We start from the raw sequence: 70,324 nt of genomic DNA on the forward strand, positions 1-70,324 counted from the left end.
ATATAAGTCTAGAATGCGTGACGACCTTATTCGCCACTGCCCAATCTTCCCTTTTGGTTCGATTGATCCTCAAAGGGAGAGTGCCATTGCCACCATTGCTGGTGAGCTTGGAGTCCGGAAAGTGTACATCTAGCATATGTGTCAGAGTATCCTTACCGGACGTGGAAAAACTACCATCTTTCAACTTAATGGTGTCAAGATGCTTAGTATTATCATGTGCCAGAATTTTCATTAATTTGGCCGTACTGGGAACATCCGCTATGTTCTCACAGAAGTCCCTACACGAAGCCTTCTTGGCATCGCGGATAGACTTGTGGTAGGTGGTGAGGGTGCGTTTATAGGCGTCCCAATCACCCCCCCCCCCTTCTTTGCCCTGTTGAAGAGCCTACGAGTTTCCTTGCGCAGCCTGCCAATCTCGTTGTTCCACCAAGGCACTAACCTTGGCCGGTTGGCAGGCTTTGCTGGACAATTGCGGTGATAGGAGTCGATAATGGACTGTTGAACGCGATCAACAGCCAAATCAAAATCCAACACCGATGACAGCCGTGGCTTATCACCCTTAAGGAAGAAACTTAAGTCTTCCCTGTAACCGGACCAATCTGTGCCCCTAGGGTTACGAATAGCGGTACAAGCCCATACAGGTTTGACCAGAATATCAAAGCAAATGTGTCTGTGATCCGACAAAGACGGTTCATTAGACACATGCCAGTTCATGATTTTATCTGTGACATTCGCTGTACACAGTGTGAGATCAATGACCTCACTTCTGTTAGAGGTAACAAAAGTTGGTACATTGTTCCTATTCAGAATGTGAAGTCTGGTACTAACCAGATATTCCATTAAGTCTTTACCACGCTGGTTACAGTCTGAGCTGCCCCAGATTTCGTGGTGAGCATTAGCATCGCAACCGATGACCAGCTTCCTCCCCGAACTCTCACAGTAGTTGACCAATTTGGCCATCCCCTGCGAGGGGGACGGTAAAGCATCGTCGTACGGTAGGTATGCCGATGCCATAGTAACCTCTCCACCACCATCCGTGATGAGTTTTACCGTGGCAATATCCCTGGAGGTGTACATTGAGAGCGAAAGGGCATGAATGCCCTTGCGTATCAGTGCACAAGCCCTGGGTGTAGCAGAGTTATAATCATAGAAAATATTACCTGCATTTTGGAAACCAAGTATCTTGCCAGAGTACCTTCTGCAGAGTACAGCAGAGGCTGCCTTACAGTGGTGCAAATTGATCTGCAGCACCTTCAAACTCATGTTTGGGTGGGGTTAACTTGGTTGCTGGCCAGTTCTGCCAAGCCGTACCCAGTGGAAGATGTGGAGGCCACATCACTCCTACCGGCTCGACTAGCGTCCCCAGCCTGCCCCCCTGTTGCTCCCTCCATATGAGCATCCTCCTTGATCTCGTCGATATCTGACAAGTCAATAGCCTTAAGGTCCTCTGCGAGAGTTTCCTCTCCAGATTCCCCAATGGCTAGAATCTCGTCTTCCATCTCCGAGACCTCAGATTGTTCCCTATTCGGCGAAGAGCCCTCCAGGTTGGTCGGGTCCTTCGAGCTGCCCGTGCTTGGATCAAAGAGTATCTTGAAGAAACCCCTGTCCAAGCCGGTTTCAGCTCTAAAACCTGCTTCCCTGATGGCCTTAACTGACTCTCCATCCATCTGAAAAATCCAGCGGATGGCAGTCGGAACCTCAGACTTGTTGACTATCTTCCAGCATTGCGTATTCAACGCGCTGTTGAAAGTCTTGAGTCTGCGTAGAAGGACATTAGCGTCCTTCGTATACACTTCCATGGTGCGGAAGGCGACCTTGAATGGTTTCGGCAGGTCTGTTACCTTCATTACTGAAAGTAATGACCCACCAGGAACCAGTTCCTTCTGGTCAAACTCCTTCCCCAACCACTCTGCAGTAGACACATCCTTACACAGGTAGTGTACTGCGCCTCCTTCCAGCTTAAAACTCCAGAATCGAGGTAGAGGGTCCCCCAAGGGTATCCCATCTATCCTCTCTAGAATCCTTCGCTGGATGGTGCCCATCTCTTCTTCAGAGATGGTCTTCATGGGATAGCCATCAATAGTGATGGCCATCTTTATAGATTTTAAGGTCTCACTATAGGTCTGGTCGTGGACCTTAGACCTTTTGGAGACCTGAGACTGGGAGTCCGGAGTTTCGTCCCCCCTTGGTCTCTTGCCTTGCGTAGGAGGGGGTCTTCCTTAATGGAGACCTCCCCTGACCTTTGCTTTTCACGGCGGCGTCGATTTCGCTTTTGGTTTTTATTAAGGGACGCTTCCCCATCGATCCCTTGCTTCGCCAGCTGGGTCTTGCCAGTGGCAGACCCTTGAAGGCTAGGCCGGGTTATATTTGGGGAGAGTCCCTCTAGCTTAAGGGTGGGTTCTTCCGAGCCCTCCCCTTGTTTTGGGTTGGGTCCTTTCGAACCCTCCCCCTGCTTTGGGTTGGGTCCTTTTGAACCCTCCCCCTGCTTTGGGTTGGGTCCTTTCGAACCCTCCCCCTGCTTTGGTTTGGGTCCTTTCGAACCCTCCCCCTGCTTTGGGTTGGGTCCTTTTGAACCCTCCCCCTGCTTTGGTTTGGGTCCTTTCGAACCCTCCCCCTGCTTTGGGTTGGGTCCTTTCGAACCCTCCCCCTGCTTTGGTTTGGGTCCTTTCGAACCCTCCCCCTGCTTAAGGCCGGGTTCTTTCGAACCCTTGCCCGGTTTTTGTTTTTTTTTGTTTATTTTGTTGTGCATCCATTTTTGGTCCCACGAGAAAAGAGGAAAGTAGAAGGTCACCGCCCTTAATCCTCTGTCCGGGCGGAGGGCTAATTACAACGGGGTTTCGCCTGGTTCCCCGAGGGGATCGTTCATGATACCGTATTTACGCTTGCCCGGTACCATTCAGCCCTCAGCACGATACCTTACACCTTAGCTTAAGGAAGAAGCAGAGCCTTAGTTGGCCAGCATGAAGGGTTTCCCCTCCACCTGTTACTCCCTTCCACCACGAAGAGGTACAAGGTTGCAGTTTATGGAAGGGATAGGAATGGATAGGAACTCTGCCAGCCCAACCGTTGATGTTTTCGGGAACACCGGACCTAAGCCAGAGCTAAGCTCTATTTAGAAAGCAAATTTTCCCCAAACGTTAAGGTTGTTTTCTAATACATTATTTTTAAAATTATAGGAATTTCTGGATATAGCTGCTATAAAAAACTAGAAAATTTCCAAAAAATAAGAATTTATAGGAACAATTTTGAGAAAATAGGAAATTATATGGGCATATTGAAATTATAGGAATTTATAGGAACTCTGGGAGCCCTGTATTAGTCGAAATAATTGGTGAGTTATATCTCGGCCAACTTTGATCACGTGCTACAGCGGCCAACACATTCGTCGAAATTCCGCGAGCAAGGATTTTCTCCTTATAAACTGTACTATAATGTGTTGGAGCTAGGGGCGCTGACGTCATACACATCTTTTGCTCATAGGTTAACACAGAAACGTCAACGAATGAGATTGAGATGGCCGCTGTAGCGCGAGGCATCAAAGTTGGCCGTGGTTATATTATAAGTCTATAATACTGTTTCATAAGTTTTGTCACTTTTGGGGAATATTTTACTGAGAGGTAGTAACTGCCGTGACGTCATCACAAGAAGAAAATCTCCTACTATCAAGGCGCTGTCAAAGGCTACGTGTGACGCGTTAGCCAGCATTAGCAGTCTAGCAGACGCAAAACGTTGACGAAGCCCGTAATGCAGACTATCTTAATGTGAAGAATAGGAAGCATCACACTTACATAACAATATTATAGATTTATGGTTACAGTTATGTGTGGAGTGACGTAGAATTGGTGTCATACCCAAAACGATATGCGCCTCTATTGAGAAAATACGTAACTTGCAAATTATCACGCAGCCGCAAAGAACACTAATGACTGGTTTGAAGTCCGCTTAAAGTATGTGACTATTCTGGAAATGGCGGTGAGAAGATAAGGGGAAATTAAAATTTCATGTGAAATATAATTTTTAACTCTGAAGGGCAGAGTTTCTGTCCGAAATGATTTCTATGGCCAGCAACTTATGGTCCAACAAACCTATTCTATAAGCCACCATCGAAAACCGTTTTTTTTTTATTGGAAGAAATAACCTTCCACACTTTACAAAGTTTTTCGTTTTGGCTTTCGATTCATGTTCTTAATTTTATGTGGAATATTTCGTGATAAATCTGAACCCTCTTAGTAACTGCTACTCCGCTTACCAAATATCGAAAAATGGTAAATAATTAGGCCTAATCTTTGGGACGCGCTTCGTACCAGTCCCGACAAAGCTTCTAAGAATAAAAATATTGACCTCTCCTAACTATTTTATAGACGAAATCGATTAGTCAAGAATTAATTAGCTCCGATTGATTTCGGAGTTGTGGAATGGAAACAGCTGCGACTTGATCGTATTGAAAGTTTCCTAGTTTAAATGGTATAAAATCATAAGTTTGTTACGGGAACACCACAATATTCCTCCCCCCCCCCTCTTATAGTTCCAATAGAGACAATTCGTTTATGCGCTCGAAGGAAAGATAAAATTTGTTTTCCGTAAGAATAATGCCCATTTATTAAAACAATAGAGGAATTAACTTAATAATCATCGTTGACTTAATTTTGGTTTTGTTCCTATGAGGAATTATGTTTCTCTAATGGTCGTAATGTTACAGGTGAATAAAACCATATGGGGACCTTGAACCACGGCAATGCTCGCGCAATGCTCTTGTACTCTTCAAAATGACCAATTGACCACACTTAAAAATCGGCATGTGGTGCCACCTCGGCATTTAAATGCATAATATTGTAAGCATTTTAAATAACAATTTTTTTAACTTATTTTATTTACTATCAAAATTCGAAAAATTTTCTTTAATAATTTTTAATGTAAAAAGTTTTTACAAAAAATATTATTAAAAAATCTCAGCTTTCAGATGGCTATATAGCAAGATCATGGAGGAAGGATCCTTCCTCCATGGCAAGATAATAGGGAGTGTCTATTTGGAAAGTGTTCTAGTACCCTAAATACGTTCTTCGAAAAAGGCTAGCTCACTAATCAGCAAGATTGCAGTTTTTACACACAATCCTAGGGATTTGTGTGTATTGCTTTCACGTACAGTGTCGACCGATGCCGCTGTGTCGGGCATGACTCTTTAGCAGTTAGGGTTATAAATTTCAACGATATCTAGTTCGACGCTACATTTACCGGTCTCGGTATCCTAAAATAATTTTTTTTAAATCTGAGCCCAAGATTTGGACGTTTGCCCAATTTACTGGTTTTCCTCTTTTCCCTTTGTAGATATTAACCAAAATTTATTTATTTATTCAAAATTAAGTTCGATAACGTTAAAAAAATATTTATGGTTAGATAAGGACAGAAGTAAATGAACCGAAGTTATTGAAATAGCGCTCAGAATCGGAGGGCGTTTTCCTTATGAAAATGACGAGAAAATCGAGTCAAATAAAAGCTAATTTCCATCCCCGTCTTTTAACGTAATAAATTGCACTTGGTATAGCTATTTCTATGTATAAAAAATGGTTTCATACAAACAAAAACTTGTTTTTACCTAGGAGCGCGCAAACTTTCAAATTCGAGTTAAAAATGTAACTTCACAAGAAAAACGCCTCCAACATGGGGAGTATAGCAGTCCGATAACTTCGGTTCATTTACTTCAGATAAGGACCATTTTTCGTATATTCGTATATGTTTAATTTTTTTTACCATGGTTAATAACTAATTTAATATTAAATTTTTTACAGATACTTCATGGTACACCGCGTTTACCATTTTTACTTATATCTTCGGTTATTTCGGTAAATATTAATTTTAAGTAAAGTTTACGGCATATTTTCGTGATTTTCCATTTTCGTGTAAAACTCTACATAACGTTCCTTAAATTAAGTTCAATTTTCATGAACGTTATGAAATAAGTATGATCATTGGTGAAATAGTGTCTCCTTCTGCCGCCATCCACCCAAGCCGCCATGGCCGAAACATTGTTTCGCGTGTCCTTATCATATGTAATATAACAGGGTATCGTTTAAAATGTCAAACTGAGGGTTATCATAAGTAACGTAATAAAAATTATAGCTATTAGTATGTTCATTGGTGAGACAGGGTAAATTATATTTTTAGTTAGTACTGATAATTTGTGAACTACGTTTTCGGTTGCATTAACCCACGTACGCGCTATTATGATATTTGAATTTCGTAACATTTGATACCGGCGCCATCTAACTCCAAAAAATTCGTTCGAGTGTCGCAACCTTATTTCCAAAACCAGGTAACTCGAAAATTTCGATTTGTATAAAAATTAATTTAAATTAAAGTGTTTGTGTTTGGTTACTTTTTTTTCAATAACTTCCAAAAATTCGTTCGCGTTTCGCTACTTTATTTCCAAAACCAGGTAACTCAAAAAACTCTTTTTCGATAAATTTCCTCTTGGCTTTGTTAAAGTGTTGGTTGCACGAAAAATCGATAGTAATAAATACGAATGAATGCGGGCTTGGTTTGAAGCCCAGGACGTTCTCTTTCCAAAAATGTCATTGTCGAAACAAATTTCCAAGCCTAAGTGTATTAACTTTGAGTCCGAAACTGACCTTTTTCGCTCCCCAAAATCCTGAAATTTTCCGCGAATTTTTCTCGTCCGTAGCACGAGCAATTTGGGGCAAAACGAAGCTGTAGTTTTATTCCTAAAATAGAAGTAACTAAAGTGGAGCGATTCTGTTTACTTGTAGAAGTTTTCAAACCAGAGATTTTTAATCGTAATATTAGGCTTATTATCGAAATAAAAAATAAAAGCCTAGAAATTATCTTCAAATCACGCGGCGCATACATGTATAAAAAGTGTTTCTAATATTTCCATGCACGCTCTCTAACTTTAACTGCACAATTGAATTAATCAAATTGCTCGACTCTACGGCGCACCGTGCGCCGCGCATGGAGCACGAGCACCGTATAAAAATTCTGTTAGTAGAATCCCATGGTTCAATAGGGTTTTTTGTTTTCGTCCACGGAATTAGTAGCATCATAGTGGCACCAAGAATTTGTATGCAAGCCTAAACTCTATGTTGGGTAAAGCGACCAATGAGATAACTCGTTGTCAATGACGTCAATGACCACGGCAAAATTCAAAAAAACATTTCCCGTTCTTTTAATTATATCTAATGATCTACGAAACGTGAAGCAACGAAACTTTATATTCGGGTATTTTAAACGTAATCTCTTCGTTTAAAAGTAATATTAAGGCGGTAACGAATAATTTGCAACTTACTCTTTAAGTAAACGTACAAGATGATTGGAATTTTTTTTTTCAAATTTAAATTTAATATTTAAAATATAGTTAATACATCGGGGGATGGGGTGTACTTAAATGTCCGTGATATCTTGTTATAGTTTAACTACAGACAAAACGTCTCAGTCTACGACTCAATGGATTAACGTTATATTCGTCTATTACTTTTCAATTTCGTTTAGGCAAATGAGATTACACTTTTCATGTTGTATTTGTTTCTTGAAATCTATTTTTGTAAACTTAATAATATACTAAACTAACTTACAAAATTACAAAATTAATTTACAAAATTACAAAATTAATTTACAAAATTTCAAAATTAATTTACAAAATTACAAAATTAATTTACAAAATTACAAAATTAATTTACAAAATTACTAAATTAATTTACAAAATTACTAAGTTAATTTACAAAATTACTAAATTAATTTACAAAATTTCTAAATTAATCGATATAAAATGTCTAATAACCGTAAACATACTACAAAACATTAGGCCTAATAGTGTTACATTGTTAATCAGTTTAAAGTTAGTCTAGAGGTTTAGTTTTACTTTTAGATTCGAAGAAATTAGTCGAAATTGCCACTTTATTTAAATTTGCAAACAATATTAGACTATGAAAACTTTTTTTTATTTGGTTCGGAAAAATACGAAAAATTTTCCGGAAAAAAGACCTCGGTCATTTTCCGCAAAATTTTCCGACTTACAACACTATCTATTTACAAAATTATTAAATTAATCAAGTACGAAATTAGTAAATTACTCAAGTAGGAAATGAGTAATTATATTACTTAAGTACGAAATGAGTAATTATATTAGTTAAGTACGAAATGAGTAATTAAATTACTTCAGTACGAAATTAATAATTAAATTACTAAATTACGAAAGTAATAAATTACTTAATTACGAAATTAATAAATTACTTAATTAGGAAATTAATAAATTACTTAATTAGGAAATTAATAAATTACTTAATTACGAAATTAATCAATTACTTAATTAATAATTAATAAATTACTTAAATACGAAATTAATAAATTACTTAAATACGAAATTAATTAATTACTTAAATACGAAATTAATTAATTACTTAATTATGAGATTACGAAAATAGTAATTTGATTTATTTGAAACAACTAATTTGATTAATTGGTATAAAATTTATTTTTAAACTACTAATTTGATTAATTGGTATAAAATTTATTTTTAAACTACTAATTTGATTAATTGGTATAAAATTTATTTTTAAACTACTAATTTGATTAATTGGTATAAAATTTATTTTTAAACTACTAATTGGATTAATTGCTAGAATATTTATTTTTAAACTAGTAATTTGATTAATTGTTAGAATATTTGTTTTTAAATTAGTAATTTGATTAATTGCTAGAATGTTTATTTTTAAACTAGTAATTTGATTAATTGCTAGAATGTTTATTTTTAAACTAGTAATTTGATTAATTGCTAGAATGTTTATTTTTAAACTAGTAATTTGATTAATTAAAAATTAGTTAAATTTTTTTTGAGAAATTAGTATTTTTATCTATTATTTATTATTATTTATTTATTATTTATAATAGTAATGGACAGCCTTCTGGAAACATATTTATATCTCATTTTAAAACCGGAAAAAGCCGGAAGTAAAAAAATTAATAGGTATAGAAAGTTCAAGGTGATATTTTAGAAATTAAGAAAAGTTTTAATTATTTATCATAATTGGGATATATAAAAATTATAAATTCGACGATCCCCACCTTAGTAAAATTATTCTAATCCTCAAAGTCTCTAATCCATCAGTCTCGTAAGGGTAGAAACTCCCCCCCCCCTAGCCAGTCCGGATTTTGATTTCGATTACCGCCACTAGAGGGCGCACGTCACGCTATAAGAATGTACGATGACCGCGTATTATTCCTCCGCGAGTTCGATAGTCTGTTTAAAATTAAAAAAATTTGGTTTTAACAATGTCGAGCAATGAAATTAATGGTAATAATAAAATACATGATAAACGAAAAGAAAATCAATCACTAAGACAATTCGTTGAACAAAACAACGTTCCATATTAATTATAATTAAATTCCAATAAAAGCAAACTAGGCCAAGGTGACAAAAACTCCGTCCGTTGCTACCGATATTGAAATCCGAATTTCCGCGAAATGACCACGTGTTTTGTAAAGTTTCGTATTACCAAAAATTGGTCTCCTTCCGCGTTAAAAAATAGTGCTATTTTACCCCCCACTGTCATCCCCTTACGAGGCTGATGGAACCCTTTAATAAACATAAATTTTTCACCTAATTTTATTTTTCCGGAATTTGCAGTTCGTATTCGCGTTTATTCCATTTATTTGATTTTAGAATAGCACTATTAGTTACAAGGGCGTATCCAGGATTTTATTTCAGGGGGGGTTTGAGGGAAAATTTCACTGATTTTTAATAGGCACCCCCCCCCCCCCTTAAATACGCCCTTGATTAGTTATAAGTTCATAATTTGGTTAATTACAAGCACATTTGGTATTTTTTAACCTTATTTTATGTAATCAAGAATGTATTTTTTTTGCTCGAAACGATCCCCGGCTCCAGAGGGGGGATACGCACTTAAGAAAAACGCTACCTCAGGGGCGTAGCAACATTTCGGCGCCAGGGGGTTCAATTGGACTTTTTGTAATTGAGGGAATAAATTTCCACCCTTAATCCCTAACAGTGTTAGTTTCTACTTCGAAAATTTCGTTATTATTAAGAAAATAATATTTTCGCATTACATTTCTAAAAAGGTGGATTTGGTTTTCGTTTAAACTAAAAAGGGATATTCCGTTTTTCTTATTTTTTTTTCGGAATGTGGCTCATAAAATTACTTAATTCTGAGCTGAAATAAGCATTTTTCAATGTGGAGGGACAATTGCATAGGTTGTCCCCCAGTTTAAATTTCAGGGGGTACATTGTGCAGCATGTCCCCCCGAATGCTACGCCCCTGATCTACCTATCTTTCTAATGTTATTTGCTTGAAACATCTACGCAGGCTCAGATCGTGAGGGTATTCTATTTTTTATCTTTTTTTATCATCATCCCTTCTAGGTATGGGGGGAAGAGGCTGTTATTTTCGATACTGATGTGGACGGTGGTGGTGGTGAATACTTCTTCCATGTGAATACTAGCGCGCGGCGCCGGCAAGGGCGTATTTATGGAGGGGGGGGGGTTGAACTCCCCCCCGAAATGCTGATGACTGGGGGGGGGTGTTTAATAAAAATCAGTGAAACCTCCATCAGCACCCCCCCCCCCCGCCTTGAAATGTTTCCCTCAAAACCCCCCCTGAAATAAAATCCTGGATACACCCTTGGGCGCCGGCTCCCAAGTAATAATGTGTGCCCGTGTCAACCACACTCGATAAAAATGTAATTGATGCGCCCTTCGATTGGAATTAGATAAATATATCTAACCATAGTAGTTCCGCACCGCTGACATTAATTAGAGATCGATAAAACTTGCAGTGATTTCTGACAATATTTCAGTGATTTCTGACAATATTTCAGTGATTTCTGACAATATTTCAGTTATTTCTGACAATATTTCGGTGATTTCTGACAATATTTCAGTGATTTCTGACAATATTTCAGTTATTTCTGACAATATTTCGGTGATTTCTGACAATATTTCAGTGATTTCTGACAATATTTCAGTTATTTCTGACAATATTTCGGTGATTTCTGACAATATTTCAGTGATTTCTGACAATATTTCAGTGATTTCTGACAATATTTCAGTTATTTCTGACAATATTTCGGTGATTTCTGACAATATTTCAGTGATTTCTTACAATATTTCAGTGATTTCTGACAATATTTCAGTGATTTCTTACAATATTTCAGTGATTTCTGACAATATTTCAGTGATTTCTCACAATATTTCAGTGATTTCTGACAATATTTCAGTTATTTCTGACAATATTTCGGTGATTTCTGACAATATTTCAGTGATTTCTTACAATATTTCAGTGATTTCTGACAATATTTCAGTGATTTCTGACAATATTTCAGTGATTTATCACAATACTTCAGTGATTTCTCACAATATTTCAGTGATTATATATCTATTATTTGTACATCTGATTACTTAGCCCCTTTCTTTCGCGGGTGCCATATTGTTTTATTTCTGTCCCCGTAAGTTATTTCTACCTTTATTTATCGGTTAAAGTTTTAAGGGATCTTTTCGATACAAATAAATAACGAGATGTCAATGTTGTGTTATTAACAGTGTTCCAAAAATACAACTTTTTTCGAATATTGTGCATAACACTGGTAAATGGTGGTAAATCATAATTAATTTGGTAAATAATGATAATTCGTGAAATCAGGAAAATCATTAAATTAATAACTAAACAAGTCTGTTTTAATTCTTAAAGATTTTATCTCCATAGATGTAGGTTTAAGTTTTAAATACTGTAAATATACAATATGTTATATAAAAATATTATTTACTATTAATTAAAAGTAATAGAAACGCCTTACGCTCATATAATAGAAAAAAAAATCAATAAAAAACACGTAATTATTGCGTGTTTTTATTGAATTTTTGGTATATTTGGAAAAATTACTCATTTCACGTCGGTAGCTTTCTGGTTGGCTATTGAAAATTACAAAATTAATTTGTAATATTTTTTGATGAAAAGAAAATATACTGCCTATCTGTATACAATCGAGATTATACCAAAGTCTAGGCAGAAACCAACCAGAAAAACTAATGTTATCTTTTTAAATTTAATCGTAATTTAAAATTAAATGAATTACTACGTATTAATTCTGAAAAAAAGGTGGGCTAGAGACAAAAGAATGTTTCCCAATATATTTTTGTTACAAAAACGAGCTATTGCTCCCCCACCCCCCAATCGATTTCACATTTCAACTCTGAGTGGATTTTTTTTTTGGGTTTAACTGTTTAGGTCTTTTATCAATGGGAAACACTTTGGGGAGAAAAATGTACACAAATAGAAGACACTCTTAGGATTTGACATTGGCCGAAAGTAAGCAACCAAAGAGGGGGGGTCGGAGAGTGGAAAGTTTGAGGGGGAAATAGGGGAGAACGCTGCCAAAGAAGAAAGCGAGGGGGGGGGGTGTAAAAAACCGCGCGCTGAATGTAATCCGTCTTCTATCGGAGAGACTCTCATTTCAGTTGACCGGCGGCAAAACGCGCACATTTTCGTTTCTCTGGCGTATCGTTCGAGCGACTGGTAACGCGGTCTTCCCTGAGACAGCGAAAAAGAAAAGCAAGCCAAGCGGGTCACTTCGGAAAAAGTTCATCGCGCGTTGCTACGTTTCTTTGGCGAACTAACGGGATATGAGAAACGCGTTTCTATCGCGTCTTTTCATTCGCGAAATCGTTGTTTAAAAGAAAGCTTACTAGAGGTTTTAATCGGACTTTGTTTAGTAATTCGAAATGACCATGATCTTTTCGCCGTCCACCAAAGTGGCCTTTATCACCGTGGGGGTTTTGGGATTGGTCTTCTGCATGCTCGGAGGTGTCCTCTTCACCTACTACCCGAAAATCATCCAAAAGAAAGTTGCCGAGGTAATTACACCATTTTCTTATTTATAGTATTTTCATTTTTGTCGTTGATTGCGTATTTAAGAACGTTTAAAATTTTTAATCTACACTCGGTTGCCGGTTAAGAAAGGCAAAATATCTAGTTCATTTGGCGGAAAGATACTAGCATGAAGTTCCAGTAAATCGGCGGCGGGAGTTTCGAATTTGGTCGGTTTTCTGTGGAATTCCTAAAGGTTTCTACGCGTGCCATATTAATCCATTTTAATATCTATTGCGTAAATTTCAAAGTGATCAATAAATATATTTAATGTAGGTTATTATTTTTAAGCTTCGTTATAGCGTATTTTTAGTATTACGTAATAAACAATCATCAAACGTTGTAATATCAGCATTACCTGTTCTATACTTTCCCTGGAATCGCCAGCTATGCTTCACTTGTAGTACTAAAAAAATGACAACTTATCTATGTTAATTAATTATCACTGTGAAATATCACGCGATAGACCGGTATTTTCCAAAATTTTATAACGCGCGCAGGTATACTCAGAAACTCAACCGTAAACAGGTCAAATTCGAAATTCCCGCCGTCGATTTACCGGAATTTCGTGCTAGTATCTTTCCGCCAAATGTACTAGATATTTTGCCTTTCTTAACCCGCAACTGAGTATAATATAAATTTTGGTAAAATAATTTTCGTGGTAAGTAAATTGTGGTGGACTTTGATGACAGTACGGATAGTAAAATTACGGTACACGTTATCAGAAGTATATAATTTCTCACTTAAGAGAGAACTATTTGGCTGACTATACCGATTCGCGGGCTTGCACAATACATTTCAATAGTAGAATGGCGGAATCTAAAAGATTAATTTTTAGGTACTTGGTGATTACTTGAACTTACTTCTTCCGAAAGGGATGTATCATACACTTCTGATATTATTGAAACGTATCGAAGGGTCTTGGATTTCGCAATGCGATCGTAACCTTTTTTCAGAAAAATTCCCCAAGGTTGTTTCTCAATTTTTGGTCAACTGTAGGTCATCGGTGTACCCCTCCTTATCGCGTCAGGGGGGCAGAATATCTTTGAATACGGTGTTTAGTGGCGTTCTACCCCCTTTCCCCCCCACCAAACCGGAGCTGCAGGGGGTCATTTCAAGTTAAAGGGCATAGCGCGATGCTGGTGAAAGTCTTTTCGCTCCCCCCGCCGGCAACCATGACTACACCCCAGGGCACTCTGTTTTCGTCTGTGGCCTTAACTGCCGCCTAGTTCGGGATAAGCTATCTTACCTGTAAATAAACCCGCAACGTTAAAAACCACTCCACATGGAGTCTCAACTGAAACGCAAAAATGATCTAACGAAAATGTGCAGACGCTCATTTTAAATTAGTACTTCGATATCCAGTTAATTTTTCAAGCAATACCCACCGCTGTTTGGAAGCTCGTATTAGAGAAATTCCAACTTAAAAAAAATATATATACAATTCTAATTTCACGCAGTCGTATTCACCCGTCGCCCTGTAAATTATTGTATCTAAGAATTGAAAATTATCGCACGCGTTAAAATAGTGATTTCAGTATCACGTGACACGACGTCTCCTATCCTTTTTCCCATATGAGAAAAAATCCCGCACAAAATGGCAGCCATAGCCAAAGCTACGAACTGAAACTACTCAATAGGTGGAAAATAATTTTTTCCGGAATATTTTGGCTAAACACGATCCGAAGTTATATTTATGATTAAAAAAAACCGTGAAGTTTCAATCAATTGGGGCCTATTGGAAAAACCTTGAGTACTATTAAAAAACTTAATTTGAAAATTATCGCGCATTATAGTACGCTTAAGCCTAATTATCGAAAATAGCGGTAATACGCGGTTCAAATAATCGTAGGCCAAAAAATTAGCTCAAAGCTATCGACGTGCAATATAATTATTGTACGTCCGGCCACACTCGGCGAGAGAGTGAAAAATCTTCCTCTTAGGTTTTTGTAAGTGGGCTTCCCCGCGTTACTTCCGCGTTTTCCAGAGTAGTATTTTCTTCCCGCGTCCGTGCGGCAGGCTTTCACCCTGACGCGAACCTTACTCGAATCTTTAATAGTCCGAGACGGCCTTTGACTTCACCCCCACCCCGACAATTACCGAGCTTGGACGTTAGCTTGGTTATTTTAAAGAGTTGGTCAGTAATATCACGTTTCCCTTCCGGAAAGCCATAAGCGTTTTGTACTAGTGGCGTGCCAGGTCAATCGCTCTTTAACTAGGTCAAAATAGCGGACAGACGCTCCTTGATATATAACAATGGAGCAATGACCGCTGGCTAGTTCATAGTAAAATCTATAATAGGCCTTGTTAAAATACGGTATTGACGGGTCTTCCCCTTTCCGGTTCGCCATATTGTCTCAAGCTGAGGTAGATGAAACGCGCTCAAAAATTGGACCCGTTCTGAGTTCAATTATTTTAAATAGTTTAATTTTCTAACGTACAGGTCGAGATAAAAATTCTTATTGCGCTCAGTATTTTTTTTTAAAACAAAGCCATAAATTTCTGTCATAAACTTCGGTCGTTAAAACGGCTAATATTGTTAGCTCAGCCGCGCGCGCGTTTTCGAAATATTTTCCACTGAAGCAATCCAAACCCGCATATTTCCACGAAGCTTATTTATATAGCTGTCAAATAATCGCCCCCTCTGATGGTTCTGTTATTTTTGCCGTTAAATTATTCCTAAAATGAGAAATATTTAATTTAAAAGGCATTGGTCCTAATGGGTCAGAAATCCGCTATTTATTTTGAAATTATATCTTAAAGAATTTCTTTACGGGCGTTAAATTACGGTAATGGTGTTTTGGTTCGAAATTAACCCATATACAATGTTTCAGTCTTTCTTTCGACCCCTTGGCCGGCTTAAATTTTCTCGGCGTTGTAGCTAGTTTTTTTTTTTCATTTTTCGAGTTTTAAATCTCGGCGAATATCTTATAGAGCGCTGTGCCTTTGCTCTATGCAATGACCGAGTTAACTCGCAAAGTCCATGACCCATATGAACGCCACAAAAAAGGGTGAACTTGTCTCGGGGTGCTTCGTGCGCTGTAACGAATATGTCTCCTTATCACAACATGATTACGCCTAAGCAAAGTCGTAGTTGGCTGTACCCGTACCCTCTTAACTCGAATGTGGATTAAAATTACACCTGTAATATTGTAAACGCGAATATTTTTCAAATATTTGCGAATTTTGAAAAAAACGTTTTAATTTATTTACTGTTTATATTTTCCCCCAATTTTATAAGTAAATTAAACTTAACATTAATTTGAGTATTCCATTAATTCGCGATCTCGCCTTTAATTTTTTTCTCAAATGTTTTAGTTATATTTGTTATTTTCTAATCGAAGGAAAACAACAAAGTATAATTTAAAATGCTTGAAAGACGGATCCTTACTTAGGTGACTCAATATACCCGATAGACCTATTTTTTTTTATATACCTGTATAATTCACAGGCAAATTACTGTATATTAAAATATACGAAGTATTTGCAAACAATAGTTTCGGCTATAGTAGGAAAGATTTTCCAAATTTCCGAATTATAAAATTATTTTGATGTCAAGCTTTTTATAATCTCTATTGTATAGAAGGACTGTAATTAATTTAAATTACTTGGTCGAGTTAAATTAAATTTTCCTGAAAAGTAAGAACTTGAAAGGAAAAATTTCACTTATAATAAATCACTTTCACCTTGAATATTTAGGAAGAATATTATTTAAGTATTTATAATTCGGATTTGAAGATTAAGAGCGACAATAATTAAGTTTATTGTGGTCTACAGCGGTGTTTTCATTGGCACATTCTTAGCGTTGTGGGGCCAGTGGAAACCAGCCTTTCTGAACCTTTTTTGGCGTTTAGAAGTTATTAACAATACTAAAGCTTGTCTAGTCAAAACGAAACTACGCTACAAAGGTTATTTATTCCACGGGGAAGGTAATTTACCAAGGTTGGTAGAAGCGTTTCTCTATTATGTGGGAAAACTATATGCTTTTTTAATGTGCTAAAATCTTGGCATTGCTTGGTAACTATTTTTTAATCCGTAAAAATATTTCTAAATATGAATATAAACATAAGTAATATAATAACCATAAGCAGGGTTGGCTCTTTTTTTTGATATTTTAATTAAAATTAAATCGGTAAATTTTTGGATTTAAATCTCTAATTTTTTATTTTATTGAATTTATTAATTTTTATACAATTAATGGTTTTTTTCCTGTATAATTAACGGATATTTTACTTTTATCACTTAGCTAATCAAATTAAATGAAATCTTAAATTTAATTATTTAATATTTTAGTTAGCGCAGATTTTCTGTGAATTTTAATTTTTAAGAACTTATTTTTGGCCTTTTTATACTCTTCCGTTGAAATACATTTTGTGATTTTAATCAATGATTTTTTCAAAAAACCATTTACTTGATTTAAATCAAATTGGTTAAAATTAGTCAACCCTGACCATAAGTATGATGCTTTTTGTGTTAATGTTAATTTTTTTACGGTACTTGTTTTCGACACTGACACACTCGCCCAGCTCCGACTAAGTAGTATATCATCATCCTTGGTGGTAGTATTTAGAAATTAGGGGCTCTGTGCTGAACTTAACCTTGCTTGCGCAATAACTGTGTAAATCGGTTCAGTGATAATGTTTGCTAAATGTCATACTTATTGGTATTATGTTACTTATAATATAAATATTTAAATATATTTCTGCTTCATTTGGTCTTCATGTACAACCGAAGTGTTTCTTCTAAAGGATCATAGTTTGCAACGTGCTATTAAAATAATTAAACAGATTTCTAATATTCGTAAAACAGTCTGCAAATGATGCGAGTTGTAATAGTACGTAGTAGTTCGCGAATCACCCGATGTATTTATTATACAATTCTGTGTCTTTGGTGGTCTTGCATTTAGAGTAACCTTGTAACTACTCCACGACCACTTTAATTATTCCAACATGCCGTGCCTTGGAGCTATAGCTTGTAACAGGTCTTTCTATAAAGTAATTTGGCCTTCTTGTTTGTTTCCTTTGCGTCACTGTCAGTGGCGTAGCGAGGATATTTGGCACCCAGGCCAATAATGTAAAGGTATTTTCAAATACCACTAGGGCAGCCAATTTAAATAGTTTCAACACGCGCTTTTATTTTATCGCAATTGGCCAAGATGGTACTTGTGCACGAGGAGACTAATTTTTAGTTCGCGCTGCCTTATTCAGTTCTAAGTATTTGAAATCGATTTTATAGAAACTAGGAGCAACAAACACAAGGAGAACGTAGCTAGCCTTTAAACCTAGGAGGATATTATTATTATATTATATTCCTAGTTTAAACACACTTTGTGTACAAATTTCATTGGACAAGCCTTTACGCTGAACAATTTACGGGCGGGGGGAGAAAGTTTCCGAATTTTCCCCTTCCGACGGCAGCAGGCGCTAAAGCGTCTAACCATATGTAACATAATCACTCACAAGTATGCCATAAAAGCATTTTCGTTAATGAAACCTTGTTCACGGGATATGACGTAAAATACGTCACTTACAATTCCGTGACGAAATACGCGTCATCAACTTTACTGATGGGAAACGGAAGTTAGTGAGATCAGAATTCCTCGCGCGTCTCTGGCTTTGCCCATGTCCAGTTTAGCTCGTGTCTCGCGATCACGAGATTTTGTTTCCTGGGTAACCTTTTCAATAGCGAAAGGATTATAAGCATTTTTGGGTCCGCTTAATGTATGTTCCGCGTGAAACAAGGTCTCATTGAATTTTTTTCAATGGAAATGTTATACAGAGGCATACTTACGAGTAATTATGTTACATATGGTCTAACCAATGAAAAGTTCACGACTTTTGACGGGTTACGTTCTCCTTATGTGGGGTGCTGTGTTTGTTGCTCCTAGATAGAAACATCTATTATAATTGTTAACGGCCTACCCAAAAAAAAACAAACCATTAGTCGATGGTAACTTAAATTTTTAAAATGCATACTAAATAACCAAAAAGCAGTGTCCACGTTTATTAAAGTCAATTAAACTTCCCAGAATCTGGTGCTGTCCGAAGAATCGGATTCCTTTAAGAAATGGCAAGATTCTCCCGTTCCTGTGTACACCAAGTTTTTTATGTTCAACGTAACGAATCCCGTGGAATTCAACGAGAGATACGTCAAACCATCACTTGCCGAGGTCGGCCCTTACGTATTCAGGTATTAACCGTCAAGGCAGACGTCAAAAACATTCCACATAACTATACCTCTTATATAGGTCCCAAATATCGTTATTGTAGATATCATTACCAAAAATTTATTGTGGTACTAAGAATATGGGAAAAGAGAATTTTCAAACACATCATCGCGTACTCTGTAATTCGATAATTTGGTAACTCTCTTTCACAACGGACAAGCGCCATCTATGTTGTAGTCCTACATTATTAGGCTCTTATATGCATTCTTGGCAATACGGAAACTTTTTCAACTATTCAAAATTATTCTAGGAGTAATACAGCCTACTTTAAATTTATGGGTTATGAAAGAAAGGTTGACGTTGATATAGACTTATTATATTGTCAGGAAACTCATCAAAAACCCAGTTTCCCAATACTTGTACTGTAAACCTATAAATTATAGGTATAAAAAATACTATCCCTTAGCTAGCATTGTTACTCAACTTAGTTTTGTCTGGCTCAAAGCGAGGATTTAAACTCTTTCTACGAACAGGGTTATTCGAAAGAAGGAAGTTCTCGGCTGGGACGAAGAAAGAGGACGCCTGACCTACAGGATGGTCAAGGGTTACGTCTTCGAACCCGAGATGTCCGTCGGAGATATGTCCGAAATTATTTACACCATCAACGGTCCTTACGCTGTAAGTCGTTACCAGTTAATATTTTCAGATTACTATAGGCTTCGTGCGTAGTTTACATTTTGGTCATAAGTATCGCCGCCTACCGACCGAGTTTTAAATTATGAAAGCTGTCTGCTCGTTCAAAATTCTCTCTGCGCGACAACTGAAAGTTTAACCGAAAAACCTAGAAATTCAAAAGACTCGTCTCCTATTTCTTCAAATATTTAGTTGACGGCTATTAAGGCAGATGGCGCTATAGAGTGTTGTCGTCTGATACGATTTTGAAAACTTATAACGTCACAGCTGTAGTGTTAATAGTGGCCGCCATGACAGTTACTGTTTTTTTATCAATAGGCAAATTACAATGGTGACGTCGCAGGGTTTCAGACGACAACACTATATTTCCTAAGCTTGAAGCTTATGCGCTCTTTTTCCCGCCTTTGACCCCTCTTGCCTCTGCCCTCAGCGGGGAGTCTAGCATCCACTCTTTGGGTATCCGTAATGGAGGATGGCGCTGAAAGGGGGAAAACCAAACATAGACGCGCCCAGAAAATACCGCGAAAAAGAGTGCCAGGTTCCAAGCGCTGGAGTTTCGATTTGGATTGTACTAGATTAAGAAGGATCGTACGGCTGAAAACCAGTCACTTAAGCCCAAAAGATATTTAACGATTAAACCTATTATGACGTATAATTTAACTCCCATTTATGTACGAAAAAACACGTGAGAAAATATTGTGATTATTTCCGATTCGTGGCGACAATTATCACTCCCCTAGCAAACCGCAAGAGTGGGTGTGGAAGTGGAAGTCGGAGTCTGGAATCTGGGAGATAACCTTTGCTAAAGATGCAATATTTAAAGATATATAAAGGTTTCCTCTCTAAAGAAAACAGTTTTTACACGGATCGTATTTTTACCGTACGATCCAGGCTTCGTATTGTATATCGTACCGCGGGTTCAATTATCGTACAAATACGATCAGGATCGTACATCTGGCAACTCTGATATAGAAAAGTTAAATTTTTAAATACCCTAAGTCTTAGCAGATGGCACCATCTAGCCATTTAAACGGGTTTTTTTGTGTGTAACGTGTGAATCTATTTCCGCCAGTGGCGAGTGGTTGGGTTTTGAGCTTCTCCGTATTCCCGCAGGGTTTGGGCAGTGTGATGAAAAGTCGCATCACCGAAGATTTGGCTCCTTACATTTTTGCCGATTTGAGCGAAAGTTTCCGTAACATGAGCATCAAATTGGTGGAGAAACACACAGTGAATGAAATGCTTTTCGCCGGATACTACGTGGATTTGCTGGATTTCATGGCGAACTACGCGGAGGAAAACTTCGGAATTAAGATGAAGCCGACCCTCCCCAATAATACTTTCGGATTATTTTACGGAGTAAGTACGTCACCCTCTTGGATAGTCCTAGTCGATACTACGCGGCAAACTTTCAAACACCACATTTGTTGGACGTTTTCGGCGTATATCAAACAAAATTTGTATCTGGCAAGACTACTATTTTTTTGCCCGATAATTTTGTTGTATGGCAGCCCTGTTTCAGCATACCGAAAATGGTCGGCGACATTTTGGACGGCTATTCTGAATAGGTGATTCTGAAATATAATATCGCCAAATACATGTACAAAAGAGTAATGGCGCTTTCCATTTGACTGCTCCGTTTTGTTCCATTTGCGGGGTCGGATCTGCTCCGATCAAGTTTCGCGTGTTCCATTTCCCGCTCTCGAGTGCTCGGAAATCGTCCAAAACCGATCTGCCGATTTCGACAGATCAACGGATCGAGATCGGATCAAATTTTTGCGTGTTTCTTTTAGATGTTTTTGAAAAATGGCAGACCAAGACGCGAAAATTCAAATTATTTGCAGACGCAAAACCACAAATGCTAATGGAATGTTCCATTTACGGTTTTACTCCAGTCGATTGTGGGCGAGATCTATGACATCAGAAACAGATTCGGAGCGAATCTCGAGCAATCAAATGGAAAACTATTATTTTTTTAGGCTCGCGCTCTTGATATATTAGAAATTCTTTAATCATACAACAGAAAATAACCAAAATCATGTGACCACCGATATTTTTCTGAATCGCCTATTATAGACTAGGACTATTTATTATTACCATTGTGCTTCGTAATTATTTTGAACTCCATGGTGTAATTCAGAAAAACAACACCGCGGAGGGCGTCTTCGATATCGGAACGGGAGCTTTGGATTCGAACGAAATTGGCCGGATTTTCTCTTATAACAACGTCAGTCGTTTGGAATACTGGGGAACAGGTTTTTGCAACATGATTAATGGATCGGGTACGTCAAGAAGATAAATTTAATCCGTTGTTTATCTTAATTAAGTTAATTAAATAAATTGGTTTGTTAGAGGGGAATTAATTATCATTTTAAATATATAATTGAAAACCGTCTCAATGACATTTTTAATTACGACGTGTTTTGTAGACGGAAGCCAATTTAAACCCGGCTTGGAGAAAAAGGACATAATTCACGTGTTCAGTGCCGATCTATGCCGTTCCTTGACTCTAGAATACGAACGGGAAACACTCGTCGAAGGCATCGACACCCTCCGCTTCCATCTTCCAGAAAGGATATTCGCCGAAGTGGAGGACAACCGCTGTTTCTGCCCCACCAGCGGGTGCATGAAAGCCGGTGTCTTAGGACTGGGCGCTTGCAGAAACGGTAAAAATTATAACACGTTTTCCTCTTTTCGTTGATTTTTTCCAGGACAATGCCCTCTTTAACCGAGTCTCCTTTTGAATACGATATAGGGTCTCCGGTATTCGTGTCTCCCCCTCACTTTTACCAAGGAGCACCCGACTACGCGAAGGCGTTCAAAGGGCTGAAACCTGAAAAAGAGCTCCACGAAACTTTCGTCGATATAGAACCGGTAAATAAAAAAAAACTTATTTCCCCGGTTCTCTCTCTACACGCTAATGAATCTTATTTCTCGTGACATAATATTACCTAACGACCATTATTAATAATAATTGCTTTTCGCGTCCTTAGACTACGGGATTGGTGTTGAACGCTGCCCGCAGAATCCAAATGAACATCTTGGTTTCACCCGTTGGACATTTCTAGTAAGTCATCTTATTGTTTAAATCTGTTTAGAACTAATAAATTTCGTTTTATTTACTTTCAGTCATTTGCAGAACCTTTCCGCACCCATAATCTTCCCTTTCGCTTGGTTGTCGGAGGTAAGGACGATTTCGCGTTTACATTCTAAGACACTTTCGTGGTCTTGATAAAGTATTGGAGAAAATGACCGGAGTTGTGTTATAAAGCAATATTAACGGAGATCGATACGCTGACAAAAAGAAATGGTGAACAACACTCGGAAGTAGCGAGATCCGTGTCTTTGATGTCACAGACCCGCGTATCGACCCTTTTTTTTAGCCCCCATTCGGCCGCTGGCATTTCAGTGACGCGTTGAAATTGTCTAATACGACTCCTTACCTTTTTTCCGCGATAAAGACTAGTTTGTCCGGTTACGTTCGCAATTTATGTATAAATTGACACTTTCCCCAAATCTGATCCCTCGTAATTGTAACGTGAGGGATCAAGTAGACGTAATATTGTTTCGCGTCATTGGTTACCGTGTCAAGACCACGATTGCGTATCCGACTAAAGACAATTTCTTTCAATTACGCGTTTCATTGGAATGTTATCGCTGACATTATATGATTGTTTCGTCCGTTTTCGGTGTAGGAAGCCCGTATTGATCCGGAAAACGCTTCCAAGTTCAAGTCCAAAGTGATCACCCCGATGATCGTCGGGCAGGCTGTCCTGTTGTGCGCCATCGTGCTGGGTGCCGCGGCTCTAGTCGCTTCCTTCTCGACTGCGATTTATTTCATTTCCAAGGTAAAAAGCTCCGGCGCTACGTTCACCAAACACCCGAACACCAACCAAAAATCTTAGGCTTAGGACGACAGAGAAGGCAGACTTATCTTAATTTGCGTGTTTTTTCGATTTTATGTCGGTTTATTCGCTTGTTTATTTCAGCGTCGCGTTATCGTCGGTGCTAGTGCCGAAGTTCTTCATTACAAACATTAACGGAACGTGCGTCTTCATTATTTAGTTAATTTTAATTTCCACTGATTTGAAACCGACGAGTGCCGAGGCTTCTCAGCCTACGCCCAACTATTAATTTTTTAAAGACTCGTTAGTCAACGAAAGCTTACGACCAAAAACATTTTTAATTTTTTTAAAGTAATTTTTATAATTGATTTTTTTCTTCCCCGAAGACCTTCCCGCGATAAGTTCAAATAAATATATACCTAACCATGTATTAAACTACGTCGCGTGTAAATAATTTAATATTGTTGCCGGACAACATTGAAAAGCGTGTCTTGAAATCTTCGTTTGCGGATCAGCTGTGATGGCTCATCTTCCGTAAAATACTAAATAAAGCAACGCGTTTTTTTCACCATTGTACAATACTCGAATAGTGTTGTTAAATCGAATCGCTGTTACCATATTGTCTGTATTTACGACTAACTGAATATTAAATCATTAATCCAAAGAATTCTCGCTTTCGTATTTATTCTGATAGCCATATTTCACATGTTGTCTTCGAATGCCGGCCCAACATCCTTCCAAGATAAAGACCACGATACTTCCCAGGTTTCCGATCAGCCATAGCTAAATTTTAATTTCGCGTTAGGTAAAAACTGAGAAACAGGATATTTAGTAAACTACCTGGAAGACGGGTTTCATGGACTTCAGGTCCATGGCCATGTCCTCTCGTAGCCATGTAGTTGATAGACAAGCCATTACCCGGTAGTAAGTAGCTCGCATTCGATAATGCATGTGGCAGCTGTCAAAGTAGCGTAAGATCCTGGAAGAGTTGTTCGTAATTATAACGTTAATGGTTGGATGAACGACGTCTCTGTACCTGACGTTCGTGTCTTCTAGGAACTCCTTGGGGAGATGTTTGCCGATGGCGAACGTGAAAGACATGGGTAAGAAGGTATCTTTTCCGATATAATACTCCCTGCCGCTGCAGCTTTCTCCTAGTCTGTACTTGACAATGTTGAGTTCGTTCATAATGACGCTGCGCGAATGGTAAGTTTCTTCCATGTTCCGCTGGGAGAACATGGTTATACCTGGAACGTTGCCTTTGGTCGCTAAGATCTGCTTCCAAACAGATTGACGAACTTCGTCGCTAGAATACTGATCAGAGTTGGTTAAAGGGTTTGAATTATCCGTAACCGGAGGTCCTTACTTGGAAATAGGCGGTAATTGCGCTCTTGTCGGCGGTGACCGGTTGCACTTTCGGATACTTAACCAAATCGGCGAGACTGTCTATTCTCTCTGGATCTCCTTGATTGGTTAGTCGAGCTTTCATTGAACCGCTGAAGACATTCATTAAGATCATAATCGTGAAACACCACACGACGAATAGCGTTTTCCCGTCTCTTTTCTTCGGCATGTATTCGCTAGCTAAAGTGAAACGTCATTTCTTTTACCTCCTACCTGTTTCCGTTTAAAACGTTACCGTCTTACATTGGTAAAGAATGATCCCCATGAAGGACCATACGTGTCCCCCGAAGCCGTGCTCATCTTCGTCACTCTGAATTTTCAAATCGTACTTTTCGAGTAAAGCGATAAGAGCCGCCACAATGAACAGAGTAAAGATTAAAGCCAGCCACACCTAAAAAAACTGTTCATAGTAAAGCTAGTTTTCGGTTTGGACCAGCGTTGCCAGGCGTACGATAATGTGCGATATTTTTTTTTAATTGGCTGAAAACAAGTTAAAACTGACTTTTAAACATACGTTTTCAATCGGTCGAACTTTAAAAATTTTGATTTCACAAGTTTAAACGTCCATATTTCACCAAAAAAATTCAAATTTACCGCCAGTTTTCAGGTGTACGATAATGGTTTTCTGAAATCGATTTTTCGTTTTTGGTACGATCATTTAAGTTTAGGAACTGGCAAGGCTGGTTGGGACGTACGCCGATTGCATACAGGGCCGTGCTAAGATTTAAGTGCCCGAGATAAAATACGTAATCGCCGACTTAAATCTCCAATAGGGGTAGTCGTAGCTGAAAATTTCAACGGGAGTTGTTGTCGGATCTAAGCCACTAGTTTTACTCTCATCTCGTAGCGAGACCGTCGAGTTATCTCACGGGACCGTATTTTCACTAGGCCCTGGGTATTTTACCACCTACGCTTGCACGGCCCTGATTCTATACTTCAGTTTTGAAAGCCATAAGGTAGCCGAATGGGTCGCTAGTATATCCGAAGGGTTTTCCAGACAAGATGACGGTGTCACTGTGCCAGAACGACGAAGTAAAATCAATGGCGTCCATGCGATCTTGAGTATGGACCGTCGGTGCCGCGATGATGTCCAAATCCTTAATATTTTCTCACTGTTACCGCTACTTAAATATATGATTTTCGTGTCCCGTAGTACTTACCCCTCGTTGCAACATTCCCAAAACGCCCGAGTAGGATCCCGTTTCGTTTCTGCTGCCGTATTCGTACGCGATTGGCGCCGCGAATCTGAATCTGCCGAAATGTAACTTGGTTTAGTAAAAATAAATCTAATCCCGCGAAACGTTCGTTTTACTTAAACTTCAAAGAGGAAGCTATGTAGTCCAGTAAATAACCATTCAGTCCAGTAATGAATGTTTCCTTTCCCTTTCTGGTAACGTCAGCCCATGGAGGAATCTACGTACCAGCCAAAATATCGATGATTATCGAAATTAGGCTTATAGTTTAAACTTACTGGAAAACCGGTCACTTTGATTTCGGACAAATTATAAACCATTTTGGAACGCTATTTAAGAATGTCCTTTGCTCGTCTAACTTTCTGTTAGCAATGCGTCAAAGTTACGAAAGAGAATCGCTGACGTCCGTAAATAGAACTCGGCTGCCATTATATCCCGGATGTATTTATTCTATTCCACCCTCGAACAGAGAAAGTATCTTTGTACCCTTTAAAAGCGTGTTTTCCGGAAATATCTGCCTTTTCCGGTTATCGAGAAAACCTTTTAAAATTTTCTTTATAGCTAGCATATAGGACGCGTACTTCTTGTTTTTGAAACTTCGCAATATCAAATGTATCCAAAACGCTCCGACTCAAGCGTGGAGAATTGAAATACAGGTAAGGAATATCAATGAATAGGTTAGTATGGTAATTACTAGGGTTATTTGTGATATTCCAATTATTTAGATGTCAAGGATGAAGTCGTTACGGGGGAACAATTTCCGAGTTCAGGTCGAAGGAAGATGGTGAACAAAGGACTTTCGTTTTTAGGATAACGGGAAAAGTCTTTGAAAATAAACAATAGAAGAATAATACAAATTTGGCTTTCTGAATGTGAAGTTTAAAAACAAACTGTTTTGTCAATAATAATTATGAATTTTAATTAGTAAAAAAATAAATTAAGGACAATCAATTAATAAATTTAAACCCGTAAACAAGTTTGTGATTAGAATATTATCTGACGGTTTGCGCCAGAGCTTTGACACCGGCCCACGTTTCTTGACCAGTAGGCAGGATTTGGTTGGCTGGAAGGACGAAACCGTGAGAGCCAGTGTCCCTCAATTCAACGCAGTAGGCGTATGGGACACCGAGAGCGCCATGGGCCCAATCGTCAGAGCCACCTGATGCGATATCTGTCAGAATATAAATGCAACCGTGAAATAAGGATTCTGGTAAGCGCTTCATGAGGCAGGTTAAGCTCGCGCTAGAAATTTGTGTAGGGTAAAGTGTCCTCGCAATAAAACTGGGTTTACACTCCTACACGTTTTCTAGCACCGTCTTAGACACATGCCTATTAAGAAAGAGAACTTACACAAGACGTTGGTGGAAGTTCCAACAGTGTATCTGGTTCCGTGAACATTGGTCAAAGCGCTAACGGCAACGTCCGCTGCTCTTTTCTGCGAAGAGTTACGCTCAATACTTTAATTGTATTTTTCTTAACTGTAATTTAACTGTTGTACCAACCATTTCGGCGTATGTCGCTGGATAAGCGCTAGTCCAACCCCAAGGAGTCAGCCATAATTGCGAGTAGGAGTGAACGGTCAGGAAGACTTTGACTTGTCCTTTTTTGGGAGTCAAGAAGTCGGCGATGGCTTTCGTTTCGGGTTCCGAAAACGCCTTGGAACCGGCGTATGTGTCGCTGCAAGGATTACTACTGGACCCTCCCTCTAATAATGGCATATTATAGTTAAGTTTCATTATATTAAATTATGTAAAACTATACAGGCCACGAATGTAATAATTTCTGCCATGAATATCTTGGTATACTGTGGTTCAATGACGGCCGATCTCTTTTTACACGTTTTGAATCGAAAGTGACGAAGACGGTCGTGGGCTAATAGATCTTAAAAGAAATTGATTTGAAAAAATTCAACGGTTATATTGTGTAAATTGGCGCGTGTTTGCTCGGAAGGGATAATCTTATTGGCTAAGACAAATGCGGATAAATATTGCTAAGCCCACGTGATTCTATTTTATTATCAGAATAAATAATTACACGTGCGACGAAAAAATGGGCGATATCATCGAGATTCACGCGTTTTTAATTTAAAAAACCTTCCTTTTGACGGTTTTTATTTTGGAGTGAATAATTTCTTTTGGCGTCTATTAGACCCCTTCTAAATATTTAAACATTATGACCTCTTTGACAAATATTTGGGGTGCGATTAAAGTAAGACCATGAATTAAGCTCAAAAACGCTTTTCATTTCACGAAAAATTGCCGAGTTTTCCCAAGTGAAGAAAATGGATTTTAAGATTTACAAAATTATCATTAAAAGTTCGAAATGTGTTAATTATCATTAATAAAAGTGCGTAATATTTAAATTTTGATTGACTCATTTTTGTTATGTAAATAAAATGAGAATTTCAAATTTAACGAAATAAAATTTTTCCTAAGCCTTGGCAATAAAAATTAAGCCTCAAAAACGTTACCAAAAATAACTTTGGGTCAGGGGGCATATGTTACCATCTCTACAACAACGAAGGCCACTTATGTCTGACAAAGTGATGCAGTTGAAATATTCATGATAGAAAAGAATACACGCGTGTACAGACTTACCACTCCAATGGAAGCCAAAGTTTCGGTTGGGATCGGCTCCTTGGCAGCCCCAAAGACTGTTGGTTCGTGTACGGGTTTTTCTCCACATACGGTTCTAAACACGAAGGGGAAAATTTGAGTATAATAAGTACAGGTACTTAGTATTATCTATTTCGCTTCTATCATACGTTGGTGTGAGTATATTCGTAACCGTCGGGGTTAGTAACTGGCAATATGTACCAGTCATATTTGTCAACCAAAGCCTTAACGTCGGCGTTAGTGTCGTATCGCTCGACCAACTGTAATAGTATCGTGAACGCAATTAGTAAAACTCGATCCTCATCTAAATTACCAAGTACGGCTGACCTGCGTGGCGATGTACACAACGCTGGCCGGTGAAATCCATTCTCGAGCGTGAATTCCTCCGTCGATCCAAATTATGGGCTTGTTTCCGGATGATCTTGAGCCAATCTAAAGAAAAACATTAGCTATTACTATAAATAAATGAACCCAAAGAATTGAAATGGACCCGAAAACTGGGAGGGAAAATTGCAATACGAAATTATGGGTGTTTTCGTGCCGTTATCTATTAGGGTAATACGTCTTCTACGCGGTGTTTGTAAAGCTTTATTAGGCTGTGATAAATTCGGGTAATTTACTTGTTATTAGATAATTCCGGAACTAATATAACCAGGAGTTCATAATTATATTTCACATTTGGTAGTACTGAGAGTTATTTTTAGCATAACCACACATTTTTGAGGAACTTGATAAGTTATTAAAGGGAGTAGAACCCTCCTTGTTTGGTAGGGTGCGCCATAGCTTCTCTCTTTTCTCGCTCATGGCGCTGGTCTAGAACGATAGTAGAAACACCCAATTCTTCTGTTAGAGGAAGCGTGCCCGCCCTGAAGAGGTTTTCTCACTTGAAACCTTTGTTGTTTCATATTTAGTGGTTTTTATTTTCAATGTACCCTTCATTAACATATAAACAACAATATCCGAGCTATCAATTAATTATTTTCATTATAGTTTGGATATTTATCCAAATATAATTTCTTAATAATGAGGTACGTGGTTTCAGATTCACGAAAGGCGTTCTAGTAGATATGAGAAATTAAAGCACTATCAAAGCGGGTATACTTTTAGTGGGATAATTCCTCAAAAACCACTATTTCACAGTACGTATGACACGTGGTTAGAAAAATAAGGGGAGGGAATTATATATTGCCCCAAATTCCTGAAAAGGTTATACTCCCTTTAAGCCTAATACGTGATCTTATCGTCATAGTCAGCTTGGTATTTTGTTTAAGTTTCGTATTTTTATCAGCAATTGACATCGATTCTACGTCACTTAACACGTAGCCATCTCAAATGTTTTCCAACAATTGGCTCACTTATGGTACGTAATTATAGGCTTATGGTAATCATCCTTACTTTGATCACTTTCAAGTCGCGTCCTTCAGCGGATTTCCCGATGGACGTAATACTGGCGATGCTGGGGTTCCTGGCAGCTAATTCATCCACGTAACTATGGATCTGTTTATAAGAAGTATTTAGAGCCGTTTTCGTTACGAAGGCTAACTTTCCGAACTCACCCTAGCTAATCGGTGGTAGCTTTGAAAGAAAGTGCCGGACGATCTATTGATCAACCCTAGAATGTTGACGGCGGGTGGCGGAAGATTTTCGCTCTCAACAGCTCTTTAAAAATTTACACTTAATTAATTAATTAATTAATTCCCTCGAAATACGTTTTGCACTTCGATACCTTTCGACGTTGGGGATCATGGTAACGTGAGGAATTTTAACTTCGTCAAGTTGGTCTTGTAGACTTTTACCCATGTCGGGAGATACCATGATGTCAACGGGCTTGCTGACTCCGGTTGGACTTTTCCAGAAAGATATCTACCACATTTCTTATATTAAGGTGGAACAATCGAGATGATTTTTTAGCGATTCCATACCTGGTTGGAATAGGTTAGATCGGCTTCGAGTTCCGGGGCATTGGCTAAATTATTTAGCATTTGTAGCTGCTCCTCCGTCGTGGGTACCGCCCGAATAACGGAAAACCTGATGGCGGGGAATAATAATTTATCATTCATACCGAAATTTCCGTATAAGCGCCCCGTACTTACCCCTCAAAGTGTACTTTCCCATCTTGGTCGACGGCGGACGAAGTCTGCAAAGCGGCGACGGACAGCAAACAGAGGAGGACGCGGAAACGGTCTACCATGGTTCGAGCTGTTTCGGAACCGCGAACCAAGTGAAGAGACGAAGACGAGGGTAGTCATCTTTTTAAAGAGTTTAATGTCCTTCTACCTGGCCTCGAATCCCGAGGGGGGGGGGGGGAGTCAGGACTCATCGTGGAATGTCCCTCCCCATTACAACTTAAGAAAGGTCAAAATTCATCCCTAGACGCGGGATATGGGAGGGTAAAACTAGCTTAGCAAGATCTTATCCTGTTATCCATTAACGCCTCGTATAAATAAAATAATATGTACCGCTTATAATTATATAGCTTCGCGGTAAAAGTCATTGATATCTGTCTATCTTTCGCAGTTTCGCTAACTCACGATGCCAATTCAGTGTTTGAAGAGCTAGATCGCGGATATATTTTTAACAACGCTTGTGGTTTTATTATTTCGTTAATCCATTTTGTTTAAGACGGGGATTTAGCTTGAAAACGAAATATTTATGGTTGGATTAACGAAGGAGCCGAAAGTGATAAAACTATTTCGTCAACGTTTTTATTATCGCTCGAATGTTGTTTTATGCAAATAACTGTCAAACAGTCGAGAAATGAAAAGGTTAAAGCGCTCGCTAATATGTGGACGCGCCCCTAAAAATTAACCGGTTCCCTTGTTTCAGAACCGATCTATCCTTGTGGTCGTTCAACTTTATCGCGTTGAATTGCAAATTCATCACCCGATCTGATCTTTGACTTTCTTGATTATAAACATTACTGACGAATACAATTAAATTTTATTACCGGAATTAATAATACGAAAATAAGTTCGATATCAAACGCTCGCTACTACGCTGTTTATCATAGTGTAGGAATGCGTCATACTATATAACAAAGTTAATATAATAAAAAGTTTAAAGGTAGTATGAACCATATTTACGGTGGATCCATTAATATCACTTTTCTCCCACCAGGTTTAACAGAAGCTAAAGTGATTGGCGCTAGTTACGTTAAAAACCAATTGTAGCGCGTAGCTGAACAGTGTTAGCGGTCGATTTTTCGATTTAATTTCTACTCCCTTTAAAACGTCGTACAGTTTTATTTTGTGACGAACTGCGCACGTTCGCGATGCGAACTAACAAATCCCTCTGAACTCTGGTTGTTTATCCAGAAACCAAACCATGATTTAGAATTAACGAAGGGAGGCGGAAAATAAAAACTAATAAATTAAAAGCAAAATAATTTCGGTTAGTACGTTTCTCGGAATAACGGGGTATTTTAGGGTGAAGAGAGAAAAGTTTGGACAGGAGAGAGAAAAAAAGAGGGCTTTGGAATTGTAAGGAGCGTTGGAAATTTACGATAACGGTCCTCGCGCAATTTAGGAAGGGCAAAGTGCGGAAAAGTTATAATAACGAAGCCACGCTTATACACAGGCCCTAGTTCCCTTCCGAATTCTCACTTGGCAGGGTTCGCATTCGCGAGGACCTTCCTGATAAAGTTATTGCGGGGATATCCTCGATTAAAAAGGCCTTTCATTTAGCGTTGATCCATCTCGGACGATACGCTTTATACGAAAGGGGCTTTTAGAACCAATAAGAAATGGGAAATTGCGGGCCCCGCGGAAATGGAAACAGGACCCCGAAGAAAAAGATCCCTTTTTTATACCGAGAAAAAGGCAGGCTTATTTGTTTAATAGACTCACCCGTATTTTATAGAGTCTGCCCCTTTTTACCTCTTTGAATGTATAATTGCTCTTTTTTCCGAGTCACTCGCTTCTTCCCAAAATAAAGAACCCACAGCCGATTTCGGGCCGAAACACTTTCAAATACTATTTGTACGAGATTGCGTTCGTCGATCGGATGAAGCCCCAACGTTCCCCAACTCTTTGAACGCGGTTAAGAGAGCCATGGATCTTCGCTTTCCTCACGAAGACTGTCCAACCATTTTACCTCCCTTCAACCATTGGGCAGTACCACCCAACGCCGTCGATTTCCGAGTCTTTAACCACCAACCGGCCTTGTCGACGCGATCCTGGCCATCCCCCGTCTATTCCGAAGACATCAGGTCACTTATGTCCGGACTGGAAACTCGAATTGACGGACGGTGCGTTCCCATGGTCAACGAAAATGTCTCAACCGATTTGAGCGATACCGAAGCGACTTCCCAAAACAATAGGTTTCCCGCTGTCCCGGTGACCAACGATTTGGGATTTCTGGGGATTTTCGCTGGAGCTAGGTAATTTTTAGTATGATTAATAATCATTTGTAGGTCTATCGTATTATTTTTGGTGAGAATACGCGTTTCTAACTATTAAGTAATTTTCGTATAGGTTGTCGAGGACCAAGAAATATAGCAGAAAGAAACCGCTCTCCGCGTCCGATTTGGACAGGAAAAGGATTATGGCTAATAAGCAAGAGCGACGACGCATGCATAGGCTGAATTCTGCCTTGGAACGCCTCCGACAAGCCATTCCTATGGCTTTCCAACAGCAAAATCATCACCTCTACCAATCTTGTCACTCATCTTCAGCCTCCGCTACGCGTCGCCTTTCTAAAATAAAAACCCTTCGTTTGGCCATTTCGTACATAGGAGCGCTTGATAAAGCTTTGGACCAGAGCGAATCTTGGAGCAACATTTCGTCTTTGACTCAAAATCAGCATACTCGCTTTACTGAACGTCACTAAAATTTCGCAAAACGTCCGAAATGCTGCAGAGTTCAGAAAAATCCGCGCGTGTTTTTAAATATTAGCATGAGTAACGTAAGCAATGGCATACTTATGTTACTTAAGATATTAGTAGATAGATTTTTTGATATTGTTTAACAACGGAGACATAACTTAAAAAATTAAGTGTAAAATTTTTTGTGGTTTTAATCAATAAATGATTTTTATGGATAAAAATAGATTTTTTTCTTCAGTAGAAAGTTTAAATAAAATTATAGGAAGAAGGGCAGCTAAGCGGAGAAAAATATGAAATATATGGTGTGTTATTCACTGCGTCAAAAAGTACCAAAAAACAGAGTACCAGTACAAAAACGTGTTTTCAAAGTATAAGTTTCTGGTTTTGTTTCATTAGATTGGGAACGCCATACAAGCACTTATGTAAACAGCTTAATCGAGAGAATCATCAGTACGCTTTATCCGAGGGGCTAACCACTCTTAGAAAATTGTACACTGGATTACGCTTAGATTAGCACTGCCAAAGGCAGGGACTACTTCAAAGATTACGCGTAATCCCATTAGTACAGTCAAAGGTACGGCTCTGTACACCGATTACGCGGAGTGATCAGCCCCTCGGCTTTATCCATAAGGCTGACTAGGCTGAAACTAAGGGGCCAACCAAGAGCCGGAGCCCACCAAAAGCGGAGGCCTGCGTGTCACGGAGGTGGGGCCCAAAGACGCTCAAAACCTGTCATGCTTTTATACGGCAGTGATAATTATATTCTGATCAATTTATTTTACGTGATAAATACGATATTGGCAAACAGCGACGAAACAATGATTACATATTCAACCTGAATTGCAATCACGACTTCTCAGACGCAAGTACCAAAAACGTTTCGTCCATAAAAGGACCATGAGTCTTAACGGGCGAGGACATCCGTAAGCTGATTTGTAAAACGTTACTATTTTAAAGTGGACGCAGACCCTTCTACCGACCGATTTTCAAAATTTGTATTTCCTTAGCACCCAAAACTACGTAATATCCATTCCAATACTATTTCCCCTTTAAGGCTATTTACGATATTATTTTGGGGGAGTCTAGAGAACTCTTTTCCGTCTTTTTATCATCAGTCCCACGATTTTTCCCAGGCGTTTTGGACCGCCGAACCGCGAGCAGCGAGCTATCAGTAAGTAACAATGTTGCGCCTCTAGATTTGAAGAGACTTGAGTGGCGTGTCGTTGTACGTACAATCGTTTTCTTTTGTCCCCCACCCCGAGTCCCCGATGCAAAATATTGACTACGCTACTGACCTTATCATCAAGCATAGCAAATATCATGACGTTGAGGTAAACCGTTTACCCTATCGGTTATATGTTTGCGTTGGAGTAATAGTAACACTACCATTGAATATTTTGAAATGTTTTTAGATCGAACATTTTTGTATTACCAATCCGTTATTTAAATCACCAAATCAAAATATAACGGACATGTGTTTTTTTTTGGTAACTCGTTGGGATAGGGAGTACTATCGCCACCTGTGGCAATTTTTGTACAATAATTATCATTAAAATTCGTTTTCTAACCCTTATTTTTAATACTTAGCATTACTTCGTATACCCTAATTTCCCATGTAATATTTCTAGCTTATTAGTAAAATCGTTTTTAAGCTACAGCCTAGCTTGCAAAAAGATTCCATTTTTCTGAATGTTTTAATTTCCTCTCATAGCGTGACCGTTCTCCTGCCAGAAATAATATAAAAGCCAAGAGCGGAAGACCCAATGATATCGACGAAGATTCTGCATAAAATTATTTACATCCATTATCCATAATATTTCGTTCCAGCGGCATTATTTATGGCCAATGCGCGAATAATTTATGGAGCGGTGTTGAACTCTGAGATTGTGTAACCGCAAAAGGAAAAAAAAAACCATCATAATGTCACCTAGATGTCACGAGCATTAAGTGGTTCACCAGATAACAATTATAAAAAACGTTTTGGCGGTATTGAATTGAAGTTAGTTACCGAATGACATGATATCTGTAAAATAAACTACAAAGTTTAATTTCGAGGAATTTATCATTGGAAAGGATGATATAAACTATAGTGTATATATTTAATTTAAAAATGAGCGATATAAAATGATCAGGACTTTTTTCCACTTAATAAATAAATTATCTGGTACTGTTATCGCAAAATTGGCTATTTTACAACAAGTTTTGGGCTATTTTTGTAAATATTTTGACTGGATAATTATTGTACGGCCAAAACCTATGCGCACTTATTTGTTTGCCTTCTTCCGTGAAACTGCGAAGTAGTTTAAAACCCGATCTGTAAATTAGCCGTGTCTTATAAGTATATGAAATTTCTAAATGCGTTTTCTTTCGGACAATTCGTAATATCTGTATCTGTTTTGATTAATGGCCTCAGTTAAAATGAAGTTTTGGAGTAATTTCTTGTCAGCCCAAGGCTTAAAGTTTTTCCTGGTCATCCTTTATTGTTGTGCAAGTTGTATAACTTTCGTTAACGCTATTCGATTCGGTGAAAGTTCACGTACACTTCATGTCCCGGTGGGAAAAAACCACCAATTACCGTCAATGACATTTTTTAAGGATAGTTTTGGCTTTAAACCTGAAGACTCTGAAGTTCCCGGTGCCAACCATTTTTCGCATTTCTATCTGAGGGATAAAAGGTCTCCAATAGTTGACAGTGGCAAAAAAATTATCTCTGTGGTACGCTAGAGTTACAATTCCTATTTGAATTACTTTAAGGTAATTTTTATTTATAACATTTGTCTTCTCCAGTTCAATTTGAATGACAGTCACGAATTGCTGTCAGTTCATTGGGCTGGTAAAGGGAGTAAAGTTATTATCTGCCTTGCCAGGGACCGTAAGCAATCTGAGGGCAATACTTCTCGGACATTTATATCTCATGATTATGGAGAAACATTCACTGAGATGCAACAAACAGACATGAGACTTAGTGCTGCAAAGGAATCCTTGATTTCTATGTTTTACATGAGCCCAGTTGTGAACAGTCGCGTTAGTTAACATTCCCTTTTCAGGCACTTTAATTTCATAATAATCTTAATGGAATTTAATATTTTCACAGTACATTTTTACCGATACCGTCCACAAATATATCTTCACAACCACCGATTATGGCAAAACTTTCCAAAGTGTCATTGTACCTTTCAAACCAGATATCATTACTTTACACCCGACTGACGCTGATATAGTTTTAGGAATGGAGAAAAATGACCCAAAGAAAAAGGTTTTTTTTATTAAGGTTTAAGAATCTTTATTGTATAACTTTACTTTATTTTATTTTTATTTGTAGTTATGGTATTCCAATGATTATGGAGTAACTTGGAAGGCTATTAGTGAAAATGTTAAATCTTTCATTTGGTATGTGAAACCCCCCAATCTCATAAGTACGATGGACTTTAACATACCTAATTTGGCTTTAACTTTTAAGGGGAGAGAAAGATGTAGATCCAATAGGAACGTTATTTGTACAAAGACAAGAACCTGGTCGATCCACTTCCACTATTATTTCCAGCACAACATTCTTTCAAAATGAGCAAAGGAAACACATTGTTATTTCCAATGTGGAAGATTTTGAAGTTCGTGGAAAGTATCTCTTTGCAACAAAGAGACAGGTACTTAACTAGTATTTATTATGCTGAATAGTATTTAATGGCAATTATTTTATTTTAAAATTTCAGCATTTATTTGGCTCAACTAACAGAAATGGCACTTTGCAATTGTGGGTCTCCTATAACCGCAAAGATTTTCATGTGGCCCAATTTCCAAATAGTTTAGAGAAGGAGGTATTTGACATAACTTTATATTTCAGCTGTTGTATCTTAAACACAATGTAGACTTGAGAATAAACAATTTTTTTCAAAGGACTTTTACATCGCTGATGCCTCTGAAGATCAAGTGTTTGCGTGCGTCATGCATAACCCTTACACAAATTTGTATATCTCCAATACTGAAGGGACTGAATTTTCTCTGTCATTGGAAAGAATTCTATATTTTAGTCCAGCTGGAACTGGAAAAGATTTCTGGTCCAGGTAAAGTGATTAAACGTTAGCTTTGGATATAAATTTTCTAAGTTTCATTTTATTGTTAACACAGTGAAGAGTCTATTGTTGACTTGCATAAGGTAGAAGGATTGAGGGGTATTTATATCGCTACTCAAGTCAGGCCTGATTATGCAGCCAGAATGAAAGACGCATCGGTTTTAATTGGAGCTGAAGAAAGTGATGTAGATGATGGGCTAGCTTCCCTCATTACCTTTAACAAAGGTGGAGATTGGAGTCCCTTACGTCCTCCAAGAATTGACTCTAGAGGAGAAACCATTAACTGCAAATCTGTACGTTTATTTTTTCATTTTTGGCTTTGGTCAGAGATTATTTGTCTTAATTTTCTGTTTGAATTAACAGAGTTCCAACTGCTCGCTTCACGTAACTCAAAAGTTTAGTAAAATTTATCCCAGATCCCGTTCCACACCGATTCTTTCACGAACATCAGCACCTGGGTTGATTCTTGCATCTGGTGTAGTTGGTGCTTCTCTTAAAGGACACCCCAGTTTATTCGTGTCATCGGATGCTGGACTTAATTGGCATCAGGTAAGACTTTATTTAAAATTTTATAAATTTTTTTTAAATTTCCATAATTATTTTAATGACCAAAGTCATTACTCTCATTGTTCAAAATTAGAATATAGTTTATTTTAAGATACTTGAATTAGACATTTTAAGGAAAGCCACAAATTATACTATTTCTTATGGGAACTTTATGTGCAATGTTTTACTTACGACTGTTTTATTTTGAGTACATTTACAAAAGTGCCAGTAGCTATTAATAGGAGTGTTTGATTATAATTTAGGATACGCTTAAATTTTTGTCCATTACAGTGTATCGAGCAATATTATTATTTTTTAGGTGTTGTATGGAAATTACTTGTATGCCATGGGTGACCACGGAGGTATTGTAGTTGCTGTGGAGTATTACAATGAAAAAGGCTATACTGATCATATTATGTAAGTTTTTGGATTTACTTACTAAATAATATATTTGGGGCTTATTATTGAAATGTGTCTTAGGTATTCAACTGATGAAGGTGAACATTGGACCCCTCTTCAAATACTAATGAAACCTGATGATAAGGAACCCACCCAACTCAAAATTTATTCCATCATGACAGAACCTGGAGAAAAAACTACAGTTTTCACCCTTTTTGGTTCTGACCCGAACCCAAATCACCATCAGTGGAAAATAATAAAAATCGACTTTAAAACTGTTTTTGGTATGTTTTATCTTGGTTATTCAAACCTGCCATGAACTTTTTATTTACGTATGGTATGAACAGATAAAAACTGTGGAAATGAAGACTACAAACGATGGTCCCCCCATGGATTTGGAAAATCCTGCCTTTTGGGAAGGAAAGATGTGTATGAGAAACGCATAGCTCACATATCCTGTTATAATGGCGAAGATTACATTAGGCCTGTAATCTCAGAGAATTGCCCCTGCTCAATAGAAGATTACGAATGGTATAAGAGAAATATCCTTTTAAAACTACCATTATAATTTTGAATTTTAATTTCAGTGACATTGGATATGTGGAAGATAACGCTAAAAGATGCGTAAGAGATCAGTCTACCAATTTACACCTCCACAGAATTCCTCATCCTTGTCCGGAAGATACTTTCTACAATAAAACCAAAGGGTAAATAATGACATTTACAAATCTGAACAGTAACGAATAAGGAATAACATAACCACTAGTTACAATTTTTTTTATTTTCTTTAAAATTAGGTACCGGTTAGTGGCTGGTGATGTATGCGTAGGTAGTGAAAAGTCGGGATACGAACCCGATGTAATTGCTTGTCCAATTAAAGGTATATAAATCATCTCTATACTTTATTTTTTAAAGGATGATTAGATTACATATTTTATTTTTACACAGATGAGACTGAGTTTATTCTTTTTGCTCAAAGACAACAAATATCACGCATACCAATAAATGGTGACAGCTCTGAAACGTCTTGGGAGAAATTACCATTGGAAGATTTGAAAAATATCATTGCTGTAGATTACGATTTCAGGGATAGATGTGTTTTTTGGGCAGATATAGATGATGACAAGATAATGGTAGTCAATTTACTTTATATCATTATCTCTGTGGTAAAATCAGGTTGTTAATGCTCTATTACCATAGCGGTTATGTTTGGAAAATCCTGAACCATCTAACAATGGCATGCCAGAAGTTCTGGTCGAAACTGCTTTAGCATCAGTAGAAGGACTGGCTTTTGATTGGGTGGCTAGGAACTTGTATTTTGTTGATGGTGAACTAAAAAAAATTGAAGTCATCATGGTGGATTTGCACAACTCCGGCCGCATGAGAAGGACACTACTGAATAGTGCTCAAGTAGACAAACCCAGGGGTATTGCTATACACCCATACAAGGGGTAAGTTAGCTGATGCTTTCTTTTGAGACTGAATTTAATTTGTGCGTTTTATAAAGATATATGTTTCTTACTGACTGGAGTGATATGAGACCGAAACTAGCTCGTGCCAGCTTGGATGGATCCAATATGAAGGTCTTATTTGACTCATCAGTGGTGACCTGGCCAAATGGAATAGCTATTGATTTTGTGGCTGATAGAATTTACTGGGTCGATGCCAAAAGGGATTACATTGCCTGTTCAGATTTTGAAGGAAATAACATGAAAAAAATTCTGGAAGGCAGCATGGTTGTTCCACATCCATTTGCTCTCGGTGTTTATAAAGATTGGGTGTATTTTGACGACTGGAATCGTCGCGAAATTGTCATGGCTAACAAATATGATGGATCTGGACTTGAGGTGGTTGCTCGCGATGTTGTAGGGGCTATGGATATGAAAGTTTTTAGCAAAATTGCCACAGAGGGTATTAAAACTATTTTAACCTATTCTATTGGTAACTGAAATCTACAATGTAAAAATTGTTTCTTAACAATTTTAGGTAAACTTGGCACCAATATTTGCTCTAACAGAACAGCTGCAAAATGCAGTCACTTGTGCATGGCCAAACCTCCCCTTGAACGAGTCTGCCTGTGTCCTGATGGAATGCTCATCACAAAATTAGCTGATGGCAATGAAAATTGCACTTGCCCTGATGGAGAGAAAGTATTACCAAATGGAACTTGTTCATCTGGTATAACTTTCAATTAGTTTTGTTTTTCTATCGCTTATATCTTATACTCTCTAGTCTCATCCACCTGCGCTCCGGATCAGTTTAAGTGCTCTGAAAAAACTTGCATTACCAACACATGGAAGTGCGATGGTGACAATGACTGCGGAGATAACAGTGATGAAGCCAACTGCGGTACTAACAATTGTGACAGTACTCAGTTCCAGTGCAAGAGTGGAAAATGCATTCCAGGCACTTGGAAGTGCGATATAGACCCAGACTGTTCCGATGGTTCAGATGAAGAAAACTGCAGTAATATACTATATTATTTTAATTTATCTATTGAATTTATTGTTATGACAAAATAATTTTTTGGTTAATATAGAATACCCGGCTTGCACCGCTGATCAATTTTCTTGCAAGAATGGTCACTGCATTGCCCAAAAATATGTCTGTGACTTTGATGATGATTGTAGAGATAATTCGGATGAGTCTAATTGTACTGGTCCAGCTACCGCTACTTGCGAAAAATCAGAGTTTAGTTGCTTATCTAGCAATGGTGGAGCTCAGTGTTTGCCTTCTAGCTGGAGATGTGATGGGGAAGCAGACTGCCCTGATGGTTTGGATGAGAAAAATTGTTCCGCAAGTACTTGCCAGCCATGGCAAACCCGTTGTGATAATGGACGGTGCATTTTTGCAACTTGGAAATGTGATGGTGGGTAATATTAATACTCTGCTCATTTGGGAAAATCTAATTACTTATTTACAAATGCTTCACTAATGGTTATAGGTGAAAATGACTGTCATGATGGTTCAGATGAGCATAATTGTCCGCGTATGTATATTTGGATTGAGTATATTTTCAATACACATTTGCTCTTCTAAAAATGATTTTTTTGTAGTTACTACCACAATCAGTCCCAAACCAATCACGAGTTCCAGCCCTGCTACGCCTACTGGTACATGTTCATCATTAATGTTTACCTGTTTTAATAAGAGATGCATTCCATTTTGGTGGAGGTGTGATGGAGTGGACGACTGCAATGATAATTCAGATGAGGAACTTTGCATTGGTAAATTAAAATTTTTAATGCAATTTGTGCCAAATGGATTACCAAGATATTTATTAAAGATGGGTCAAGTACTCCTGCCTCCAACCATACTGAACCTAGTACAGCTTTTCCGACAGAGAATTGCGGAGAAAACAGATTTAAATGTGATTCTGGTAATGTTACAATTACATTCTGAAAGTTTTAATGTCAAATTGAAATAATCCAATTTCTTTAAAGGAAAATGCATATGGAATGCTTGGGTTTGCGATAATACTCCCGATTGCCCTAATGGAGATGATGAAAAATCCTGTTTTGGTAATAAAAACTACTAGTAGTTTTCCTTTCTGTGGATTTTGTAAAGGAACTTGTGGTTTTCTAGATTCTGCAACTTGCCCTGAAGGACATTTCAGATGTGAACGTAGCAGCGGATGCATACCTGTTAAACTAGTTTGCAATGGAAATAAAGATTGCGGTGATGGTTCTGACGAATTTGGGTGCACTTCTTCTGGTATTACATTGATTAATTAGTAGAAAATGCTTTATATATTATATATATTTCTTCTATTCACTGAAGGTGGTACCAAAGTTCTGTACACCTGTATGTCCATCGAGTTCACTTGTCTCAGTGGAGAGTGCATCATCCATTCAGAGCGCTGTGATGGCCATTGGGATTGCATTGATGGAAGTGACGAAAAAGATTGTTCTCAATCTGGTTAGTTACCAGAGTTAATTTAAAATCGAATAAAATAATTTTTAAATGGAATATCTAATTTTATTCAGAGATACTTCACATCACTCACCTAGAAGTAGATGTGAAATCCAAAAAACCAAATGGATTTAATTTAACTTGGTCAACTCCAACAAGTTCTATTGGAAACGGAACTTCTTTTGAATATTTACCATCTTACCAGTATAACTTCAATTTTTTTTATATTCTTCATTATTATAATTAATTTTTTTTGAAATTAGCGAATTGCATTTATTTGAAAATCAATGGATCAACACCACGTGGACTGACAAAAATTACCAGCGCTTAAAGAACTTAGTGCCTGGAATGGACTACAAAGTTACTTTGTACATCAGAACCAAAGCCAATCCAAAGAAGGTTTACGCAACAGAGACCTACGTTGAGTCTACTACTTTGTCTTTGGGTATTTTTCCTTTATTTCATAGCAACACTGTCTTTAGGATGTTATTTTGAATCCAAATACTTTTCTAGCTCCTGATCCACCAACAAACGTTACCCTCAAACAAATTCCTAGTCAACGTACAATCCAAGTGAAATGGCAAAAGCCTGATCATTTGAATGTGAAAATATCTCAGTATAAAGTATGCTCTGAAATTTTTTGTTAACTCCAGGGATACATTGTATTTAATTTTATCATTCTAGATATACTTTTCCCCTCCTGTCCCACCGAACATTGTTTCAGTGCCCAATAACAGAGATTCCAGTTTTGATGTCATTTACAAGTTTGAACCTGGAACCAATTATAGTTTTTGGGTTACTGCTTGCACCAACGAAGATCAACTTGAAAGCATGAATAGTCATGTTTCTACAATTGTTTTTGCAAAAAATGCAGTGATAGATCCGGTTCGAAATCTGACTGTTGTGTCAAAATCAAACAACAGTATTTCTCTGTCCTGGGCTCCTCCGTTTTCATTTGAAAACGCTTCCAGAGAACATTCAAATTCAGCTGGAAATAATTTGGGCTATACCGTTTCGTACAAAGTCAATTATTTACTGGAAAACTATTCATGGAATGTGAAGAACTGTACAGATAACAAAATTACCAGTAAGCTTCTATTTCTAAAATTTTCTTTACCAAGAATATATTAAAGTTAATGAGAAAGTAAGAGTCTCCTCTCAAACAGAAACTCTTCCGTTTCAAAGTTGTGAAGTGCCCTCCAGTATTGTTCATAAGAACATTTTTATCATTTGGTAAAACGTATATTTTTAATGATGGGAAAGATAAATTTAACCTGGTATTTAGCTCATGCACCTTGAATTAAAGCTGAATTTAAGGGTTTAATTCATCATAAATACCAAAATAGTGTGTCAAGAAAAAAATCTTTTTAAAATAAATTCTCGGGTTGACTAGTAGTTTCTCAGTAACTAATTACATTCATGAGAATAAGAATAATTTTCATAAGAATTTTCATTTCTTTAGTGGATCAATTGGCTCCTGGTGCTAAACATACTATAAAAGTTACGCCATATAATGAACTTTTCATGGGTCCTGAAACAAAAATTGAAGTTACTACTGATGGCAAATCATTGCCCATTGTGTCCGGAATTAAGCAGTCAGTAATAGGAACAAACGTCACCTTAACCTGGAATCAAACAAAAGATCAACGTAAAGCTGATTGGGAATATGGTGTCTTTGTTGTCAAAACTGCTGATAGCGTTCCTATACTGTTGGAAAAAACCAAAAGGAATGCCGCTACACTAACAGACCTGGATGCGTGTGTTTATTACTCGTTGGATGTTAGAGTTGTTGGGCCTTTTGGTCAGGGTAGTTCGAAAAACCTCGTTGTTGTTCAAACTCAATTTGATAAGAAAGCACCGCCCAAAAATATTAGAGTACTTAGCCTATCTGCAGAAAAGAACATAGCTAAAATCACCTGGAACTCTGCTTGCCCAATAATAGATCAAGATATAGGATACAGGGTAAGGAAAAATAGGCTAGCTTTTACGAATTTCAATTAATTTTGCAAATTTGATTTGCAGTTGACTATATACGATAAGACCAGGAACCAAGTTCATACTTTATATACTACTCCATCGAGACTAACTCAATTAAGTCAAAATTTCACCACTCATATGGGAGCGGAGCTTGAAATAGTATTGCAAACTAACGTAACAGGATCGCGTCCTACAGAGAAATTAGTTTTTGAAGCTACTCCATTACCTGTTCCAACCCAAGTTGATGCCATTCCAGAACAAAATGGAAGTCTATACATTCGATGGAAGGAAGTGGACTGGCCAAAAGAATTAGCTAATCATAAGTTTGTTACTTTGTTGTGAATATAGCACCGTAAGAATTGGTATAAATTTTAATTCTAAATAATAGGTTCTCGTATATGGTGTCTGTAGCGCATAATGAAGCATTGGACAAAGTTAAACGTTACAATATATCGAAGCCTCCTTTTGTAATTGACTCTATGGAAAGGGAAATTCCGTATTATGTGGCTGTCAGTGTCCTTGATGAACACGGATACCAAAGTCACCTATCTGAAATCAGCACAGCCGCTTATCCAGCTGGTAAGATAGCTGTTGTGCTTGTTTCTGCTATACTTAATAATTTTAATTTCTGTTTTTGTCAATTAATTAGTTGCTGAAGCATCAGTGTTTTCTACTTCTAATGTTGTGAGCGTCGTTGTCCCGATCGTTTTAGTGATTGTAGGGCTTGCAGGAGCCCTCGGGTTTTACGTTATGCGTCATAAGAGGCTCCAAAGGAGTTTCATGTCATTTGCAAACAGTCATTACGACACTCGATCTGGATCCGCTACTTTTACTACTGGCCAAGATGACGACCAATTGGGTAAGTTGTTTGTTTAATTATTTTTTGTGGTGTCCCAAATTGGTCTTTTTTATTTATTAACTAGCAAGGGGTAAATAATTTCAAACTTTTCTGATTTTGCTTTGTCTGTTGCTTTCTATCATTTTCCACGCTATGTTGTGTAACCTTAGGTGGTAGCACCCTGGGTAAGTTGAGCTTTTTTTGCCGTGTCAAGACCCAAAAGGCAGTTTCAAATTAAATTCTTCCTTGTTGTGCCTTGCCTGTAATTTTAACAGTTGTCCGACTTCCCCAATTACTTGGTTTATAAATGTAGTAGAAATCACTGGAAATTAGGGCAGGGTTTAAAAAATAGGCTAAAAGACAAAAGTATATTTCAAATATTTTTTGTTTACTAATACACTTATCTTTTTTCTTTTAAAGATGAAGATGATAGTCCCATGATTCGAGGTTTCTCGGATGATGAACCGTTGGTTATAGCTTAAATACACTACTGATAAATCTTAATATAGATAAAAGACTTAGCAACTTGTATAACGTAGAGGGAAAAAATTACATGATTTTTACTAATCTGAAAATTAACCCACCACAGTAGTTAAAATACTGGAAAGAATTATCTTTCGGAATTTAGATTTTAAATATTATTTGTTGCTTTATTGAAACAAGGTGGGTTTTATGTATATAATGACATTTATTAGAAATTTTTTGAGCCAGGAAGTTTTTTTTTAATTTTAAAGATAATTATATTTAGCTGTAGCTCTCTTTTATTCATTCAATCTAAATTTAAACACGTTGTACCTCAAAGCTGGCTTAGAGTATCAGCTTCAGAATTAAAATATACTTTAAACTTTTTATCTGTCAGAATCTCTAGTCTTTTTCATGTACGATCTCTGCTAGTCTCGCGTTGAGGCTTTGTTAATTTTAATTTGGAGGTCTGATAAAGTGGCACGCGTTATAAAGAGAGAAATATGTTTTATACATTTTATAGCAACATTAGAATCACTTTTTTTATTTAACATTGTCACATAAGACCAAAGTTCGACATTGCATTTGTTTTAAATTCAGGGTTTTATATTTAATTTTATTATGAAGAAAGTCTTATATTGAAATATATGCATAATGAAAAAGTTTCGGTAGATTTTAAATAAGTTTTCTTGCTTTTGTATTATAACAATTCTGGTAGGTATTATTTCTTTAGCCGTGATTGAATGTTCCTGAAAGTTTAGTATTTTTGATTTCAATAATAATATAATGGTTTTCTGTGATTTTAACTGTGATAAAGTGTGCTAGAAAAGAGTAAAAGAATTTAAAAGTTACAAAGCGAAAGTAAGCTTCCTTATAATACGGACAAAAATTCATAATTTGTTGTAGTTAGCATTTTCAAAATAATTATCCCTAACTTCACGGCTCAAAACCAAAAAAAAAATTCATACAGTGTATAATGTACTATTCATTGTGGAATATTATACGCATCTGTTGTAAATTACTCGAGATATATAAGAATAAAGGTACTTTTGGCTTTTTTGTCTAAAGAATGTACGTCATTATTCCTAAAGAGATCAATACAAGTGACATTGAAAATGTCAATCTTAGTTTGTTTACTACTAAAATCATAGTTAACGCACCTGTATTGACTAAAACAGAGTTTGTTATTGTTGGTAACTATAGTAACCAAATAGCCGGGTTTGGAAATGAAGATGTGAATTCTTAAAAATGGCCCAGTTTCGCGTAATTTCTATTTTTTATAGTTTCTCAATACTTTTATTTAATTTGCAAAAAGCTAATTGTAAAATTGTTAAAGGGGAATTAACTACTCGCTCGGTAAGAATTTTTTGGCTTTGAAATTTACTGTAAACTTTGCAATTGTTTATTCAGATTTCATATATTTTTCTATATAGAACTGGCATTTTATAGCTAGATTTTGTTTTGTAAGTTTAATAGGTAGATTTGAATACCAAATTGAGTTTCCAGCGGTAAGTGAAGTAATTTACACTATATGGAATCGGTTATTAATAGTAAATATTTTTGCATTTATATTAGGCCATGGCGCCTGTTAACCTTTTGTTATATTATGATTCTCCCAGGCAGTGGCCGTCTGTTTATGGTACAAATAAAGTAAGTCTGTAAAATATGTATTTTCTGTAAATTGCATTTAATGTGTGTTCCATTTTTAAGACTTGCAGAGAAAAGGAAAATGTCTTGAGCCGTGAAAATGGGCAAATAATAGTTTTACGTGATGTTAAACTTGACTATGCCTACACAGGCTGCAAATTAATCAAAAATATATCTATGATACGGTGTAAAAGTGAGAGGAGATTTGAATCCCGCAGAGAAAGGTGGTGGTTTATTGCCATCTCAAAATGCAATTCCAAAAAAGTACGACTAAATTCTTCAATCTTTAACTTTTTTCATTTATTAATTTATATTTGAAGGGTTTGAATTTAAGATATGAAATTCACATGACCAACCATAAAGATTATTTCTTTAAAAAACATTTTTCCGCTGATGAAGCTGGTAATAACATAAAAATAGAGATGTGGGCAAATATCAGCCTCATCCTAATTTTTTATTATTTTTAAGGTATTCTGGAAACAAATATGGCTTTCACTATAATTTATTATATAACCTTTGTAGCAACGTGCATTAGTGCAAGTAAGTTTTCATAGGAAGTGCCTTCAAAAACTAATAGTAATGTGTATTAGTATAATTATTAATTACATATGAATTGAATACAGAACATTAAAAATTTAAATGAATAGTTAATTTAAAAACTCTTACCTAAAAAATGGTTAAAGGGATAGTTACCTAAAAATTCTTAAAAAGGATCGTTAACTATAATAAACTACTTAAAGGGATAGTAAACTAAAAATTCTTAAAACGATAGAATAATCTTACTAAATATTCCTAAAAGGGTAGTGATAATACAAAAAAGGTACATTAATATTTTCTTACATAGGGTTCATGCATTCAAGACATTTACTCCATCAAACTTTCAAATTATTCATGATTTCAGTGTTTTGTAAGTTTATGGGTCTGTTGCTACTGACCATTGCTTATGGATCTTATGGTCGAAATGGTGAAGGAAGCCCCAAAATAAAATTAGCTGGTATTTTTTGCTTACAACAAACTTTTTTTATAAAACATTTTTATTGAAAAATTTTATTACAGGACAAGTATTAGAAGCTATGAGCACAGTTACGTTTTTACTCTTGTTAATTTTGATTGCAAAAGGATATACGGTAACAAGAGGCCGTTTAAAAGGATTTTCATCAGCAATTATATCAGTTTTTATGACGATATATTGCGTTTGCTATTCTGCCCTGTTTATTTACGAACAGAAAGTAAAGGAAAACGGTGATGATTGAAATGTCAAATGATAATTATTTTTTTGTCTATTTCTTAAAATTCAGGTTTTTGATCCAGGATTAGTTCTCTATATTTACGAGTGTTTGGCAGGATATTTAATTATAGTTTTGCGTGTAGTTGCCTGGGGATTTTTCGTGTTTTCAACCATTTTAACGATGATTCGTTATCCTGCCAAAGCATTGTTTTATAGCAAGATTTTTCTTATCTATACCGCGTGGTAAGTATTTTCATTTTTTTTTATTTCTTAGGAAATAAAAACGTCTTCCTTCGAAAAGAAAAACAATTAGCACCAGAAGTAAATAATATACTCTATGAAAGAAGTATCCATCTAGGCCTTAAAAACTAAACAAACTCGAGGGGGCATAGAATATACCACTAGCCCACGACGCCATAAAAAAATAAGTAACTGTTTCTAGTGACAAAAATTTGGGAAATATTTCAAAAGTTTCCGAACATTTCCGAAAGTAGATCGGCATTGCACCGACGGGGAATATTTCACGCCTGTTAAATTTTATCCACGTAAATCGTAAAAATTTTTTATTAATCATAATTTTCTGAAATTTAATAGTCACTAAAGGTACTCTTCGTCATAACAGAAACAAATGATAGCCTTTTTCTATACCATTACCGTAATCCGGAAATTTAGCGCTCTTTGTAAGGTTTTTTTGATATTGGTGAGCCAAATTGAAGCCTTGGCATAAAATGAGTGGACGGAGGAAGCTATTTATCCAAGGAGGAAGTGAAGTTCGCGAAATCGCTTCTGGCTGGCGTTATTTAGAATATTTTTTAAATTTTGACGTCACTGCGAAGATTTAGTAAATAATTTATGAAATTTGTCATACTTAAGGGCAATACCTTACTTATGGCTTCTTACGTAGTTTAAATTGTGGTGAGAAGTGTAACCGTCTACTGGCCTAGTTTTAAAAAGAAGATAGGAAAGAATATGAAAGTTTACAAATCTTCCGCTATCCCCTCCAGCCCTCCTCAGCATTTAGTTGACAATTATTGAAGCAGATGGCGCTTGTTTTTCTACGCAGGAAGCCGATAAGTATTTTCCATGCAAATAACATTAATAGCATAAGTCTATAATATTGTTACAATATTATACACTTATGTTAATAGTAAATGTTGATGAATACTCGTCACTAAGAGCTTAATTGTTATATACTTTTGGTAACGTTTAAGTTAGGTGGAACAATTTAAAGTTACTCATCTTAAATTACCATATAATGTAATTTTTAATTCTTTTTAAGGTTCTTAAGTGCTCCCGTTATAGTTTTAATCGCGACGTTCATTCTTGGCAAGTGGATGCGTGAAAAAATAATTAACGGTGTAGAACACGGTGTCATGTGGGTAGCTCACGTTGTGTTTTTGGTAAGATTTAGCAATTTAATATCTCGTTTATCTCAAAACTCTCAATACCGAAACGTAATACGCAGATTATAACACGGCCATCATCCAACAATGATAATTTTCCTTTCCACGTTCGAACAACGCAAGTAATTAAAAAATATAAATATTTTTTTATTTTATAACGTTGTTATTTTGAAAGAAATGATGAAATTTCTTTAAAACGAAGATTGACATAATGGAACAATCGGTGCACGGAGTTTCGGGGGAAAACTCGATTGACAGGTTTACGCAAAGGGGCTACGCTCCGAGTCATTTCCTCGGAAATGAGCCTGTTGGCCAAAATGTCAGCGTAATTGCTGGACCATCTAGCATGTCTAACTTTCCTCATCATGGAACCGGTGAAAAACCACCGAACTATTTTGCCTTATTCGGAGCCAAAAGTAGTATGCAGGTTACGTGTGAGGAAATTGAATTCGAAGATCAATTCCTAAGCCAAACTGACAGTGGCATTTCGCTCGGCAATGAATCTATGCCATTTCGAACGCAATATTCGGTAAGCTATACCATAAGTGTATAATATTTTCACATAAGTGTGACACTTCCAATTCTTCACATGCAAAAGTTTTACTGAGAGTTATTCACGAGACAGACTGCATTACGGGCTTCGTCGCCGTTTTGCGTTCGCTCGCGAACGCGTCACACGTAGCCTTGACAGCTATTCAATTCATCAGTGGCGCACCCAGGATTTTTTCGGGGGGGGGGGGCAATGAGTCCAAAAACATTTTTAGGTAGAGTTTGTAAATGATAAGAAAAAAAAACTTTTTATGAAGGCGTCGGTCATGCTTATTTAACTTCTTCTTCCTGGGTGCGCCCCTGCAATTCATTTACCCTAAACGTTATCTTCTCCCTGAGCACCGTGAAATAATGACAACGCTAACTCTACCTTCGATAGACCTATCAGCTAGTCTTTGAAAAAATTACCAGCTGACGAGGGGTTCCCACCGGGTCATTAAAATACCCATTTTTTATGAATCAATTTATAATTGACATTTGGTCCCTAAAGTACCGTATTTTCGATAAATCGAGGGAAAGCTTCATCGGCTGAAAATATTTTTATATTTCCGTGGCTTAGACTTCCGCATCGATAGATATTATAATAATTTGAATTAGTACCTTTTTGGGATAATTAAAAACTAAATTCGATGTTTAAAACCTTAATTAGCTTTTGGAGTAATTTAGTTCAAATACATTTTTTAATTTGCTTAACATTGACCCCTATTTTCAAATATTTTGTCACGAGCCTTCGGTGAGAGCGTTGATAACGTATTTTAATAGTTTACGCGTATTTTCAGGTGGTGGATCGACCATCCTTGGCCCTGCCGCCGGCTGGCAGCGCGTCTTTTCTGCCACTGATCCCCAATTCCTCCTTATCCATCCAACATCCTTCTGCTCCACCTCTACCAATGGACAGCACCATCCCATCCCCCGCGTCAAAACGACCGGATGCGGGAATTGATTGAAACAACGCTACAAAAAGACGTTGATTCGTAAGCTTCACTGGAAAAAGTTTAAAAAAAGAGATATTTTATTCTATTACGCGTTAGGAGGACCATCACTAAAATTATCAATTACTAATTTTTTAATATAAAAATCTCAATTAAAATTCCTGATCTCAATACATCCATTATGTACATGTAAATATCATTACACTCATAGTAGAATTATGCTCTAATAAAATTATTGTTTTGTTTAGTGAAAGCGTTTTCGCTGCTAAATCCACATTTATATTGTAGCTTTCCCCAGTCAAAGGCGTTTTTAAGGGGGTTTTGGAGGTTCAGCCTCCCTCGAAATGGGGGTGCAAAACCTCATTTTTATTTTAAGTCTCAAGGAGAGGGGTGCTTTTAAGCTAAGAGTGTTAAAATACGCGAATAGGTAGAATAGTCCATAATGAAAAGGGATAAAAATATGGCACGCCATCCAGGACAAAATTCGCAAAAAATATAGAGTGTTAGCAGTTGATGCGTTTTTAAAAGTTAGTGACGTCACAGCCGTAGCTTCCGTAGTGGTTGTCATTTAAACTCGCGTTTTTTCTCAATAGACGTTTAACATTGGTGACGTCGCAGGGTTTCAAGCTGCTGGCACTCTATAGGGCTATATGGCACACCATCCAGGACAAAATTCTCATAAAATATAGGGCTACCTTTTAGAAATATAGGAATACCCTCTTTTAAAATATAAGCCTACGTTCAGAAATATAGGCCTACCTTGTTTAAAAATATAGGTCTACCTTGTTTAACAATATAGGCAGTGGCGGCGCTAGGGGGTAGGCCAGGTAGGCCACTGCCTACCTTAAACTTTTGAGGGGCCCCAAAATCACCCTATAAGGAGCCCCAAATTGATCTAGAAAGGGTCTCAAAATTGTCCCAAGAGATAAAATTATTTATAAATAACAATGAAACAAATGTCGATAATGTATTTAGAAATTTTTGAGGTATCTCCTAGTAATTAAAACCAGTTCTGTTATATTTGGACTCGTTTTACTGTTTTTAGAATTTTTTGTTCGTCATGTACATCACTACATTATTTTATTGAAGCATTTCGTTGGGGAAAGGGGGGTCCCGGGTCGGGGGCCCATTTATTTGGATTGCCTACCCTAGCGAAAATTCCTGGCGCCGCCACTGAATATAGGCCTACCTTCTTTAAAAATATGTGGTTGTCTTTTCGATCGCTCAAAGCGGCACAAAATCTCAGAATATAATAATCTATAGTAGGATGCTACTATAGTGTCACTATTTAAGGATAAATTGTTGCAGAAGTATATAATATTAACAAAAGTCTTCATCTCCGAGGCTGCACTCGAAAATAACGGAGGTGTACAATATAACCAGGAAAATTCCTGTAAAATTACAGGTATTTTTTCCTGTAAACGTAGCGAGGCTGCAAGTAAAAACCTGTTCTAGACACCATAAATATAAAGTACAATTAACTATGGCACGCCATCCTGGTCAAAATTAAGTTGAAATATAAGGTGATGTTTTGGAAATATAAGGGGATGTTTTGAAAATATAAGGTGATCTTTTGAAAATATAAGGCGATCTTTTGAAAATATAGGGTGATGGTTTGGAAATATAGGGTGATGGTTTGGAAATATAAGGTGATGTTTTGGAAATATAATGTGATGTTTTGGAAATATAAGGTGATCTTTTTTGAATATATAGGGTTATCTTTAGGACCAGAAATTCAGCACTTCAGCAAATTAGTCAATTTTGTCCAGACGGTTTGAAAATTAAAGAAACTATTCGAAAATAAAGTAAAATTTTCGGTCGAGAAATTCAGCACTTCAGCAAATTAGTCAATTTTGTCCAGGCGGTTTGAAAATTAAAGAAACTATTCGAAAATAAAGTAAAATTTTCGGTCGAGAAATTCAGCACTTCAGCAAATTAGTCAATTTTGTCCAGACGGTTTGAAAATTAAAGAAACTATTCGAAAATAAAGTAAAATTTTCGGTCGAGAAATTCAGCACTTCAGCAAATTAGTCAATTTTGTCCAGACGGTTTGAAAATTAAAGAAACTATTCGAAAATAAAGTAAAATTTTCGGTCGAGAAATTCAGCACTTCAGCAAATTAGTCAATTTTGTCCAGACGGTTTGAAAATTAAAGAAACTATTCGAAAATAAAGTAAAATTTTCGGTCGAGAAATTCAGCACTTCAGCAAATTAGTCAATTTTGTCCAGACGGTTTGAAAATTAAAGAAACTATTCGAAAATAAAGTAACATTTTCGGTCGAGAAATTCAGCACTTCAGCAAATTAGTCAATTTTGTCCAGACGGTTTGAAAATTAAAGAAACTATTCGAAAATAAAGTAACATTTTCGGTCGAGAAATTCAGCACTTCAGCAAATTAGTCAATTTTGTCCAGGCGGTTTGAAAATTAAGTAAAATTTTCGGGTCCAGAAATTCAGCACTTCAGCAAATTAGTCAATTTTGTCCAGACAGTTTGAAAATAAAGTAAAATGTTTTGGTCCAGATATTCAGCACTTTAGCAAATTAGTCAATTTTGTCCAGACGGTTTATAAGATAGTAGCTTCTACGTAGGAGGAATCCTTAAAAATTCAGCGGTCCAGACGTCCAGAAATTCAGCAAAATAGACAATCCCCTCTCCTGGTGTTTCGAGAAAAGATAGCACTATAATGGACGAGGGTCTATTTTTCCAAAAGATCACCCTATACTTCCTAAAGATAACCCTATATATTCAAAAAGGATCACCCTATATTTACAAAACATCACCTTATATTTCCAAAACATTACCTTATATTTCAACTTAATTTTGACCAGGATGGCGTGCCATACCTATGGACTGCATTGCAAAGAGTGATAAAATACACGAATAAGTATGGCACGCCATCCAGGACAAAATTCGCAGAAAATATAAGGCTATTTTGTAGAAATATAGGGCTACCTTGTAGAAATATAGGGCTACCTTGTAGAAATATAGGCCTACCCTCAGAAATATAGGTCTACGTTCTTTAAAAATATAGACCTACCTTCAGAAATATAGGCCTACCTTGTTTAAAAATAAAGGTCTACCTTGTTTAAAAATATAGGCCTGCCTTGTTTAAAAATATAGGCCTGCCTGGTTTAAAAATATGGGGTTATCTTTTCGGTCGCTCAAAGCGGCACATCGCAAAATCTCAGAATATAATAAACTATAGTAGAATTCTACTATTGTGTCACTATTTAAGGATAAATTGTTGCAGAAGTATATAATATTCACAAAAGTCTTCATATCCGATTCATCTCCGAGTCTGCACTCGAAAATAACGGAGGTGTACAATATTACAACATGAAATTTAAAATTTACTGTTAATTGTACTTTATATTTATCGTGTCTAGAACAGGTTTTTACTTGCAGCCTCGCTACGTTTACAAGAAAAAATTCCTGTAATTTTACAGGAATTTTCCTGGTAATATTGTACACTTCCGTTATTTTCGAGTGCACCCTCGGAGATGAAGACTTTTGGGAATATTATATACTTCTGCAACAATTTATCCTTAAATAGTGACACTATAGTACAATCCTACTATAGTTTATTATATTCTGAGATTTTGTGCCGCTTTGAGCGACCGAAAAGACAACCCCATAATTTTAAAGAAGGTAGGCCTATATTTTTAAACAAGGTAGGCCTATATTTTTAAACAAGGTAGGCCTATATTTTTAAACAAGGTGGGCCAATATTTTTAAACAAGGTAGGCCAATATTTTTAAACAAGGTAGGCCAATATTTTTAAACAAGGTAGGCCTATATTTCTGAAGGTAGGGCTATATTTTTAAAGAAGGTAGACCTATATTTCTAAAAGGTAGCCCTATATTTTCTGCGAATTTCGTCCTGGATGGCGTGCCATACATAGGTGGTTCTTATTAACTTAGCTTTTAAGCAAACCTACCCGAAATAAAATCCCGGATGCGCCCTTGATCTACCTTACTCTTTTAATCTTCTCCCAGGTCAGAGGTCACCCCTGTTGGTTTTTATAATAATATATAATTTCATAGAAAAAATGTGAATATTTTTTAATCGAGATAAAAATTGATTTTTAAAATTAATTTTAAAATAAAATAAAAGGTTGCAATAACATTTAGGGCAGGTGGTGTCGTCGCAAAACGTTTCAACCGTCATTACCTGAGTGGAAAAATACTGTAACTATATTTTTATCGTGACTTAAAAATATATGTGTGATATATTTTGGAATAATATTTCAAACGATATACTATTTATTTCGTCATACCAATAATTTATTTTGCGCTGTCCTATATTTTCTTAACAATTTTAAATTCGATTTTTAAAGTTACGATGTTTTAAAATAGGGCAATATTATAGTTGGTTTTTAAATTTAAAATTAAAAAGTAGACATCTTAGTTATGTGTAAATTTTAAAAATTCCCTCAAAAAATTTAGGTAAAAATCCTGAAATCCAAAATCCAAGAATTTTATTCCTTTAGACAGGGTTGCCAAGTGTCAGGGAATTTTAAAATTTGCCTAAAAAGTAAGGGATTTTAAAATGGGAATAAAGGTTCAGGGAAAGGTCAGGGGATTTTAAAATGGGAATAAAGGTTCAGGGAAAGGTCAGGGGATTTTAAAATGGGAATAAAGGTTCAGGGAAAGGTCAGAGAGTTTTAAAATGGGAATAAAGGTTCAATGAAAGGTCAGGGAACTTTAAAATGGGAATTACGGTTCAGGGAATTTTAAAATGTGCCTAAAAAGTTAGGGAATTTTAAAATGGTATAAAGGTTCAGGGAATTTTCAAATGGGAATAAAGGTTCAGGGAATTTTAAAATGTGCCTAAAAAGTTAGGGAATTTTAAAATGGGATAAAGGTTCAGGGAATTTTCAAATGGGAATAAAGGTTCAGGGAATTTTAAAATGTGCCTAAAAAGTTAGGGAATTTTAAAATGGGATAAAGGTTCAGGGAATTTTAAAATGGGAATAAAGGTCAGGAAATTTTAAAATGTGCCTAAAAAGTAAGGGAATTTTAAAATGTGCCTAAAAAGTTAGGGAATTTTAAAATGGGATAAAGGTCAGGAAATTTTAAAATGTGCCTAAAAAGTAAGGGAATTTTAAAATGGGAATAAAGGTCAGGAAATTTTAAAATGTGCCTAAAAAGTAAGGAAATTTTAAAATGGGAATAAAGGTTTGGGGAAAGGTCAGGGAATTTTAAAATGGGAATAAAGGTTCAGGGAAAGGTCAGGGGATTTTAAAATGGGAATAAAGGTTCAGGGAAAGGTCAGAGAGTTTTAAAATGGGAATAAAGGTTCAATGAAAGGTCAGGGAACTTTAAAATGGGAATAAAGGTTCAGGGAATTTTAAAATGTGCCTAAAAAGTTAGGGAATTTTAAAATGGTATAAAGGTTCAGGGAATTTTCAAATGGGAATAAAGGTTCAGGGAATTTTAAAATGTGCCTAAAAAGTTAGGGAATTTTAAAATGGGATAAAGGTTCAGGGAATTTTCAAATGGGAATAAAGGTTCAGGGAATTTTAAAATGTGCCTAAAAAGTTAGGGAATTTTAAAATGGGATAAAGGTTCAGGGAATTTTAAAATGGGAATAAAGGTCAGGAAATTTTAAAATGTGCCTAAAAAGTAAGGGAATTTTAAAATGTGCCTAAAAAGTTAGGGAATTTTAAAATGGGATAAAGGTCAGGAAATTTTAAAATGTGCCTAAAAAGTAAGGGAATTTTAAAATGGGAATAAAGGTCAGGAAATTTTAAAATGTGCCTAAAAAGTAAGGAAATTTTAAAATGGGAATAAAGGTTTGGGGAAAGGTCAGGGAATTTTAAAATGGGAATAAAGGTTCAGGGAAAGGTCAGTGAATTTTAAAATGGGAATAAAGGTTCAGGGAAAGGTCAGGGAATTTTAAAATGGGAATAAAGGTTCAGGGAAAGGTCAGGGAATTTTAAAATGGGAATAAAGGTTCAGGGAATTTTAAAATGGGAATAAAGGTTCAGGGAAAGGCCAGGGAATTTTAAAATGTGCCTAAAAAGTAAGGGAATTTTAAAATAGGAATAAAGGTTCAGGGAAAGGTCAGGGAATTTTAAAATGTGCCTAAAAAGTCAGGGAATTTTAAAATGGGAATAAAGGTTCAGGGAATTTTAAAATGGGAATAAAGGTTCAGGGAAAGGCCAGGGAATTTTAAAATGTGCCTAAAAAGTAAGGGAATTTTAAAATAGGAATAAAGGTTCGGGGAAAGGTCAGGGAATTTTAAAATGGGAATAAAGGTTCAGGGAAAGGTCAGGGAATTTTAAAATGGGAATAAAGGTTCAGGGAAAGGTCAGGGAATTTTAAAATGGGAATAAAGGTTCAGGGAAAGGTCAGGGAATTTTAAAATGGGAATAAAGGTTCAGGGAAAGGCCAGGGAATTTTAAAATGTGCCTAAAAAGTAAGGGAATTTTAAAATAGGAATAAAGGTTCAGGGAAAGGTCAGGGAATTTTAAAATGTGCCTAAAAAGTCAGGGAATTTTAAAATGGGAATAAAGGTTCAGGGATTTTTAAGAATTTGTAAAAATTCGGGGAAAAGTCAGGGAATTAAATTTTATCTTGACCTTTTTTGAAGGTAATTTTACTCTACGATTATCATTTATTTCCTTGAAAGTTTGGCTAATTTTTTCAGCATTGCAATAACCATTTTACTGAAATAGAAGTTCATTTAATTTATTAACTTCTAATAAAAGTAAAATATAAAATACAAATTTTGGCCGTAAAAAGTCAGGGAACACCTCTTCAAATGGTCAGGGAACATCTCTTCAAATGGTCAGGGAAAACATGGAATTTTAATTTCAAAATTTTGCAGACTTTATATGGAGAATCATTCAAAGAAAATCGTGAAATCTAAAATCCCGTAGCCCAAAACGCAAATGTCGGAACCCTCGGAAATATATTATAACACAGGACGAGTTTTTCAATCAACCTGATTAATTTTAATTGGGAAGGCAATTTCTTTGGCGGCGTTTCTAAAAATAAGCTTCGTAAATTAGGAGGGCATTCATTAGCCTTTAGGGAAGGCGGGAAAATGGCGGGAGAGTTCGGAGTGAAGTGGTATATTAGGCCCGTTTGATAAGTTCAAGGTGAACCATCTCCCCCACTTTCCCGGCCTCCGAAGGCGCGGCGATCGTCACCGGACCTCTCCATCCAAGGTTACGCGCCCAAATCGTCCGACGGAGCCGCTACTCTCCGTCTTCGCGGGAACTGGCCGGTGAGTGGAGCTCCCGAGTTTAGAAGACGGCCCTCGGCGTTGGCGCGCCGTGGATTTCGGAGGATGAGGAGAGAGAGAGAGAGAGTCTCGGAGAGCGTAAATCACGTTGCTATGGCGACGAAGGCGTAATCCCGCCCGCGCAATCTCCACGCGATTGGCTCCTTTCTCGGCCGCGCTTGCCCGCTCCACGCGTCGATCGCGTGAAAGTCGCTGGTCGGCGTTGTAACAACGGCGAAAGTTCCCCTCGGGGAGCGTAAAAAACGCGTCGTCGACCACGCCTTCGCGAGGGGCTCCCGGAAATAGCGCCGAATTTCGTCCGTCCTCCGGGTCGGCGCGTCCAGGGGCTCGATTGGGGTGAAAAATGCGCATTCCACGACGGCGCGCAAAAATCCCCCGCGTGGCCTCCCTGGCGCCGCCGTTTTGGTTGGTCGGGGACGAGCCTCCTTTCCAGATACGTCGCCGCGAAATAAAATGACTGAAGTGTCTCCCTTTTCGCGCCGGAACAGCCGAGCTGGCTTTGCCGGGAAAACTCCCCATTTTTATGGCGAAAAAGGAACGAATTAGATTCCAGATTGCCGATTTCGCGTCTACCTGACGTTCGTACGTACGCGTTACGCCGTAGACTGCGCCGACCTGCCCGCCTTTAAACGTTGTTTCAAGCGACCGACTTTCTTTTAAGATACTTAATAACGCTGGAATCTCGCGGACGCGTTTTCGTCTAAGAGCCAACGGTCTATTTATGACGGGGTTTTTTTAAGCTACGCGCGTGCGGCACCGATAATTCTAAAACGCGTTTGAGAGGTTGGTATAAATTAAAAATATGGAGGCGAAAGGGTACGATTCGAACGAATTTAAAGCTAAACATTTTCCAAAACACGTCTCAAAACTAATTTTAAAATTTCCACCGTTTACGTACTTACATATAATAATATATAAATTTTCCGCGGTTCGCTCGCGACTTCGAGTCTGTCTTTTCGTATACACTCACTTTTAATTTCGATAATATTTTGGCGTCTCTTTTTCGCGCTAGGCTCTCTTTGCACTTTTCGTTCTTTGTTTTAAAACATTTACATTTAAACCATGAAGTAATAACAGGGTTCGTACACGACCTGGAAACCTGGAAAAGTCAGGGAATTTGAAAATGTTTCCTAAAGGTCAGGGAAAAGTCAGGGAATTTGAAAATGTTTCCTCAAGGTCAGGGAAAAGTCAGGGAATTTTAAAATGTTTCCTCAAGGTCAGGGAAAAGTCAGGGAATTTGAAAATGTTTCCTCAAGGTCAGGGAAAAGTCAGGGAATTTTAAAATGTTTCCTCAAGGTCAGGGAAAAGTCAGGGAATTTGAAAATGTTTCCTCAAGGTCAGGGAAAAGTCAGGGAATTTTAAAATGTTTCCTCAAGGTCAGGGAAAAGTCAGGGAATTTGAAAATGTTTCCAAAAGGTCAGGAAAAGTCAAGCAATTTGAAAATGATTCCAAATGGTCAGGGAGTAGCCAGGGAATTTTAAAATGGTCCAAAAAAGTAAGAGAATTGTAAAATGATCCCAAAAATATCCGGCAAATAAATTTTTGAAAGATGTATTAAATTGTGGAACCAATATTTTCCCAAGATTTTACCCTTAAAACATTAATTTATTCTACAAAAAATGGTCAGGGAAATTTGGCAATTTGGTCAAGGAAAACCTGGAAATGTCAGGGAATTTAATTTCGGAAATTTTGTACTAACCCTGAATAATTTTATTAAATACCTATTTCATAAAACTATGTACATGTAGATTTTGGTCTGTTACAATTTGTACACGGTTTTTGGTAATATTATTTTTCAAGTTGAGTTTTTCAAATGGGGATTCTTGATCGAATTGAGGGAAGGTATTTACGTAAAATCTGGTAAATTGGGAGTAACTTCCTCGAAAAATTGTTTAATTACTTGTGAGTTTTTATGCACATGTTTTCATATCTTAAACCATTTAATTAACAATTCCTAATTATTATAAAAATTTTTAGTTTGCAGTAAATTCGGGGGTCGACCAATGCTGGTGTTCTCTCGGAAGGCCTATAATTTTCTCCCTAACATTAGATCTTCTGCAATTAAGAAATATTAATAATAATAATACAATAATAATAATCAGCTAGGCTAATCACCGAAGGCACCACCTTAGGCCTAAGTCATCAAGCGACTTTTGAAGCCATGAATTCAGGTGGCCGGGTTACAACGCGTAGGAGGGTGGTGGCCAGCCCTGCATTATATACTCTACATATCAAAAGTCAAAAATTCAGCCAGAGATTCCAACAGTAGACCGGTTTCGCACTTTTCGGTCTCTGAATATTTGACTTTTGATATAACTATCTCAACGTTGGAATTAAATGGAAATCCGAGTGTAAAATATGTCTGCCATGCAATAATTGGTCAAGAATTTCACTATAAATTGCAATGTACTGCTCACATAGGCCCCCGTGAATGTATATTAAATACTCTACAGTAATATTTTGGCCTTTTCGCGCGTAACAGATAAAAGTTTTGTTTTGACAAAAAAATATTTTAAGATCTTGTACATATTTATCTCTATTAGAGGTCGGGGACGGTTAATCATTATTCATGTTAAAATTGTTTTTGGGGGAAAAAATGTAAACAAAGAAATTTACCGGTTAATGTTTCGGAAAATGTTTAAAAAACCTGTATTTTTCGTAAAATTTGAGCTTTTTATCGATTTTTTCTGATTAATTTTACAAATTTATCAAAAAATTAATCGAATAATACAGAAATATAAATTACTTGATCAAAACGTTTTACGAATAATTTTGAGAGCTTTATCTATTGAATAAAAGTTAACTATCCCCGACCTCTAGAGAATCTCTATGGTGTACATTTTGTGTCGGTGTAAATTTCTAGTTTTGTACAATTTTACCTTTGTTCTTTTTTACTTCAATATTTTTTAACTTTACATAGATTCAACTCGGATTCAATGTAAATGTAGATTCAAGGTTTTCTCTCAAATAATTTAATTAGCTCCTGGTAAATGTCAAACAACGAAATGATCTTTCGGGTAGCGGAATTTACCTAGCTGCTCCGGCGATAATTGTATCGTACGTGGACTAATCTCCCGAAACAACGATAAATTTGAATAATACAAAGAATTTCACGTACGCAACTTTGAATTTATAAATTATCAACCTTTAATTTGCGACCAGTCGCGAATATTTTTTGGACATCAATATTTTGACCACGCAAACATCTCCTTTCCCGCGCGTGACGCTACGCGAAAGGTATAACTTTAGGTTGGAGGTACGGATGAAGCGGCAGAAATATTGTACAAGACACAAAATTGACAATTAGACTTAAATTCACGATTCAATTTACTGAAAAATACAACGATTATGCGAACGTATATACCCATTTCTTCGGGGAATTCCGAGATGAAACTAGACATTAGCAATTATGAAACGCCCATTTTTTGAAGCATCGTTACAAAAAAATCTAGGCGCTAATTTGCCGAAAAATTACGGATGTGTACTCCGTATGAACGCGCAATAATTTACCGCCTGCGATTAGCGCCAATAGATTATAAATATTACACTGCATAGGGATAGATATTTTAATTTATAAACCATATTTTCTCTATGTAATAGTTTTAGAATGTATTATGTATTTCGCCACTCGCCAGGCACTTTTTTATATAAAAGTTTGAATATATGATAATATAGTATAATGGGATATAATTTAATATTATAGTATAATAGTATATAATTTAATACTATAGTATAATAGTATAAAATTTAATACTAGAATAATAGTATATATTTTAATACTAGAATAATAGTATATAATTTAATACTAGAATAATAGTATATGATTTAATATTATAGTATAATAGTATATATTTTAATACTATAGTATAATAGTATATATTTTAATACTATAGTATAATAGTATAATAGTATATATTTTAATACTATAGTATAATAGTATAATAGTATATATTTTAATACTATAGTATAATAGTAGAATAGTATATATTTTAATACTATAGTATAATAGTAGAATAGTATATATTTTAATACTATAGTATAATAGTATATAATTTAATACTATAGTATTATAGTATATAATTTAATACGATAGAATAAGAGTATATAATTTAATACTATAGTAAATAGTATATAATTAGTATAATTTAATACTATAGTAAATAGTATATAATTAGTATAATAGTATATAATTTAATACTATAGTAAATAGTATATAATTAGTATAATAGTATATAATTTAATACTATAGTAAATAGTATATAATTAGTATAATAGTATATAATTTAATACTATAGTAAATAGTATATAATTAGTATAATAGTATATAATTTAATACTATAGTAAATAGTATATAATTAGTATAATAGTATATAATTAGTATAATAGTATATAATTTAATACGATAGAATAATGGTATATAATTTAATACTATAGTATAATAGTATATAATTTAATACGTTAAAATAATAATATACAATATAATACTATAGTATAATAGTATATAATTTAATACCATGGAATAATAAATATAAATTAATACGATAGTATAATAGTATATAATTTAATATCATAGAATAATAAATATAAATTAATACGATAGTATAATAGTATATAATTTAATATCATAGAATAATAAATATAAATTAATACGATAGAATAATAATAGTCTAAATTAGCCAACGAAATTTAATACAGTATATATACGATAAAAAATAGAACTACCCTAACAGATAATATTTGTAAACAATTATACTATGCACTTATATATTCGCGTATTGCTTATTGTATCACCATTTGGGGGAACACCACGGAAACTAATCTAAACCATAATTTACTAACTTAAAATTCCTAAACATTTAACAAATCTATGATTATTGTTGTCTAATTCATATTTTCAAACCTATAACAATTTATAAGTTATCAATTTTCCTTTAAATAATGTTAATAAAACGTATACTGGACGTATATAATATGCTAGCCATTCCAAAAGTAAAAACTGACAAAAAAACTAGAATAAAGGTGTAAAACTTTATAATGATTGTGTAACTTTTGGAGATAAAGACATTAACCCAGTTTAAAAAACTGGCAAAGGAACGTGTAATAAATCAAGAATAGTATAACTCATAATAATATTGTTCATTATATCTAAGCCTTAATCAACAATAGTATTCACAATAATTTCCTTTTTTTTTCAATTCTTATTTTTGTGTGATGCATAAAATATTTAAATACATGTCTGTCTGTGGTATATGGCCTTTAGATATATAAAATACAAAACTTATGTGAAGACAAATAAATTTATTATTATTATTTATATAATTTAATATGATATAATAATAGTATATAATTAAATATGATAGTATAATAGTATATAATTAAATACCATAGAATAATGGTATTGGATTTAATACCATAGAATAATGGTTTATAATTTAATACGATAGAATAATAGTATAAAATTAAATACCATATAATAATAGTATATATTTAATACCATGATGGTATTTGATTTAATACCATAGAATAATGGTATTTGATTTAATACCATAGAATAATGGTATTTGATTTAATACCATAGAATAATGGTATTTGATTTAATACCATAGAATAATGGTATTTGATTTAATACCATAGAATAATGGTATTTTATTTAATACCATAGAATAATTGTATTTGATTTAATACCATAGAATAATGGTATTTGATTTAATACCATAGAATAATGGTATTTTATTTAATACCATAGAATAATGGTATTTTATTTAATGCCATAGAATAATGGTATTTTATTTAATACTATAATAGTATATAAGTTACTACTATAGAATAACAGTATATAATTCAATACTATAGAAAGGTAGCTATCTAATTAGTATAATATAGTACACTTTAGCTTCCAAATAAGAGTATTAAATACATTTAGTATATAATTTAATACTATAGAATAGAAATATATAATGAAAGACTATAGAATACTAGTATATAATTAAATGCCATAGAATAATAGTATATAATTTAATACTATAGCATAGAAGTATATAATTTAATAGTATTTTAATAAATAAATAAATAAATAAATAAATAAATAAATAAATATATATATATATATATATATATATATATATATATATATATATATATATATATATATATATATATATATATATATATATATATATATAAACGTTTAAACACCAATTATTCTTCAGAAAATAAACGGATAGGTGCGAAAGTACCTGTTTGAAACGAACAACATAACCAGTATGAGATATTTAAAAAACTTGGGCTACCTGTGCACGGAAACGGGGCAGAAGTTGAAATGTCCTCGAAGAAAGATCGACCAACGTTGGTTTTCAAAATATATTCCATTGCTCATCTACACCATTTTTACATCTCATTCATTATTACTTAATAATTTCTAAAATCTGTAATGAAAAATTGAGGTTCTAATATTTTTGGGAATATTTCCAATACTAATAATCAAACTGTTGTTTTCGTTACTGATTTTTAAATCTATACAAACGCCCAGTTGTACAGATCTGTGGATATAGCGATTGGAACGATATCGGTGTGTTTTAGACATTTTCAACTATAGTTTGAAAATTAACTTTCTTATTATCTTTTAATATATGAATTATTGCGGTTGATTTTCACGTGACTAAATTGTCATTAAATTAAGACAATTAAATGAAGGGGAAATTAAACGTTATTGAGAAAAATTAACGGTCGAATATACAAATTAAGACTTGAAATTTTATATTTCTACATTAGATAGAGAAATATAAATTTTTATAACCCGAGCTACTGTCACAGATGATTTGGCCTCACAGTGATTTCAGAAAACGTTAGAAAATTAAAATAAGTTATTAATATATCGTAAAAATTAAAATTCCATTCAATTGACCGATTTCAAAATTACTTTTTTGTGCGTGACAGTACCTTTACGTTGTGAAGTATAACAGGCTTATTTACACGCTTTTATACCCTAACATGGCGGCGTATTTTCACGCGCCAAATTAGTTTTAAGATCCACCAATTTCAATTCAATTTAGTTAGAAATGAGGACTTGTAGGTGTAATTATGTAATTAGCGGTGCCAATATATCTGATAGGCCAAATGATTTTATAAATTTTGCATGGGAGCCTAAAAAAAACCATCTTTATCAAAATAATTTTCGCAGCAATTTATACTCAAACGAATACAGTGTCCTCTTAGAAATGTTTCACGTTTAAAATGATTGTTAAAGCTCGACTTTTGGCGATCCGAAAGCTCCTCCGTCGATTCCCGCCTCGGAACCATCTTCAAACGCACCGAGGGAAAGCACGGCCTTCGGGCTCTTCAATTCTAGTTTCAGACTCACGCAAACCAAATCTAACTATCACGTACGGATTACACTCTCGTCTAACGCTTAAGATAGTTACGGTTATTTTAAATTTCATTGGTTTATTAGTTATGACGTAAGAAAGCGTACTCCTGAATTCGCGCAAAACTAACCTCATATAGGTGGTTCTAAAAACTTATTATTAAATAGTTAGTTACATTTCGTATATATTAGGTGGTTTTTTCGCCTGTTCTGGGTTTTTTGAGCAGGTTAAAAAGTGTAGCCCTATGACGTAATTTTACTCCAATTCTATCTTGACGAAAAAAATGAATTGGGGTAAGAAGGGAGGAGTTAAAGGTTAAAGGTTATTTATTTTTTTATTTTTTAAGATGGCGACCGGTGGTGAAGTCATCAATATATGACTCATTTTTCTTATATATAATAATAATAATAATCAGCTAGGCTAATACCCAAGGCACCACCGTAGGCCTGAGTCATCAAGCGACTTTTAAAGTCATTAAATAGCATTTAACAATTGGATTTTCGTTATTAAAAGCTTGCCACATGTGAAGATGTTCAAAACCCGTCATGTTTTCGTGAAACGAAATTTAAGCAGACGAATTTTATATATAAGCTAGATTTCTCCCTGTCTCCCTCTAGACCTCCTTTCGAGGAGGAGTAAAAAGTGTAACGTTTGAGCTCTGGAACAAGCGAACAAAATTCGGGACAGGGTAAATCTTACCCCTAGAACAGGCGAATAAAACGTTTTAGGGTAAAAAGTTTACACTTTTTGTCCTGGGACAGGCGAAAAAAAACCACCTATTATTCTCCACCACTATCCCGTTTTGGACTTTCCGTTGCTACGCAACGCGTTTTGAAATTTTTAATGTTTAGTCTTAGTTTCTCTTTTGGGTGTAATAGTCGCGAGCCAGATATACCGCACGGTACAGATGAGTCCCAAATAGGACGAAACTGGTCTATCGTTGTAATTTCTGGCTATTTAATTTAGTTTAATTTATAGTTTTCTACTCGAAGATCTATTTGGTTCGAGATTTGCGTCTTTATGTTTACTCGAAGACCTTTTGGTACAAGTTATTTGTCAATTTTTTAATTTCTTCAAATTTGTTTCATTTTGAACTATTCTACCTGTTCGCGTATTTTTATATTCCGTACTAACTACTCAACTTAATTTTATCCAAACTAATTAAGGTACTGTAGAGTAGATGAAATTTAACGAAAATGGATAGAAAAATGTTAAATAACTGATATAAAGTATCAGTTCGACACTATAGTTATTTAAAAAATTTCTACATAGAAAGACTATTTTTGAGTAAAAACATGGTAGCCTAAACGGGTATAGATTACTTTAGTTTTAGTTCCATTTTTTATTTTTGTATTTACATTTGTAAACACTAATTTAAGAAATTAAAATGCCATTCTCCTCTGTAGTGTTTAAAATAGTTTTACCATGTTTAAATTTAATGGTTTAATTAGCTATAACGTATTAAAATTAGTCTTGGGTCGTGACATTGTATCTTCCTAGACCGATTAAACCAATCCTCGAAAACGTGTTAGGGATAACTTGTAGAATTTTATGATAAAACAATAAAACTACAATCGCCTGCACGTTTTGTAACTCATCTGTTAACTAATCAACTAAAAATAACCCAAAATTTTAAAACGATTAAGTTCGAAAAATCATTACTATCCGGATCTATAATCGGAATATTTAAAACCATGAAATATGTTTCTAATTTCAGGTAATCTTAATAGGTGATTCTAAAATATAATACTGGAAAAGTACTTGTATAAAAGTTTTAATTAGGCGCGTGTTCTTGATATACTAGTAGATTGTGGCTCGCGCAAATTCACGCGCGTTGAAAATGAAAATTAAGTTCGCGCTCAAATTATTTAACCATACAACAATCATGTGTCCACCGATCGTTTTCTATAAATCCCCTATTGGAATTATTTATTTATCATTATTAATATTATATTTATGGTATAACATTTATTTGAAACTTATTACGAAGTTAAAGAATATGTTATTTATCATGTAAATCATTCACTGCATGTATAAATTTAAATAAAGATTTTCTATTATTTATTTATAGATGTTAATAAATTAGTTAACAAGCAAGGTCTGCCATAGAGTTATATATTCTATACGTGAAGTATTAATTATGGTATGCTAGTATTCTACACATTTCCATATTACAATCAAATTCCTTTACTTGAAGCATTAATTTTTGGTATTCTAATATTCTACACATTTCCACATTAAAATCTTTTTTCTATACACTAGGAAACTATTTTGGAATTCTACAGTAACTATTCTACACCTTTTCGCATTAGATTTTTTTCTAGGAACCTATTTTGGAATTCTACAGTAACTATTCTACACCTTTTCGCATTAGATTTTTTTCTAGGAACCTATTTTGGAATTCTACAGTAACTATTCTACACCTTTTCGCATTAGATTTTTTTCTAGGAAACTATTTTGGAATTCTACAGTAACTATTCTACACCTTTTCGCATTAGATTTTTTTCTAGGAAACTATTATGGAATTCTACAGTAACTATTCTACACCTTTTCGCATTAGATTTTTTTCTAGGAAACTATTTTGGAATTCTACAGTAACTATTCTACACCTTTTCTCATTAGATTTTTTTCTAGGAAACTATTTTGGAATTCTACAGTAACTATTCTACACCTTTTCTCATTAGATTTTTTTCTAGGAAACTATTTTGGAATTCGACAGTAACTATTCTACACCTTTTCGCATTAGATTTTTTTCTAGGAAACTATTTTGGAATTCTACAGTAACTATTCTACACCTTTTCGCATTATATTTTTTTTCTAGGAAACTAGTTTGGAATTCTACAGTAACTATTCTACACCTTTTCGCATTAGATTTTTTTCTAGGAAACTATTTTGGAATTCTACAGTAACCATTCTACACCTTTTCGCATTAGATTTTTTTCTAGGAAACTATTTTGGAATTCTACAGTAACTATTCTACACCTTTTCGCATTAGATTTTTTTCTAGGAAACTATTTTGGAATTCTACAGTAACTATTCTACACCTTTTCGCATTAGATTTTTTTCTAGGAACCTATTTTGGAATTCTACAGTAACTATTCTACACCTTTTCGCATTAGATTTTTTTTCTAGGAACCTATTTTGGAATTCTACAGTAACTATTCTACACCTTTTCGCATTAGATTTTTTTTCTAGGAACCTATTTTGGAATTCTACAGTAACTATTCTACACCTTTTCGCATTAGATTTTTTTTCTAGGAACCTATTTTGGAATTCTACAGTAACTATTCTACACCTTTTCGCATTAGATTTTTTTCTAGGAACCTATTTTGGAATTCTACAGTAACTATTCTACACCTTTTCGCATTAGATTTTTTTCTAGGAACCTATTTTGGAATTCTACAGTAACTATTCTACACCTTTTCGCATTAGATTTTTTCTAGGAACCCATTTTGGAATTCTACAGTAACTATTCTACACCTTTTCGCATTAGATTTTTTTCTAGGAAACTATTTTGGAATTCTACAGTAACTATTCTACACCTTTTCGCATTAGATTTTTTTCTAGGAAACTATTTTGGAATTCTACAGTAACTATTCTACACCTTTTCGCATTAGATTTTTTTCTAGGAAACTATTTTGGAATTCTACAGTAACTATTCTACACCTTTTCGCATTAGATTTTTTTCTAGGAACCTATTTTGGAATTCTACAGTAACTATTCTACACCTTTTCGCATTAGATTTTTTTCTAGGAACCTATTTTGGAATTCTACAGTAACTATTCTACACCTTTTCGCATTAGATTTTTTTCTAGGAAACTATTTTGGAATTCTACAGTGACTATTCTACACCTTTTCGCATTAGATTTTTTTCTAGGAACCTATTTTGGAATTCTACAGTAACTATTCTACACCTTTTCGCATTAGATTTTTTTCTAGGAACCTATTTTGGAATTCTACAGTAACTATTCTACACCTTTTCGCATTAGATTTTTTTCTATACACTAGGAAGTAGAAACCTATTTTGGAATTCCACAGTATCTATTCTACACCTTTTCACATTAAAATATAATTTATCTTATTGGAAGAATTAATTTTGGTATTCTAGTATTTTTCATAT

At 35.7% G+C, this 70,324-nt stretch overlaps 6 protein-coding genes and 1 long non-coding RNA gene across 9 annotated transcripts; 5 read left to right on the top strand and 2 right to left on the bottom strand.

The window, feature by feature from the left end:
- The first annotated feature begins 12,456 nt into the window (after positions 1-12,456).
- LOC149933036 (lysosome membrane protein 2-like) lies at positions 12,457-24,258 on the top strand. Of its 2 annotated transcripts, XM_090156999.1 has the most exons (11): positions 12,457-12,877; positions 18,919-19,079; positions 19,590-19,734; positions 20,863-21,105; positions 21,887-22,028; positions 22,176-22,412; positions 22,502-22,620; positions 22,740-22,813; positions 22,876-22,930; positions 23,442-23,594; positions 23,736-24,258. In XM_090156999.1, the coding sequence occupies exons 1-11, from the start codon at positions 12,746-12,748 to the stop codon at positions 23,784-23,786; spliced, it is 1,512 nt and encodes a 503-aa protein (XP_090013125.1). In that variant the 5' UTR covers positions 12,457-12,745; the 3' UTR covers positions 23,787-24,258. The 2 variants fall into 2 exon arrangements, with proteins under 2 accessions (XP_090013125.1, XP_090013124.1); XM_090156998.1 differs by having other exon boundaries at positions 23,442-24,258.
- On the bottom strand, positions 23,947-26,540 carry LOC149933037 (glutamate receptor ionotropic, kainate 3-like). 2 transcript variants are annotated; one of them, XM_090157001.1, is made up of 7 exons: positions 26,308-26,540; positions 26,156-26,246; positions 25,239-26,092; positions 24,958-25,175; positions 24,628-24,905; positions 24,432-24,570; positions 23,947-24,374 (listed from the first exon to the last, which is right to left on the bottom strand). In XM_090157001.1, the coding sequence occupies exons 3-7, from the start codon at positions 25,258-25,260 to the stop codon at positions 24,246-24,248; spliced, it is 786 nt and encodes a 261-aa protein (XP_090013127.1). In that variant the 5' UTR covers positions 25,261-26,092; positions 26,156-26,246; positions 26,308-26,540; the 3' UTR covers positions 23,947-24,245. The 2 variants fall into 2 exon arrangements, with proteins under 2 accessions (XP_090013127.1, XP_090013128.1); XM_090157002.1 differs by lacking the exon at positions 26,308-26,540 and having other exon boundaries at positions 25,239-26,168.
- LOC149933038 (uncharacterized) lies at positions 25,902-27,639 on the top strand. The gene is made up of 4 exons (XR_016473124.1): positions 25,902-26,256; positions 26,754-26,844; positions 26,914-27,447; positions 27,499-27,639. It is a non-coding gene; the product is annotated as an uncharacterized LOC149933038 (long non-coding RNA).
- LOC149933039 (carboxypeptidase B-like) lies at positions 27,082-31,035 on the bottom strand. Its single transcript, XM_090157000.1, has 11 exons — positions 30,897-31,035; positions 30,726-30,831; positions 30,530-30,666; positions 30,360-30,462; positions 30,199-30,300; positions 29,131-29,235; positions 28,953-29,063; positions 28,786-28,879; positions 27,691-27,893; positions 27,539-27,623; positions 27,082-27,359 (listed from the first exon to the last, which is right to left on the bottom strand). Exons 1-11 carry the CDS (start codon positions 30,992-30,994, stop codon positions 27,181-27,183), a joined length of 1,323 nt encoding a protein of 440 aa, XP_090013126.1. The 5' UTR covers positions 30,995-31,035; the 3' UTR covers positions 27,082-27,180.
- A 1,698-nt stretch (positions 31,036-32,733) lies between these two features.
- Positions 32,734-33,771, top strand: LOC149933040 (uncharacterized). Its single transcript, XM_090156654.1, has 2 exons — positions 32,734-33,181; positions 33,276-33,771. Exons 1-2 carry the CDS (start codon positions 32,853-32,855, stop codon positions 33,628-33,630), a joined length of 684 nt encoding a protein of 227 aa, XP_090012780.1. The 5' UTR covers positions 32,734-32,852; the 3' UTR covers positions 33,631-33,771.
- A 2,113-nt stretch (positions 33,772-35,884) lies between these two features.
- On the top strand, positions 35,885-46,871 carry LOC149933041 (sortilin-related receptor-like). The gene is made up of 35 exons (XM_090157512.1): positions 35,885-36,340; positions 36,413-36,649; positions 36,720-36,881; positions 36,948-37,015; positions 37,086-37,269; positions 37,336-37,440; positions 37,520-37,686; positions 37,751-37,988; positions 38,059-38,244; positions 38,561-38,658; positions 38,722-38,924; positions 38,988-39,171; positions 39,228-39,347; positions 39,438-39,520; positions 39,589-39,773; positions 39,841-40,091; positions 40,148-40,551; positions 40,627-40,818; positions 40,873-41,106; positions 41,180-41,509; positions 41,585-41,629; positions 41,697-41,867; positions 41,927-42,019; positions 42,084-42,161; positions 42,226-42,354; positions 42,421-42,558; positions 42,627-42,756; positions 42,816-42,997; positions 43,066-43,175; positions 43,237-43,639; positions 44,015-44,514; positions 44,575-44,852; positions 44,918-45,108; positions 45,179-45,388; positions 45,788-46,871. Exons 1-35 carry the CDS (start codon positions 36,029-36,031, stop codon positions 45,847-45,849), a joined length of 6,663 nt encoding a protein of 2,220 aa, XP_090013638.1. The 5' UTR covers positions 35,885-36,028; the 3' UTR covers positions 45,850-46,871.
- A 27-nt stretch (positions 46,872-46,898) lies between these two features.
- LOC149933042 (transmembrane protein 145-like) lies at positions 46,899-51,803 on the top strand. The gene is made up of 14 exons (XM_090157226.1): positions 46,899-47,047; positions 47,113-47,185; positions 47,263-47,337; positions 47,405-47,479; positions 47,540-47,740; positions 47,797-47,878; positions 47,945-48,016; positions 48,321-48,470; positions 48,533-48,705; positions 48,775-48,947; positions 49,984-50,104; positions 50,170-50,229; positions 50,310-50,636; positions 51,436-51,803. The coding sequence occupies exons 1-14, from the start codon at positions 46,899-46,901 to the stop codon at positions 51,601-51,603; spliced, it is 1,899 nt and encodes a 632-aa protein (XP_090013352.1). The 3' UTR covers positions 51,604-51,803.
- The last annotated feature ends 18,521 nt before the right edge of the window (positions 51,804-70,324 follow it).

This window comes from Leiobunum rupestre, chromosome 8, assembly GCF_980474605.1.
Source record: "Leiobunum rupestre chromosome 8, qqLeiRupe1.1.hap1, whole genome shotgun sequence".
In the NCBI taxonomy this organism is placed as follows: Eukaryota; Metazoa; Arthropoda; class Arachnida; order Opiliones; family Sclerosomatidae; genus Leiobunum; species Leiobunum rupestre.

What these genes read in the sequence shown, in the direction of transcription:
- LOC149933039 (XM_090157000.1), bottom strand. Translation starts at nt 30,994, where the DNA reads ATGGTAGACCGTTTCCGCGTCCTCCTCTGTTTGCTGTCCGTCGCCGCT. An exon ending in CTTTGGCTTCCATTGGAGTG is followed by an intron (nt 27,894 to 28,785) that starts GTAAGTCTGTAC and finishes TGCCATTATTAG; the next exon opens with AGGGAGGGTCCAGTAGTAAT. An exon ending in AACTTCCACCAACGTCTTGT is followed by an intron (nt 27,360 to 27,538) that starts GTAAGTTCTCTT and finishes ATATTCTGACAG; the next exon opens with ATATCGCATCAGGTGGCTCT.
- LOC149933041 (XM_090157512.1), top strand. Translation starts at nt 36,029, where the DNA reads ATGGCCTCAGTTAAAATGAAGTTTTGGAGTAATTTCTTGTCAGCCCAA. An exon ending in GAATATTTACCATCTTACCA is followed by an intron (nt 42,757 to 42,815) that starts GTATAACTTCAA and finishes TTTTGAAATTAG; the next exon opens with CGAATTGCATTTATTTGAAA. An exon ending in TACAGATAACAAAATTACCA is followed by an intron (nt 43,640 to 44,014) that starts GTAAGCTTCTAT and finishes TCATTTCTTTAG; the next exon opens with TGGATCAATTGGCTCCTGGT.
- LOC149933042 (XM_090157226.1), top strand. Translation starts at nt 46,899, where the DNA reads ATGTACGTCATTATTCCTAAAGAGATCAATACAAGTGACATTGAAAAT. An exon ending in TATAGTAACCAAATAGCCGG is followed by an intron (nt 47,048 to 47,112) that starts GTTTGGAAATGA and finishes TATTTTTTATAG; the next exon opens with TTTCTCAATACTTTTATTTA. An exon ending in AGCAACGTGCATTAGTGCAA is followed by an intron (nt 48,017 to 48,320) that starts GTAAGTTTTCAT and finishes TTTCTTACATAG; the next exon opens with GGTTCATGCATTCAAGACAT.
- LOC149933036 (XM_090156998.1), top strand. Translation starts at nt 12,746, where the DNA reads ATGACCATGATCTTTTCGCCGTCCACCAAAGTGGCCTTTATCACCGTG. An exon ending in TCCAAAAGAAAGTTGCCGAG is followed by an intron (nt 12,878 to 18,918) that starts GTAATTACACCA and finishes TAAACTTCCCAG; the next exon opens with AATCTGGTGCTGTCCGAAGA. An exon ending in CAACATGATTAATGGATCGG is followed by an intron (nt 22,029 to 22,175) that starts GTACGTCAAGAA and finishes CGTGTTTTGTAG; the next exon opens with ACGGAAGCCAATTTAAACCC.
- LOC149933040 (XM_090156654.1), top strand. Translation starts at nt 32,853, where the DNA reads ATGGATCTTCGCTTTCCTCACGAAGACTGTCCAACCATTTTACCTCCC. An exon ending in GGGATTTTCGCTGGAGCTAG is followed by an intron (nt 33,182 to 33,275) that starts GTAATTTTTAGT and finishes ATTTTCGTATAG; the next exon opens with GTTGTCGAGGACCAAGAAAT.
- LOC149933037 (XM_090157001.1), bottom strand. Translation starts at nt 25,260, where the DNA reads ATGGGGATCATTCTTTACCAAT. An exon ending in GGGGATCATTCTTTACCAAT is followed by an intron (nt 25,176 to 25,238) that starts GTAAGACGGTAA and finishes GTTTCACTTTAG; the next exon opens with CTAGCGAATACATGCCGAAG. An exon ending in CCATGAAACCCGTCTTCCAG is followed by an intron (nt 24,375 to 24,431) that starts GTAGTTTACTAA and finishes ATTAAAATTTAG; the next exon opens with CTATGGCTGATCGGAAACCT.